This window comes from Vitis riparia, chromosome 4 (genome assembly GCF_004353265.1).
Source record: "Vitis riparia cultivar Riparia Gloire de Montpellier isolate 1030 chromosome 4, EGFV_Vit.rip_1.0, whole genome shotgun sequence".
In the NCBI taxonomy this organism is placed as follows: Eukaryota; Viridiplantae; Streptophyta; class Magnoliopsida; order Vitales; family Vitaceae; genus Vitis; species Vitis riparia.
This window is the reverse complement of record NC_048434.1, coordinates 3,330,368-3,395,717: the sequence shown is the minus strand read 5'-3', so window position 1 is coordinate 3,395,717 and position 65,350 is coordinate 3,330,368. Positions and strand designations below refer to the sequence as shown.

General features: G+C 34.7%; 9 protein-coding genes across 14 annotated transcripts in view; 5 read left to right on the top strand and 4 right to left on the bottom strand.

The window, feature by feature from the left end:
- Window positions 1-3,141, top strand: part of LOC117912418 (indole-3-pyruvate monooxygenase YUCCA6-like) — a 3,346-nt gene extending 205 nt beyond the window's left edge. Inside the window, exons 1-4 of the mRNA XM_034826989.1 lie at window positions 1-878; window positions 1,649-1,897; window positions 2,296-2,418; window positions 2,515-3,141. The exon at window positions 1-878 is cut by the window's left edge and continues 205 nt beyond it. Of these exons, the coding sequence (XP_034682880.1) occupies window positions 207-878; window positions 1,649-1,897; window positions 2,296-2,418; window positions 2,515-2,718 (1,248 nt within the window). The 5' untranslated portion in view covers window positions 1-206 and the 3' untranslated portion in view covers window positions 2,719-3,141. The remainder of the gene's footprint in view (window positions 879-1,648; window positions 1,898-2,295; window positions 2,419-2,514) is intronic.
- A 15,433-nt stretch (window positions 3,142-18,574) lies between these two features.
- Window positions 18,575-20,998, top strand: LOC117912903 (60S ribosomal protein L37-3-like). The gene is made up of 4 exons (XM_034827698.1): window positions 18,575-18,715; window positions 18,818-18,953; window positions 20,543-20,644; window positions 20,756-20,998. Exons 1-4 carry the CDS (start codon window positions 18,713-18,715, stop codon window positions 20,797-20,799), a joined length of 285 nt encoding a protein of 94 aa, XP_034683589.1. The 5' UTR covers window positions 18,575-18,712; the 3' UTR covers window positions 20,800-20,998.
- Window positions 20,999-21,815: 817 nt separating this feature from the next.
- On the bottom strand, window positions 21,816-27,413 carry LOC117912902 (GTP-binding protein At2g22870). 2 transcript variants are annotated; one of them, XM_034827697.1, is made up of 5 exons: window positions 26,910-27,413; window positions 23,522-23,591; window positions 22,868-23,030; window positions 22,150-22,409; window positions 21,816-22,116 (listed from the first exon to the last, which is right to left on the bottom strand). In XM_034827697.1, exons 1-4 carry the CDS (start codon window positions 27,376-27,378, stop codon window positions 22,191-22,193), a joined length of 921 nt encoding a protein of 306 aa, XP_034683588.1. In that variant the 5' UTR covers window positions 27,379-27,413; the 3' UTR covers window positions 21,816-22,116; window positions 22,150-22,190. The 2 variants fall into 2 exon arrangements, with proteins under 2 accessions (XP_034683588.1, XP_034683587.1); XM_034827696.1 differs by having other exon boundaries at window positions 21,830-22,409.
- A 4,186-nt stretch (window positions 27,414-31,599) lies between these two features.
- On the top strand, window positions 31,600-43,518 carry LOC117912114 (beta-adaptin-like protein A). Its single transcript, XM_034826584.1, has 11 exons — window positions 31,600-31,712; window positions 32,324-32,840; window positions 33,762-33,886; window positions 33,991-34,189; window positions 35,917-36,145; window positions 36,292-36,458; window positions 36,627-36,836; window positions 37,950-38,060; window positions 38,178-38,354; window positions 41,182-41,640; window positions 42,898-43,518. Exons 1-11 carry the CDS (start codon window positions 31,660-31,662, stop codon window positions 43,186-43,188), a joined length of 2,538 nt encoding a protein of 845 aa, XP_034682475.1. The 5' UTR covers window positions 31,600-31,659; the 3' UTR covers window positions 43,189-43,518.
- A 264-nt stretch (window positions 43,519-43,782) lies between these two features.
- On the top strand, window positions 43,783-46,874 carry LOC117912115 (pentatricopeptide repeat-containing protein At3g54980, mitochondrial-like). Its single transcript, XM_034826585.1, has 2 exons — window positions 43,783-44,365; window positions 44,968-46,874. Exons 1-2 carry the CDS (start codon window positions 44,102-44,104, stop codon window positions 45,964-45,966), a joined length of 1,263 nt encoding a protein of 420 aa, XP_034682476.1. The 5' UTR covers window positions 43,783-44,101; the 3' UTR covers window positions 45,967-46,874.
- A 97-nt stretch (window positions 46,875-46,971) lies between these two features.
- On the bottom strand, window positions 46,972-51,615 carry LOC117912116 (protein Mpv17-like). Its single transcript, XM_034826586.1, has 3 exons — window positions 51,352-51,615; window positions 48,430-48,521; window positions 46,972-47,825 (listed from the first exon to the last, which is right to left on the bottom strand). Exons 1-3 carry the CDS (start codon window positions 51,505-51,507, stop codon window positions 47,417-47,419), a joined length of 657 nt encoding a protein of 218 aa, XP_034682477.1. The 5' UTR covers window positions 51,508-51,615; the 3' UTR covers window positions 46,972-47,416.
- A 913-nt stretch (window positions 51,616-52,528) lies between these two features.
- Window positions 52,529-57,789, top strand: LOC117912119 (pentatricopeptide repeat-containing protein At5g25630-like). Of its 4 annotated transcripts, none has more exons than XM_034826595.1 (5): window positions 52,562-52,634; window positions 52,767-53,005; window positions 53,516-53,811; window positions 54,346-55,257; window positions 56,646-57,789. In XM_034826595.1, exons 3-5 carry the CDS (start codon window positions 53,707-53,709, stop codon window positions 57,534-57,536), a joined length of 1,908 nt encoding a protein of 635 aa, XP_034682486.1. In that variant the 5' UTR covers window positions 52,562-52,634; window positions 52,767-53,005; window positions 53,516-53,706; the 3' UTR covers window positions 57,537-57,789. The 4 variants fall into 4 exon arrangements, with proteins under 4 accessions (XP_034682483.1, XP_034682485.1, XP_034682486.1 ...); XM_034826593.1 differs by having other exon boundaries at window positions 53,511-53,811; XM_034826592.1 differs by lacking the exon at window positions 52,767-53,005 and having other exon boundaries at window positions 52,529-52,634; window positions 53,511-53,811.
- Window positions 57,779-61,158, bottom strand: LOC117912120 (ankyrin repeat-containing protein NPR4-like). Its single transcript, XM_034826596.1, has 3 exons — window positions 60,191-61,158; window positions 59,185-59,600; window positions 57,779-59,065 (listed from the first exon to the last, which is right to left on the bottom strand). The coding sequence occupies exons 1-3, from the start codon at window positions 60,639-60,641 to the stop codon at window positions 58,145-58,147; spliced, it is 1,788 nt and encodes a 595-aa protein (XP_034682487.1). The 5' UTR covers window positions 60,642-61,158; the 3' UTR covers window positions 57,779-58,144.
- A 152-nt stretch (window positions 61,159-61,310) lies between these two features.
- LOC117912121 (rhomboid-like protein 11, chloroplastic) lies at window positions 61,311-65,131 on the bottom strand. 2 transcript variants are annotated; one of them, XM_034826597.1, is made up of 8 exons: window positions 64,896-65,131; window positions 64,088-64,141; window positions 63,781-63,905; window positions 63,143-63,228; window positions 62,913-62,953; window positions 62,651-62,817; window positions 62,507-62,569; window positions 61,311-61,870 (listed from the first exon to the last, which is right to left on the bottom strand). In XM_034826597.1, exons 1-8 carry the CDS (start codon window positions 65,104-65,106, stop codon window positions 61,670-61,672), a joined length of 948 nt encoding a protein of 315 aa, XP_034682488.1. In that variant the 5' UTR covers window positions 65,107-65,131; the 3' UTR covers window positions 61,311-61,669. The 2 variants fall into 2 exon arrangements, with proteins under 2 accessions (XP_034682488.1, XP_034682489.1); XM_034826598.1 differs by lacking the exon at window positions 64,088-64,141.
- Between the last annotated feature and the right edge of the window lie 219 nt (window positions 65,132-65,350).

Here is a 65,350-nt window from a genome sequence, read left to right as displayed (position 1 = left end):
AAAGTTAGCACTCAATCCGGGCTTAATCTCAGAGAAGTTGGAAGATAGAGAGAAAGTTAACTTCTTGTTCTTCATCAAGAAGGTCTTCTGATTAATGGGTTCTCTTCAGTTTCAGTGCTGTTTCATGAATTAGACGACTTTCGAGTGTAAAGCTGAAGCTACAGAGCTAGTTTCTGCAACTGGTTTCTTCAGTTATTGTACTGTTCATGGACTTTCTCAGAGAAATAGAAGGGAAGAGAGCTCATGACCCTATTTTTAATGACAAGGCCATGAGCTCCGGCAGAAGTTTCATTCCAGGACCGGTGATCGTCGGAGCTGGACCGTCGGGGCTGGCCACGGCTGCGTGCCTGAAAGAGAAAGGAGTGCCCAGTGTAATTCTAGAGAGATCCAACCGCATAGCTTCTCTGTGGCAGCTAAATACCTACGATCGACTCTGCCTCCATCTCCCTAAGCAGTTCTGCGAACTCCCGCTGATGCCTTTCCCGGAGAATTTCCCGACTTACCCAACTAAGCAGCAGTTTATAGAGTACTTGGAGGCATACGCGGAGCGGTTCGATATACGGCCAAGGTTCAACGAGTCGGTGGCGCGTGCAGAGTACGACCACACGCTTGGGTTTTGGCGCGTGAAAACCGAGACAACGGAATATGTGTGCCGATGGCTGATAGTGGCCACCGGAGAGAATGCAGAGGCGATGGTGCCGGAGATTGAAGGGAGGAGAAAGTTTGGCGGGCCAATGGTGCATACAAGTTCGTATAAAAGCGGAGATGTGTACAGAGGGAAGAGAGTTTTGGTGGTTGGTTGTGGGAATTCAGGAATGGAGGTGTGTTTGGACCTCTGCAATCATAATGCTAGGCCTTCTCTTGTGGTCAGAGATTCAGTAAGAACACTTTAACCTTGCCCCCGCCCTCCCCCCCCCCCCCCCCCCCCCCCCCCCCCCTCTCTCTTTTATCTCTTTCTGAAAAAACTCTCCATGTTTGTTTTTTATTGTATTTTTGTCTATTCAAGCTTAAAAAAATTTTAATTCAATGAGCCAAACAACAAAAAAGAAAAGAAAAGAAAAGAAAAGAAAAGCTTGTTTTGGATCCGAAGTAAGATACCCACTTTTGAATTTTTGTAGATTTTGTTATATTTGGGAATGCATGAGGAAAACTGAGATGGGATTAATCATGTCATGTTTCCCAAAAATTTCACAAGCTTCTTGGTTAAACCCCATAAGGGTTTCCCAATTTTTCTTTTTCTTTTTTGACATTATGACCAAACCCCATTTCATTGTACAAAATTGATCTTTTGAATTCATTGATGGGCAGTTTGCTTAAAGCTTGATTTTGGAGAAAATGCATACAAGAAAAAATAAAAATGATGCTTCACTTTCTTGGGATTCCAAAGCATGCGCAACATGAGGAGGATCTTAAATAATAATCATAGTAATCATGCATCCCCTTTTAGCTATGATCTTATGATTTTTCTGAGTAAAAAAATAATCCTTATTGAGCAAAAAAAAATGGTGTTATATGGCCTGGATGCAACCAGCCCTACACAAGGGCAATGGCTTCGCACATCAACTCATCTTTTGCTCTCTTTTTGGTCATGACTTCCTCCTTTTAACCTTTTCTTTGTGACCTTTTTTTCCCCTTGGTGTTGATGAAGGTGCACATCCTACCACGACAGATGCTGGGGAAATCAACTTTTGGGCTGTCCATGTGGTTGCTCAAGTGGCTGCCCATGCGCCTTGTCGATCACCTCCTGCTGATCGTGTCTCGGTTCATGCTCGGTGACACGGCCAAATTCGGATTGGACCGCCCTAAATTGGGTCCCCTTGAACTCAAAAACTTGTCCGGAAAGACGCCGGTGTTGGATGTAGGGACACTTGCTAAGATCAAAAGTGGAGACATTAAGGTACTTGACTAATTATCAAGATCACATCATTGTTTTTTTCTGTTTACCACCTTAGTGTTTGATGGATCCTATAACAATATATAACAACTTGTCAAATGATATGATGCGTTTCTTGGCCAATTCCTTCACATCATTCCCTAATTATTATGCCATTCAATATTGACCTAATATTACCTCAAGGGCTAGTTTGATGGTTTTGTCACTAATATCAATTTAGGGTTTTTTCTATATGCCATTTCCCACCACTACTATGCATGACCTAATAGTACTTTTTAGGGTTTGGAAATGTTTGATGATTTTGTCACTAGGATTGATTTAGGGTTTAATTCATCTAGCTAGTGATACCTTTCCTGAATGTGAATAATTCTCAAATTCCGAATTCGTCACCATGGATGTAGATATGTCCAGGCATCAGGCAACTGAAGTGTCATGCTGTGGAGTTTGTTGATGGAAGAACTGAGAATTTTGATGCTATAATCTTTGCAACTGGTTACAAAAGCAATGTACCATTTTGGCTAAAGGTATTCCTTTATCTTTTTTCTGTTCTTTCGCGGTTTCTTGCACTTTAAGTGTATGCAAAAGTTGGAAAGGACTTAAAATTTTGAGTTGTCCCTCAGGAGAGAGATTTGTTTTCAGAGAAAGATGGGCTACCTCGGAGGCCATTTCCAAATGGTTGGAAAGGCAATTGTGGGCTATATGCAGTGGGGTTCACTAAGCGCGGCCTGCTTGGCGCATCAATGGACGCCAAACGAATCTCAGAAGACATTGAACGGTGTTGGAAAGCTGATGCAAAACGTCTTACAGTGAAATCACATACATGATTTTGAGTATGTTTGGTAATGATTCTAGAAAATGTTTCTAGTCTTTTTTATGCTTAAAAGATAAAAATTTTGAAGTGTTAAAAAGACTAGAAACACTTTCTAATATCACAGTCAAACGCACTTTTTATTTGAGTTAGGACTAGAAGAGGTTTTGATTGAAGAATTAGGGGACTATTGGAGGGTTTTGATGGTGCCATGCATTAGCCGAAGAAGGTGCTCCTCCAATTGAGGAAAAGAAGAAAAGTAAAAGAGAGTTGTACCACTGATCCCTAGCTACATATCTTTTCAAATGATACACAAGGTCTTGGGAAGGAGGAATTGAGAGTGAAAGAAGAAGTGGTGTTCATTTGTGGGGGACCTCAACTATCTGTACATCTTGTACATTACCATTTTTCTCAAGGTAATTAGGTATGACTTAATTTATAGAGAGAAAAAGAAAGAGAAAATAGAGGGAAAAAATTGTAGGGTGTTTGGCTGCTGGTTTGCAAATTGGTATGCATGGTTGTGCTTCAACCTATATTTCCATGGGGCTTTTTTTTTGGGGGGTGAGAGAGTAACAATTCATCATCTGAGGTTTTCTCCCATTCTTGTAAGCTTAGCTAGCCTTGTATGCTTGATTCTTCATTTAGGGTTTATGGGGGCTTGTTTAATTTCACAGCAAATTCAAGGAAAAAGAAAATTGACTTCTAATCAAAATCCTATGGTGAAATTTTCTTACCAAACTTCTCTTTCAATGTTCCATGCAAATTTATGACTACTCCTGTCAATCTCACAGTTGAAATTATCACATTCCATTCCAAGATCAGCAGAAAACTGACCATGTCACTAGAATGTAAATCAACCAAGTAATTTCAGAGAAGAAAAAAAAAGAGGGGGATTCTAACCATTATTCTACTCTCAATGTCCATCAAAAAGATCTTATTTCTGTGTCATGATCACAATCTATTTGAGGATCATTTCCCACTTTTGAAGCAATTATGGGCAGTTCTCAGAGCTTTATATGAAATCTATCTCATTCTCTTTTGTGGGTAACTTTTGTTCCTTGAAAGTAATTCTAAGGTAACTTGACATAGCCAGGCAAGCAAAAGTGAAAGTCCTTGAATCTTCGCAATCATGAGTCACATATATACATTGGAGAGCATAAACCCCATTTATAAGAAAAAGTGAGCCTCATACATAGGGAAAGTGGCAGCTGCCTCACAGGTCATGGACCTCAATCACTGTCCCAATTTAATTTCCAATATATTTCTTGATTTATTTTGTAACAGCTAGCTAGGCCCATTTTAATAAAATTTATAATATATATCATGATTCATTCTTGCATGTGAGTGCCTTTTATAAGCTATCTTTGGTTTTTGAAAGTAAAAATAATAATTTTAAATGTCAAGAAAAAATATTTTCTCTTGTTTGGATGTCATGAAAAAAATTAATTTAATTGAAAAAAAATGAAAAAATATGTTAAAAAAGTTTCTCCTTATTTTAAATGTATTCATTTTTTTTCTTAACTCTTTTATAAACAATTGAGATGAAGAAGAAAAATTGTAAATTTTTTTTTATCATTTTCTTCTTTTTTTTCTCACTATTTTCTTTCCTTAAAACTCTCCTGGAACAGACATAACTCGATTGTTACATCATTAGTGATCAAGTGATATTTCAAATACCTTTCCTTTCTCTTTCCCCTTTTCACTTTATTGTTAATGATACTTTTCTCACGCTTGCTCAAAGGTAAATTATTAATTTTTACTTTAACATACATTCAAACCTTTGGAAAAGAGCATTCATTATGCTTGCTAGATTTTCACGTGTAAGCTTTGATTTCTTTTTTCTTATCATTAAAATGAATGAATTTTTCTTTATAATTTAGAGTGCATTTGGTAGTTATTTTAGAAAATGTTTTTAATCTTTCTAATACTTGAAATTTTTTATCTTTCAAGTATTAAAGATACTAGAAATACTTCCTAAAATTATTGTCAAACAGATTCTTACTTAACCTACTAATTAACAAAATCATGAATTTTTTTTTTTATTGATTTTAAGTGAGATTCTTTCGGATTAATTTAGTATTAGAACTAATAAAGTCACTCTTAAACCCAAGAATGTATTATCTAAATGATGAATCTTCAAACGGAGTGATATAATATTGAATGACATCAAAAATTTAATTGGTTTGCCTTTATCGAATGTTAATTGATTTTTGGATGAGAGGATCAAAACCCAACCCAACACCCGATATTTTTTAACTTAATGAGATTTACTATTTTGAGAATTCACTAGGGAAAAGACTAATTTAATACGGCAGGACAAAGTACCCTAGAATTACCAAGGGTCACAGTAAGAAGTAATTGCAAATTAATACTGATGATAATAATTATTATTTTTTAGTTTTTAAAATTTTCATAATTTGAAGTGCACATTTAAAGTATATTAATAATTGGTAGGTTTGATTCCATCAGCAAATTAAGGCAAGACTGTTTAAACAGGCAAGTTGGTAGGGCTCAGCAATCTTTACACAATATCCATACGTCTCCAACCTACCCTGGACTTGAATAGGTTGAATATGACCCACCAACACTATTTTAAACATAAATAAATCAATACTTTTTCTCATACTTTCCAAGAATTTTGAAGTTCTAAAAAAACTTTCCAACATAGGGAAGAAAAACCCTACTTAAAAAGCCACCGCTAAATCAAATCATACCTGCAACTCCAAATTAATTATATGTGATTTGATGAAGTTAGACAAATTTATCCATTGATGATATGCATCAAGTTAAGACTAGGTTTGACAATATTTTTACCCGAAGTGTTTTTTATAATAATATTTTTTCTAAAAATACTTTTGAAACAATCATCTACCACATGTTATATAAATTTAATCGAACGTCTAATTTTCCTTCAAAAATATTTTTTAGACTAAAAGTGCTTTGTAAAAATATTATGAAGCAGACTTTAAGTTAATTAATTGAAGGGAAAATTTTTCGAAACCGAAGTATGAATTTTTTTCTCACTTCAATGACTAAATCAATAGATCGATGCACATGCATGTGTTGATATTTAGAATTTCTCACTTCAATGACTAAATCAATAGATCTATGCACATGCATGTGTTGATATTTAGAATAGCATGTAGTAATTTGTGTCGATATTTAGAATGGCATGTAGTAATTGGCATGCATGAAAAAGAGGAAGGGTTAGTTAGGGTTTTAAGATTGTAGGTGGTGGGGTTCATTCAGACCGCAAGGAGTTTGATGATGAGTGCATATATACAAATCGAATCTTTGGGGGGTTTGAGAGTGTAAGGACACACTAGAGCCTCCTAGAGATACAGAGATCTCAACATCAAAGTTTTTCATCTTCTTGAACCCTATTTAAGGCAAGCAGTGGAGGTTAAAACATAGTTGCATGGCCCATGAGAATCCCAAATGGTCATCTGCCTTGGGACCCTTTGGCCTTTATTGCCATCAACTGTCCTTTCTCCTCTTCTCTTCTCTTCTTTTTCTTTTGAAATTATGCATAAAGTAAGAAAAATCTCATGACTTTCCAACCCACTCTTAGCCCCCAAGTTACATGTTTTACACTCACTTTGATCGTAGAGATTATGCTCAAATTAGGACGACCTCTTTTCTTAAAGTAAAACACAACCACCGTCCTTCTCTAATTATGAGCTTCTTTAACCCTAATGTTCTCAATATGGTTTCCAAATTACGGTTTAAAGGAAAAGAGATTATAAGAATCTTTCCATCTCATGTAAGTCTACTTTTTAACCCGCATTCACTACTAAGTGTCAAAAATATGGTTGAAAAGAGAAGGAAATGTTTGAATCTTTCGATGATTTAGGGTTGGGATATTTGTTGTATGTTTCAAAGTTTCCATTTGTGGACAATCAAAATGATGTGAAAGAGTATTTGAAAATGGCTCAGACACTTATTTTGGTAGGGTTGAATATGACTCGAGACACTTTTTAATCATCGCATCTTGAGCATATGGTTGAACAAATTAATTGAAATATGAATCAAACATGTGGTTATCTAACATGGAATTGTAACACCCACATCCACTAATTTCAATACTAATTAAGGATTATTGTTTTTATTTGAAAGCATATATTAATTAATTTTCAAAATTCTTTGCTGCATTGTTTGGACCGAGAATAAAGTACTTACAAAAAGAATAGTACTTTCAACCTAGAAACCCTTTTTCAATAAAATCTTGGGTTGGTTTGGTAACTGTTTTTTAAAACAATTTTTTATACTTTATACCAAAAAGAAAGGGAAAAAATCTTTAAAAAAAGCATGTTTGATAATTAAAAAACAAAAAAACATGATGTTTTTATATAAGTATTTTTTTTTAATTATTTTCACTTATTTTCTTAGAGCTCTTTTTTAAAAAACAATTATATAATTTTAAACATGATTAAAAATAAAATAATAAATAATAAAGTTATTTTTTAAACATATTTAAAAATATATATAATAGGTTAATAATATTTCAAGTTTCACTTTTATTCTACAAAGTATTAAAAAAATAATAATGTTAAAAAAAATTGTTTTTCACAACTATTTTAGAAAACATTTCCTAGAACCTTAGGGCTTCTTTGGTAACTGTTTTCTATAAAAAAAAATTTTATTCTCAAAAAAAATAGAAAAATAAGATTGACAACAAAAATAAAAAATAAAAAATAGAATATTTTTAGAAAACATTTTTTAATTATTTTTAATTGTTTTCACTTATTCTCTAAGAGTTATTTTAAAAAATAATAATTATATAAATATGGATAATGATTAAAAATAAAATATAGCATATAAAAATTATTTTTAAAACATGAATAAATAGATTTAAAATATTTCAAGTTTCCAAACAAATATTTATTCTACAAAACTTTTAAAAACTATTTTTGAGAACGGTTTTCGAAAATAATTACTAAAAATAACTTTATTAATTTGAGATGATGCTTCCGTGACGACACTCCTAAGCTTTAAATTTTTCTATCTCGGATAAGTATTTCATTAAAACGACAACAACCCGGGACAAATTGTCAATATTTGATTCAAATTTCCCGAATAGTGTTCTAGCTAGGGTTTCTTAGTTCATAAGCAACTAAGGCTTTTGTACACGGCATCGGGTCACAAGAATAAAGGATCACGATGATGAATGATTTGTTTGGCAACTATTTTCTAAAATAGTTTTTTATTTTCTACTCTTAAAAGCAAAAAACACAATATTTTCAAAAAATGTATTTTAGTTTTTTTCACTTATTTTCTTATGGTTATTTTAAAAAATAATTATATAAATATATAAAAGGATTTAAAATAAAGTAGTACATATAAAAATTATTTAAAAATTTTAAAAATAATTATAAATATTTAGTTTTAAAATTGTTTTCGAAAATAGTTACGAACGTAACTTGTTGTAAGGTTTTTCTTTTTCGCAGCATCTTCAAAGTAATTTATATATATATATATATATATATGTGGTCCTGCAAAGGGGTGTATTTGATCCACAAGCTAGCTCATGATAGGCACTCCCCGGCTACCTCTTGGGTACGTACACAAGGTGCACATGCCTTACCCATCTGGACCATCTAATTTGATGAGCTGATCAAAGCTTTTATTGTATGTGGTCCAAAAATTGATTATCTTAACGCCATGATTGATATATCTTTCACCATGCCATGGACCATCTCCAGTCCTCTTTAAGACTGCCAGAAGTCGACCCTCCAACCCCAATCTGATGGTTAGGGTTTTATGTTATACGAATTGGTCATCCATCCGACTGTCCAAATTCATGATTAGGGTTAGCTAGCCATCCTTAATGACAATTATTCCCAGGAATGTCTGTCGTGCGCCCTAGTGCCTACCAGTAGGCAGTAGGTCAAGATGTATGAGACGTACCAATTTCACCAATTTGGAAACACCACTCTCCATGCGTTCGTTTGGACCATAGGGAAGCAATTTATGACTTGAATTAACAATTTCCTCTCCAAGTATGGCTGTCTCCATCTCATTTCTCCAGCATTCATATTATTCTTTAGTCCAACTTTTCATTAATTGATATCAAAAATTTAATGTGACCCGTTTGGATGCACTTTTAAATTATTTTCTTTTTAAAAATATGTTGTATAAACTTATCTCTTAAAATTTATTTTCCCTTTAAAAATTCTTGTATATTTTATAAAGAGTTGGTCTTATTTTTTATTTTAAAAATAAAAATAGGAAACATATCTAAATAGGGTCTTGCGTATCAAATCCATTTAATATCATGTTTATCAATGTTTCTATCACAAATACTTCAATTCAGGCGATTGCTCAAAAACCCTATCATATATTAATTATTCTTAAAAATTATTTGGTAGTGATTTTTAAAAGTGTTTCTTGCCCTAAAAATACTTTAAAGTGTTTTTAAGGTCAAAAATAAGTATTTAGCAATATTTAAAATCACATTTTCGAAAAATTAGTAAAACATCAATGAACTCTGTTTTAACAAACTCTTCATTCTAGATAGACAATTTTTGTAAAACGAATCATTTGCAAGATGCAAAAAAAAAATATCTATTGGAAATTAATGTCTTCAAAAATTTCTGCCTTATAAAAGAAAAGAAACCGACATATGTTTATAGTGAACATATCACAAGCATCATAAAACTATAATTTCAATCATATTTTATAACCTAACCCCTGTTAGGAAGTTTCCCAAATTCCTAATTAGTATAAATTCTTTTGTTGTAAAGAATATTTCTGGAAGAGTAAAAGATCACAAAGCACACAAGATGAAAACAAAATGAATTTTCACTGAAGGAGGAGTTGATTGCTCTTTCATGATTGCTCTTTCGTGGTGATATGATACAAAAAGGTTTGTGTCATGCAGAGATTGAAGATTAACTTCATGGAATTTGGTCCAAGGTGGAGATTATTAGGAAGTGTCCCAAATTCCTAATTAGTATAGATTCATTTTTTGTAAAGAATATTATATAGAATATTTCTAGGTTGATATATTATTATAATATTAGACTTCCTTATAGAATAAGGAAGGTTGTTGGAAATATCTCTATAAATATTCTAGGTCTGAGGGGAAAAAGTTATGAGATGAAGATGGGCCTGTAGAAACTATACGAGGTAGATAGAGATGTGAGGAAGAACGGGAGGTACCCGATGGAGCGAGAGGACTCGTAGTAAGGTATGGATACAAGGAGTGAGGAAACATGGGATGTTTCGGGAACCCAATAGTTGTATCTAATTCTATCCTCTATAATATTCTTTATTGTATAGTGGAATCATTCTCTCTCATTTATAGACATTGGCATGGTTGGTTGAACCACGTTAAAACCTCATGTACCATATGTGATTGTTAGCGAAAGCTTTGATGCCAACAATGTTAGTTCAAGAACACAAAGATAAAACAATCACACATATGGTACACGAGGTTTTAACGTGGTTCGACCAACCATGCCTACGTCCACGGATAAGAGAGAATGATTCTACTATACAATAGAGAATATTATAGAGAACAGAACCAGATACAACTATTGGGTTCCCGAAACATCCCATGTTTCCCCACTCCTTGTATCCATACCTTACTACGAACCTTCTCGCTCCACAGAGAACAGAACCAGATACAACTATTGGGTTCCCGAAACATCCCATGTTTCCCCACTCCTTGTATCCATACCTTACTACGAGCCCTCTTGCTCCATCGGGTACCTCCCGTTCTTCCTCACATCTCTATCCACCTCGTCGTTCTTCCTCACATCTCTATCCACCTCGTATAATCTCTATAGGCTCATCTTAATCTCTACAGGCTCATCTTCATCTCATAACTTTTTCCCCTCATGACCTAGAATATTTATAGAGATATTTCCAACAACCTTCTTTATTCTATAAGGAAGTCTAATATTACAATAATATATAAACCTAGAAATATTCTATATAATATTCTTTACAAAAAATGAATCTATATTAATTAGGAATTTGGGACACTTCCTAACAACCCCTACCCCGAAGGTAAAGATTAACATTTGACTTTTTCAATTTCAAATAAATATAATTTAAGAAAAATATAATTTAAGAAAGCCTTTGAATCTTGGATAGCTGTTATCCATCACTTTATTATAAAAAAATAATATATATATATATATATATATATATATATATATATATATATATATATAAATTATTATTTTTAATTTAATATATAATCAAATAATTTTTTTTATTTTGAAAAATTGTTATATCATTAATGATGTTTATTTATTAATCCATTTGAAAAAAAAAATTCAAAATTTTCTTGTAATCATAAAAATGACTATTTTAAATTTTTTTAACAATATAAATGTTTACATATTCTTTTAACATAGATGTTTCCATATTTAAAAAATAAAAATAAAAAGTTTATAGTTTATTATAACACTTATTTTTTGTAATTAAATTGTATATCTTTTTTGGCCATTTATTGATATTAAAAGTATTTTTTTACTTATTCGACATACTATCAAAAATACTAATAGAATCATTTATCCACATTCTCATAAAAGTGTTTTTCACAAAAATATTATATAAAAAAATATTTTAATAAAAACACTTCGACTAGAAGCATTACTAAACGGTCCTTAATATTGTCTTGGGACTCATAAAAATTACTACATTACATGTTAAATAAACAAGAATGTAGGATGAGAGGTGGTAGCTTTTCATGCATATTTGTAACAATGATCTAAAATTCAGATTGAGGCTAAACTCATGGAAATTCTAAGGCTTCTTTGAGATCATTTTCAAAAGTAGTTTTTAAGAGCAGATTTTAAAAACAATTCGACGATATTTTAAAAACAAAAATGTATTTGGAACTTCAAATGTTTCAAATATGTTTCAAAAGTTTTTTATTACAATTTTTAAAGATAATTTTTCTTTTTTAAAAAAAAAAATAGAAGTATGTTTGTTCACTTGAAATGCTTTCATTTTGCTTTCTCTATTTTCAAATTTAAAAAAAAAAAAAAAAAAAATTATCTTTTAAAATAAAAGTTTATTTGAAAACCTAAATATTCTCAACATATTTTAACAAAACAGTTCTATAATATTTTCTAAAACAAAAGTTTGTTTAACAACTTAAAATATTTTTAACCTTATTTCTCTATTTCCAAATATTTCTTAAAAATAACTTTTAATTTTTAAAAATAAAAATATATTTAAAAACATGAAATGTTTAATAGTTTTAAAAAAACAATTTTACAATGTTAATTTTCAAATAAGAGTTCGTTTAAAAATTTAAAATATTTTCATCCCATTTCCTCAGTTTTCAAATATTTAAAAAATAATAATTTTTATATGCATTATGTTCAATGGTTCTACATATTTATACAACTATTTTTTAAAGCAAAAACAACCCAAAACAATTAAACATATTCTCGAAAAACACCTTACCTTCAAAACAATTTTCAAAAATTCATTTTAAAAACAATTAACAACCAAACGTGTTACTTTATTCTTTTGTTCTCAAAAACAAGAAACTGTTCTTAAGATCCTAAACGTAACCCTAAAGTTTTTGTTCTTAAAAAGTTATGCAAGTAATTTAATCTGCTTCCCCCTCTTAGAAACTGTCGGTTTGAATTAATGTAGTACAATATATCAACAAATTTTGCAATGTGAGATCTCCTCTAGAAGAAGCAATATTCATTTACACAAATTCAGTAACTGTCTAAACTCTGATCAACTTTGTAAGGCAAAGCAAGCTAGCCCAATTAGCAAATTCACCCTTAATGGGAAGCTGTCACACTTTGCTATCACAACCCCACATGGTACTAAATGATCATTTTCTCAAATCGAATCTAACTTAGATCGAACGTATAGCATTTGGACACATAAAAAAAAGATGTTGCTAGCTATATAGCTTTTGAATTAACCTTAATAGCAAATATGCTCATACATAGAACCTATATAATGAGCTTTGCTGTGCCGAAAAGCTATGTCTATGTGTATAGATATATATAGTATAGACTCATTGATCGAACACTCTCAAGGCCCCCACAGGGAAGCACTCCAGACTCTCTGGGAGAGGGAGGGCCTTTGCTTTATTACACATCCGCATGCAGAGGTGTGAGTGCACACCCATGAGACTGACTAGTCATGGCTACGAAGCATCAGATCATCACTCCCCCAAAACCAAAACTGTGCTTTTAGGTTTACCCATCTCTCCCTCTCTCTCTCTTTGGGACCGCCACTTGCAGTGTGGCATGACCTATCTTCTCTCATGAAAACAAGGAAAAAGTGGCACTGTCCTAGCTTTTACACCAACTTAGCAACCTCTTGATCTCTTGCTCTAGAAAAAATTTCATTAGGGTTTTATATTTTCTTCTTCATGTTTGAATTAAGTCTTTATGTCAATATCCTTGAGATATCTAACTCTAAATGTAGGGTTGTATCTTTAAGAGAGACAGCTGGTGCAAACAGCTATGTGCTTGATGGAAGGAGAGAGCATCAAACCCACTTGAGGATAAACCCTTTTCTCAGTTTCTGCTTCGCTTTTTTCCCCTTTAAGAATCTGAAATGAGTAGACAGAGAGGGGGGAGGGGAGTGTGGGTGAGTGGAGGGAAACCTCTGCTGGCTAGCAATGAGGGCTTCCATCTTGAGGGGAATATACCCCAAGACCATACCATTTTGTTATGGTTTCCTGAATCATTGCAGGTTGTGCCTGTAATTGTTATAACATGATGGATGGAGGGTTGAATTTTGAAGTGGGGCTTTCAGCTTTTTATTTTTGAGATCATGGTTTGCACTTTGCACTGCAACCAGGAAAAGGAAATGGTGAAGAGTAAAGAGTAAAGAGTGAAGACCCACCACCACCCCTTGTGGAAAGTCAACATTTTTCCATGTATTAATTCATACTTTTCTTCTGATCAACTTCAATTCACTCGTCACTTTTTGTTTTCTTTTCCTTTCCCCCCTCCCCACTCTTTTCCTTTTTTCCTCCTTTCTTAATGCTTTCCCTTTGTCAATTTGTTTCCAATATGAGTTGGAATTCAAATGCCCTACCTATTACAACTACTTACCACTCGAAATAATTTCATGAACCAAAACCTAGGACATCATTACTTTTTACCATTTAACCTAGGGTTCAATATCCCCCCATAGCACGTGGAAAGACATAAAGAGACAAATCATCCCCACACAAAAACATAAAGAGACAAGAAAAAAGGCAACTCGAAACTACGAACCTTTTGTTAAATCAAGCTTTGATATCATATTAAATTATCAATTTTTAAAAAAACTTAAAGTTTACAGGGTTTACATTCAATATGTATATCATCTTCTTAAAAAAATCAATATAAAAATTTAAATAATAGTTTTTTTTTTTTTGGAAAAAAAAACTCCTTTTCAATTTGATTAATTTCACTCTGCTTCTATAAGATTTGGACTAAATACACCACAACTAATCACCATTAATTTGAAATTTCTAATAATACTTCTCTATCATTTTATTTAATCAGCTATTGTCATATATTTCTCCTCCGATTTAAAATAATGAAGATTTTTTTTTTTATGAAATTTCAAACTTATAATGAATAAATATGTTTAATCCAAACTCATCGGGATATGACTAAAATTTACCCTATTAAAATTTTCTTTACTCTAACTTCCAAATAAAGTTTTAAAAAAAAAAAAACTACCTAAATAGTAAGAATTTATGTATTTAATTTACCTAATAAATATTCTCATTTGCTACTTTCTTGTACATTTTTCCCTTCTAAGAAAACTTTCAGACAGCCATGGAAGAAATACATTAGAATCTTTTGAATATCCAAAAGCATGAAGTAAATAATTCCTGCCTCCCAATCAGTCAGTCATTGGGCCCCCTTTCTTTACTTCCACTTCACTTTTTACTATAACTTTTTTGTCACTTTTTTTCTTGTCTTTCCACTTGGAGATGGACGTCCATGGTGAAAATTTTCCTTTCCATGTCAAAATGTTCACCCTTTCTTGTCAAAGTCAATCAAATGTGATTTACAGGGGGGGTTTCCAAAAGCATGGAAAATTCTCTGTCTCAATCATATATTATTGGATTTTTTTCTTTTTTTTAGGTAAATTCCTTTTTCTCTTTCTGGGATGACATTGCCATTAGCATACCAAACAGCAAGGAAAGCTGCATTGTGACATCAGACCCAAAAACAAAGTATATGATCTGTAAATTATTTCTTTTGAAATTAATATGTGTGACCATCACTGTTGGGAGATTCAATTTCTGAATGTACATTAATTTCTCTTTCATATTCAAATACTAAGTTGTATTTCTAGATGATGAAGGATCACAACCCAACTGCCTTATGGGCCTGTGGCTCGAACTGGCCCAACTTCTAAACGACTTGCTTGGCCCAAAGGTCTTGGAAAAGCCGAGGTTTCGAAAATTTGAAATTTAATTAAAACTCATGGAAATATTAAAAAAAATATTAAAATTTACAAAATAAATAGAAAACCATCTATGATAGAATTTGTGACGCTGGATAATAATACAAATAAAAAATATAAATTTTGAAAATGTAAACTTAATACTAAAATGAAGGTAAAATTTTGATTTCATTAAACATCGATATTTTAAATAATGGCCAATTTGGTTTCTTGGTATTTAAGGATGAAGAAAGTCATCTATATATAGACAATATCAATATCAACTGCCAACCAATTCCCTAGTAATTAGGGAGAATTTGCATGCAAGAAAACAAGTAATGAGAAAGATAGCAAGATAAAGAGAGACATTTCACCAACTCTCCAAGCACCAAAAGGACAAAGTGATACCTAGTCCCCTCTCACTCCTCGCATAAGAGAAACTATGGTAGGTGACATAACTTGCTTAGAGAATGAGTCTTCATTCACCCTCACCAAAGGAATAGAGTTAGAGGCATTGCATGATATGTAGGTAGATTATGGTCAATCCATTCACAAATGAAAATTTCAATGAGAAAACCCCAAAAAGGTTTACCATTCTTAAATTTAATGCGTAACGGGTCACGTAAGCATTCATTGCATATAAAACAATTGATGGTACTAACATGATGTACACCATAAATTACTTTTTATTAAGACTTATTTTGAAGCAATTTAGTAGACATCATTGCCTTTAATGAGGTCAAACACCTTTAGTGAGGCTCAAAAACTTTTTCTATGAACCTAGGGCTTGTAAAGGACGTATTTAAACATCTTTTGATGGCTAAAAGAACTTTTCTCATGCTTCGAGAGATTAACAAGAATAATAAAATGGAAAAGAAGAGTCGTAGCATTTTGGTTTTCTTATTCAATAGATCTATGAAAATTTCCTTAAGTTTTCTTTCCTTCTTTACTAGGGATCGGAAGTAGGAACTTGATCGACTTTGATCTAGAACTTTTAGATTAATTCTTATATTTTATTTTGCTTGCTGAATATACAAGAACTCATTCTCGGATTTTCCAATTCAACACAATTTATAAAGATTCAATCTTCTTATGTTTAATAATTGCTTTCATTACTTTGATGATATTTTCAATACTTTCTATGTTTGGTTTAAGTTATTGGCTACAGTGAGAGGAAAGTTGGGACTCCAAACATTAGATTGGAAATGTGTCAAACATAGAGAACTAATTATGCCTAGATCTTGTCCGTTTGGTTGCCAAAAGAATTTAAAAAGTTGAACTCTTTTCTTGTGCCTAAGTAGCTAGTTTGCCATATACATATTGATATCCTTAATTCTTCTCATTTGTGTTGAGATTGGCTATTATTGGTTTGATCTAACAAGGTATTAGAATGATAGGACGAGAAACACATTGATCTTAAATGTTGAAAATTTGGGTATCAAATGAAGAAAAACAAAAGCAAAATTGTAACTTCGACAAGCTTAAAATATCAACCTACCTCAAATCCACTTATAAATATGTCTAACCTATGTCAAACCGAGCCCAAGGTTGGGTTGGGAGTTCTCAATCCTGATCAAGCTTGTAGGCAACTCGGGTTTCTACAAGCTCCCAAGAGTTTTCATGGATTATCAAACAAAGACTTATAATAGAGTTTTCCAATAAATAAAATACAAATGTCAAAGTTATAAAATAGAAAATATATTATATAATAATATTTTAAAAGTTAAATGTCATAAAGTCATAAAATAGATTATTAATTACTAATTTAATGTAAATGATACCTCTAAGCTTAAGTTTCAATATTTAAAAATATCTTAATAACTAAACAAGAATCATAAATTTATTAGTCTAATATAATTAAAAAATAAATTTCATTATATTTTATATTTTTTTTTCATGTTCTAAACAAAATAATATGTAATATAATTAATAATAATAATAAATACATAATAATACGGGGATTAAAGTTTTGACAGGTTGCCCACGTCAATCCAAATATTTTTAGATTGATGTTTTTCTATCCCAAGTCATATCCTAACCCTTACAATATTATAAATTATAAAAAGACAAAGACGAGTTTTCTAAGAAAAATTCAACAAACCCGGGCAATGCGGGATGCTTTCCCAATTGAGATAAATAAAAGAACTTAACCTTATTTTTTATGTCATTTGGATGATCTTCATCCCTTCAAAGATTAAGAAAAAGCCAAGAATTAGGATAGCCTACAATGTTACAAATCTTCGTATTAAACATTAAATAACTTTTTACATGAATCAAAAAAGGCTTTTATGAGAATGCCAAAAAGAATATTGTTTTTTATTATTAAGCATTTTTTTAACACAATTTTAAATAAAATTATGGAAAAAAAATAAATGGCTCTTACATATTTTTGTCTTATTATACTTTAAAAAACTGGCTTCTAAAAAGGCTAATTTATTTTTCCTTTTTACAATTACACTTTCTATAACACTACGTTTCCTGATTCAATAATATTACGTGTTTTGGGCTTCCAAGGACTTTATTGGGCCTTTCTAGCTGCTACTACCCAACCAGCCCATTAGTTTTCGGCTCATTAATAATGGAACTATGGAACTATGGAACTAGTCTTTGCCCACCTAGAATCACTGTGATGTGGGCTTCGACGTGGAACAAAATGTGAACGGCCCAATTTTCTCAATCGCTCCGCAATTTTGTTACGATCATAACATCGGCCTGTCCACTAAGTTTTTAATATGGGCTATTTTTATAAGAAGTAAGAAATGCTGCATGATAATTTCCCGGAAAGAAAGAAAGAAAGAAAAAATAAAGAAACATAAAAATATATTTAAAAATAAATTAATTAATTTTATATGTTATTTCAAACTTATTTCACTTATTTTATCCCTTCTATATAAAGATTTAAAAATATAAAAGTTTCTAATTACTTTCAATTATACTTTTATTTTTATTTTATATTTTTTTATAGTAAAACTAAGTATAAGAAAACCATTTTTTACGAAAAAAATTTTATATGTTAAACAATTCAAGGTTTTATTTCACTTCCCTTCTTCTTTTTGCCTTTTTTAGGTTTTTCGGACCGAAATTGACTTCATGTTACGCTAATAATAAGCCATTTATTTGAAAATATATATTGGTAATATTGGGCGTATCAATATCATCGTTGTATGATGATATCACATCGGTTTTCATGAATGAAAAAAATAAAATTAAGATGATATCAACTATGAAAAGCGATTTCCAACACAAATTTGTTATGTAAAATCCACTCTAAACCTAAAACCTAGAATTGGGCCGGCTCAAAAATGAGGAAAGCACTCTGGCTTCTGCTACCCAAAGCCCAGTACCTAGAGTAGGGCCACTAAAATCTACTGGCCCGGCCCGTAAGTATTTATGAAAAATTACGCAGGGATGAGAAAGCCCGGTACCCAGTTTATGGCCACTAAAATCGACTGGCCCGGCCCATAAGTCTTGATGCTAAAATACGCAGGGATGTGCACAACTTCTCAGCCTTCGCCCACCAGCCCAAAACCCTAAAAATCACAACACAACACTCGCACTATAAATATCTTCAACATTTTCTCCTCCTAAAATTCTCGTCCGAAGCTAGGGTTTCTGCAACTCCACAAATGGTACGTCTATATCTGTCTACTTTCTCTCTCTTCAGAATCATATGTATGAAGAATATGTATTGTATGAGATTTTGATTTTGATTTTGATGTTGAATTGAACAGGGTAAGGGAACAGGAAGCTTCGGAAAGAGGAGGAACAAGACCCACACGCTCTGTGTCCGATGTGGACGCAGAAGCTTTCACCTTCAGAAGAGCCGATGCGCTGCTTGTGGATTTCCTTCTAGCCGGATCCGAAAATGTGAGTCATTATCTGATCTCTTACGTTTCTTGTCCTTCTTTTGTTGCCGAGAAAATTGAGGCAAACAATTATAAAATCATGGTTTCTTTTGTGGTGTTGTTTGGCACTTGTTCTCGAAAAATTAGGTTATTTGGGTGGTTGTTTTTCTTTTCCTATCCTTTGTCGGAAAAAATGGAGGTTTCTGTTCATTCTGACCGCGTTTATATCGAGTATACGTGAATTATATGTGATCGTGGGCTTCTCAGAGGTTAATTCATAGTGTATTGTGATCCCTTGATGGCTTTCAAAAAATTAGGGTTAGCAACCAAACCCACTCTTGTTTGTTCAAAAAATTAGGATTAGCAACCAAACACACTCCTCTGTTGGTTCCCAAATAAATAGGGTTAGCAGCCAAATACAGTATTTATTAAACAGTCTTTTCATTTGATGTTGTTGCAGTTTTGGCTCATTTTGTTTTTCATTTATAGATTTTGAATATTATGACATTTTATGTGTCTCGGATGTATCATGTACTCTCTCTCTCTCTTTTCTTTTTTTGCTTAATTTTGGTACGCCTTAATCTTCATTGTAACTTTGGAAATGGAAAAGCTTCTGCTGTATTGGCTTAAAGATATAAAATATAAAATAAAAATAAAAAATTGAATCGAATCAACTGAAGACATATGCTCAATTAAGCTGAGTAGTTAAATAAGGTGCAGTTGGAGTGGAGCATTTCCCTCTTTACTAGATTTTTCCATCTCCCAAATTGGTAGCTATTGTGTTTTTTTATTGACATGCATATTGTTTTATGTTAATTGCTGTTGGAGGAGTCTTTTTCTCATTTTTATAAATTTTTAACAATTGTTGTGCTTGAATTTGCATGGAAGGAATGATTATGCCCAATCCTGGTATTTATAACATTCTTTAATTCTTTGTTTGGTTGCTGAAAAATTGGAGGAGAAGTGATGAAAATAGTGATGCTTAGTTTTAGCTAATTGGAAATGGAGAAAGAATCAATGCCACTAAACCAAGTAATTGCATGACATTCAGTTGATAGGTCAGTGGAGGTTGTCTGCAAATCATTCACTTATTTGTCTAAGAATTGGTGTGAGGAATTATTACTTTTTCTTTTTCACCCTATATTTCTGAGGAATCAAGATATCTGGGTCCATCTGAACTTCATCATAACATTTTTAAAGGGACAAAAAACAGGGGTTGTTTTTAGATGTAGGGAAGCAGCTTAGGAAGGTGTGGAGGGCTGCCCTTTATTCTTATTCGGGACTGTTTGGACAGAGAAGAATCTTATAGTATTTGTCAATGTGAAACAAATGATTCAAGCTTTAGAAAAACTATTTGTGTGCTCTTTATGGATTTGGGTAAGGAAGTTTCACTTCAAGCCTCTATGTCTGTGTTGGAATTTGTTGATTGGTTGAGCACTTTTTTTGTGTAAGGTCTTTTTTGTTGTTCTGCACCTTTGTATACTCCCTGTGTACTTTGTTGCACATTTTTTTATTAGCCGTGGTTAATATTCTAATTTGTCCATCAAAAAATGGTGGGGGTAAAACATGAGTTGTTACTCATCTGTTTGCTTGTATTGAGTTTGAATTCAGATAATTGGAGTGTGAAGGCAATCCGCAGGAAGACCACTGGAACAGGGCGAATGAGGTATCTCCGTCATGTTCCATGTAGGTTTAAGAGTAACTTCAGAGAAGGTAAACAATTTCCCCTTTGGATTCGCAGTTTTCTCAATGATTTTTGTTCTGTTAGGGGTCATCATATTTTGTTTTGGTTATTTGACTACACATTGTTTTTGTTTTGGGTAGGTACTGAAGCAGCTCCAAGGAAGAAGGGAGCAGCAGCCTCTTGAGATTCAAAATCCATTTAAAGTCTATTTCTGTTTTAGTTTTTCTGAATTATGCAAAAACAAATTTTGGACCATTACTGAGTGTACTCAACTTGTTACCAAACGCATGTTTTTCCCTACTTTGGAGATGTTAAATTTATATACTATAAGGTCGGATGGTAACTTATTCATATTTCTCATCATATATACTCATGGTTTTATGTAGGTGTCACATGTTTGCCATAGCTTTGCATTAACTAAACAGTATGGTAGCTGCGCCTGTACATTGACTCTAGCTTTTTCATGCATAACCCTTGAGAAGGTTCAAGGCGCAGTTTCCTTGCTGCCTAATGCCCTTGGGCAATTCACCACCCCCTTTTTTGGGTCCTTTGTCACATAGGGCGGTTACCCTTTTGTTCATCAGGTTGAAGATTTGCAATGCCTGTTCAAATTCGAGGATAAATTTTACCATGTGCTTGGATGTAAGAAATAGGATGGGAGTGGGTTGGGCTGAATTATAATTTATGTGGAAGAGATGAATCTGGAATCCAGATTGGGTTTTGGTTTTCATAATTTAAAGATATTCATGAATGGAATTGGAATTGGAATTGGTTTCTTATTTTTGTTTTTTATTTCAATGTTTAAAACATGCCCTGAATCCTGAAATTTATCAAGAGGACTCCGTATATATTTGGCCAAGGAAATTTTAACCGATGGAATTGGAAAATTGAAGATTCATCTTAAGTTCTCCCCACACCAAGCTTTCATGATAAAAGTTCTAGCTACTGTCGAATGAGTGCTTCACAATTTTAGTCCCAAGAGGCTGATCAGGTAAATCCCATGCTTATTAAATCATGTATCAAACAATGTAATCATATGGTTAACCCTCTTTTATGATTTTTTTTTTTTTTCTTTCTCTTGATCTTAATCCTTTGTTAATGTATATATTCAGTAAGTTCGATTATATTAACTTACCTTGAACCCCCACCCAGAATTACCCATTTCAATTAGATAGAAGTAACCACACCAAGTAATTCTAATTTGTGGCACTACCTCACAGTGAACAGAGGCATCTCCTTCATTCTAAGATTGCACTCACATCAAACCAAATACAGAGACTAGACCAAAGCCAACATACACATTCCTGTCAGACCCTTATCCCGGGGGAAGCAGCAAGGATTAGAAACTGATCTTCCCTCAAGTTACTAAAAACAACAATAATTTAATTGCAAGGTGTGTGGTGTGTTCATTTGATCCTGGAATCAAGGCTTCAAAATGTATCATTGGAAAACCACACATTATCTTTAGAGAACCAAAAATTTAACCGCTAGTACTCCTACATTGCTATTAGGAAGTTCAGTAAAACTTCAAAACTTGGAATTGCCGCAAATTTGAAAGTGTACTTCTTTATTCCTTTAGTGCTTGAGCCAGTAGTTGCGAAGCTGAGCCATGTGCAGTAGTATCTCATCGCGACCTTGATTGGTTACACTGCTGGTCATAATCCAAGGTGGTGCTGTTTGGAAGAAGTCGCATATTAATCCTTGAAAATCTTCAACATTTTCTTCCGGTCTCTTCCCTCCATTTTTCTTCTTTTTGCGCTTGTCACATTTGGTGAAGATCAATGTCATGGGAATCTGAAAGGACCACATGGTTCAATAACAGAAAATTGATAATGGAAGCATCCAGTTGCGGTTAAGGAAAACACCATCTTTGCTCAAGGATTATATTTGGCTGGCTTGCTCAGAACAAGGAAACCCAGGTAAGAGCAAAAGATTCTATGAAGTTCTTGTCATGTTTGAAGTGGGAAAACTCATTAGTGCCTACTAAAAACCATTCTGGGGATTCAGTTCCAAAATGATCATGCTTCCTCCGTTTTCCTTAATTCTGAAATATCCCCTAACCAAACATGGTGGAAGGTGGGGAGGAGGTGAAAAGGCTGAGCTACTACTGCTCATAGAACCATGACATGACAATTTTTTTGAAACCCAGAGTATATCGATGCCAAAGCTCATGTATCTAGTGTGGCTTCATTTCAAATCCCTTTAAATATCTTTTTTCCCCAATGTTGTATATAAAAGACATGAAAAAATACCTGATTCTCACCCAGCCAACTGGCATATTCGAGATCAATCTTTTTAGCAGGAATGCTAGCATCTACAAGAAGGAATACAGAAACTAAGGTCGAGCGGCTCTGGAAATAGTCTTTAGTGAACTTATTCCAATCAGTTCGAAGCTCTTGTGGAGCAGCAGCATACCTGTACAGCTTACATCAGAATGTTGTAGAGGCATAATCACATTTCAACTGATATAACTTGGGATATCAACTCACACAAGTTTGTGGAATGGAGTTAACTCATCAACTTAACTGGAGAAACCACAGCTCCAGATATCATATAAGAAAAGGATAATGTCACTATAAAAATATACAGGCATTTAAAAGACGGGTGTCTCAGATTTAAGATTGTTTAACAACCCTTTTTTCCCATATATATAGCAGTTAACTCTGTATGAATTATACTAAACCAAACTGGCCCAGAACTTGGCTGAGATCCAAACAAGTTCTAACTGAGACATTAAAACCTGGCCAAGGATAATAAACTTGGATGAATTTAGGGTTGACTTGTGAATTTGACAAAGCAAACCAATAACCAATAATAGCCAAGAACAATAGGCCACATGTCCTGGACAAGAATCAATTAGTAATGAAATTATCCTGGTTAGAATGAATCACTGATCTAAACCATACCCATATCCAGGCAAATCCACTAGATACCAACTATCATTGATCCGGAAATGATTGATGCATTGTGTCTTCCCTGCAGGTTGAAAAAAAAATAGCATTAACTCAGGTCCTTTTCCTTCCCACATTATAAAACAAAAAAAAAAAAAAAAAAAAAAAGCTTGTAAATTGAATAAAGTAAGCCAAAATCCCCAAAGAATCATTTTTGTAACGTTACATAAAATATGGGATCCAAATTAAACACTCAGGGAGGAGGCAATTTGATACAAAAAGTCCATGGATACAAAAAAAAATGTAGTCTAACAACTGCTACAGTTGCATTGAAGCTTCTCTTGCTCATATTTTTCAAATTCAGTAAACAAAAACAAAACCTTTGAAAGGTTCATAAATTTTAAGCATGTCTAACCAAATGGTACTAAGGTGATGTTTGTTTTTTTAATTTAATACTGAATGTAATTTGCTTTCAAACTTTAGATTATTTATTTTTAACTTTTTTTCTACTTATTACTTATTTTTTAAAAAATTTGACTAAATAGAAAAAGTTAAAATATTTGGCTTTTTGCTAAATGCTAAAAATAACATTTTAAAACAATCAATACACAATCTAAACACAACCCTCATCCCTATTAATACTTAATACTTAATACTTAATACTTAATAAAAATAAAATAAAAACAAACAACATAATACTTAATACTATTAAGTTGTATTTAGAGTTAAGTTAAATTAAGTTCTATTTAACATTAAGTAAAAAAGCAAACACCACCTAAGTCACCTTAATGCTGATAGAAGAAAGTCAGTGGGGTGCCAATTTGATTTGGAGGAGTCTTCGATAAATGCAACTCAACTTAGTATATTGATTCTCATAGTTCCCCCAAGTTAATTGTATTCTAAAACTCTCTCCTATGTGTTTTTATTAGCAAGAGTGCCTAAGCCTCCTCAGTTTAGCAGTGTGAACTACTAGCTGCAATACTAAATTGCTGATATGTCATGTCCCCATAATTAAGAAGTCTTAGTAGAATTTCCTGATACATTCACATATCACTAAATGCCACATGATTAATGTTTCGTGCATCAAAATGCGCTCTATTCCTTCAGACAATACTAGTGCATTGTTTTCTTTTTCTGTTTGATAAGTAAAAGAAGGTTGTATTAATTGATTTAAAAAAGTATACACAATGTATACAGAGCAACCAAAAAAATAGCAAGCACCAATACACAAAAACTAGCAACCACCCCCTATGGAGTACCTAACCAATCTACAAAATCTAAAAATGGCATTAAACCATCCCTAATGTACAATCTAACCCAATCACAATTCTCAAAGGCTCCCATGTTTCTCTCCCTCCAGATGAACCAAAAAAGACATAAAAGAGCAATTTTCCAACTCTTTTTCCTTTTTTTACCAACAAAGTAACCGCCCCAACTCAAGAGCATTCATCTCACTGAGGAATGCATAATCCACTGTATATCAAAGAGAGCAAAAATCAATTGCCACAACATGCAAGCTTTCAAACAATGAAAGATAATAAGATCCCCCCATCTCTTCTTTTGCTTTGCTCAAACAGCATCTATTAGGCATCCTCCAACCCCTCTTTTTGAGCCGATCTTGAGTCAAAATCTTTGCCCACGAAGCTTTCCAAGCAAAAAAAAAACTAGCTCTTGTAGCAGGAGTTCCAAACTACACCATAAGGGAAAGGCTCCGCTCTCCTACTTGTCGAGGAGTAAAAAGACTTAACTGAAAAGTAATGATTCTTTGTCTCCAACCACACCATACTATCATCATTACCCAAAGAGATGGAATAATCATGCAGCCTCCCAAAAAAGACATTAGTTTCCTCCAACTCTCAGACATTTAGATATCTAAAGAACCTAAGGCCCCAACTACCACCATACATCAACCACCTAAGCATATGTTGAAGAGGCTATAGAATAAAGATTCGGGAACGAATCCCTCAAAGGCATACCACTTATCCTTCCAGATCAAATGATGGAATGAATGTAATAGAACATAGATCACATCCCCCAATAGAAAATTAAGAAAACAAGGCAAGGACAAAGAGGTCATCATTTAAAGGGATCAAGTGATAAACTCCCCATACAATAACAGAAGATGCTTAGAGTCGTTAAAGTCTGGATTATCTTAAGAGTCATTGCCTTTCTTCCAACGATCTATCAAATCTCGAAAACTTTGATCAGTACACTTTGGAGGCTATTATTATATATGTTCTTGGTAGTCTCTTCCACTGTATTCACGAAAGACCTGCAGTTCGCATTTCCACTCTGATAGAACATCTTGATATGTATATAAGATCCCAAGCTAAATTGTTGAAATAAGTATTGGCAAATTTGTTGGCTTTGACCCATAAATTAGTAAAATGTAAACTACAAGCATGTTTTAGGATGAGTCTAAAAAGGGCTAAAAACACTTCTTAATGCTTCAGAGGGTTTTCTTATAAAAATTAGGTGCTTCACAGATTTTTTTATTATCACTTTTAAAAATACAAAGAATCCATTAAAGTGATTCTTGGATAAGTAGGTGATTCCTCCAAAAATCACTCAATTTTTGTTATATAGTATATTACCAAAAACATGGTAAAAAACACTTTTTTTTAGTTTATATCCAACCACAATGGGATTCTCTTTAAAAGTGTTACACAATACAAGTAGAAAACACTTTAACTCGAATCACTTCCAAAACAAAACAAAAGGAAAACAAATCAACAAAGCACTAAAAAAACTTCAAGAGTATCAATTAAGAGTGTGTTTGGGAGTGTTTCTACTCAAAGTGTTTTTAGTTGAAATGTTTTCTCTGAAAGTGTTTATAAGTGAATCATCTATCAAGTATTAGTTTAAAAAACACTAGAAGTAATTTTCCAATACTACAAGTGATTTTTCAAATTTTTAAAAGGATCTCCTAAATTTTGTCAATCACCTCATTTGCTTCTAAAACACTTTTTAAGCTAGGAGCCCTCCCTAGGATCACTGCCAAACAGACTCTAAAAGCACATTTGTATAGTTTCTAATCGCATTGTGTTTAATGAAAGCGTTCGAAGTGTTTTAATCACCTATCAAGTGCTTACCTATCAACCGCTTGTTCCTAAAACACTAGTAATGATTTTTCACTTTTCAAGTGCTCTCTAAAAACGCATTTTTCTTCAAAAACACTTGTTATACTGGAGTGCTGCCAAGCGCACTCTAAGCCAACAAAACGCCACCGTCTTGAAACCAGTCTTGTCCTTCAATTTTGAGGTATTTCACACGAACCAAATCCCAATGGTAAAAATATACGTTGGTTTCGACCACAAAATCCATTCCAAAGATGAAATTGAGAAATAATCAAACTCACAACAGTTTTAAACAAGCAACAATTAAACGACGGCGTTACACTCACCGGGTTTTTTGGAGGTAAGAGCGAGCCGTTTACGGCGAACGAGCGAATTGAGCAAAGAGGATTTTCCCACATTAGACCGTCCCACGAGGGCAAACTCAGGCAACCCATCGGAGGGACAGTCCTCAGTCCTGACACTGCTCTTCACAAACTCAGCCTGCACAACCTGAGCATCATTAGCATACTTACTCAACACTATGTTGGAGCCCTTCAAGATTCTAGCAGTGAGAGGGGTGCTGGTGGCGGAGATGTCAGTTTCTGGGGGCACAAAAAGGTTTTGAAGGGGAATTTGGATGTGGGTGTCAGGGGTGGAGATGGGTGGTGGATGAGTAGTAGAACTGGTGGCGGCGGCGGCGGTAGTGAGGGTGGACTTGGGAATGCGGAGGAGGGAGAGGTGGTGGGTGTAGAGGGAGGGCGGAGGCGTGGAAATGAAGAAGTGGGTGTGGAGCTTGGGTAGATGTGTCACTACCATTTCTCTCTTCCAAAGCCCTCTTCCCTTCCCCTCTGTATTGAATTTAAGGGGTCCCCTTGGGGATTTTTTGTGACTTTTGTCTTCGTTGCAAGAAATATCACAATTTATCTTAAAGAAATTTGGTACTTAGGAAACTATCATTTGCTTTCAATAGAAATTTGGTAGAAAATAACTTTTCTATTATAAAATGTTTGTTTGAGTCACTTACTATTTGAAATTCTATACCTAAATTGTTAAATGGTCATTATATCCTTTAAATTTGTCTTAGATCTCGTATAAAATAAGACACAATGAGAATGTCCTGTCAACATAATGATAATTATGAGAAAAAACTTTTGACACTATATTAAATGGAATTTCTTTAACTATTTAAAAGTATTTTAAAATTATAAAAAGTCATTAAAGTTAAATAAATTTTAAAGACGTCATAGAAAAATACTAATAAATTTAGATAAAAATAAACCTCTATTTACACTCTCAAGTCTCAAACTCTTCTATGTCTCAAACTATTAATATTTTATAAAATCATTCAAACTAGTAAACGTAATAAAATTAAAATCATGATTTATAACTTAATAAAATTCATAACCATAACCCAAAACCTAACCCTTCCAAAAATTCTATTTAGGGAAAAAAAAAAGATGATGAGAAGATAATTGCGCAATACTTAGTTGTAAGTTTTATCCAAAGATTATAAGGATGATAAGAAATTTTATTAAAACATAACTATATTATAAGTATGGTAAAACAAGAAATTAATTTCAAAATGTTATTAATATTTGTTATATATTAAATGGGGATGACAATTAGACAAGTTCTTTTGTACTTAACCCACTCCATTTCTAATATGATGAGATTGAAATAAATATAAATAGATTTGAGACAAATTTGAAATTTTTTTTTAAAACCCATGACAAGTTTAGGATGGTTTTGATATAACCTTATTTTGTCTCTCCATTATATATAATATTAAATAAATTTTATTTTTTTTCATTTTCAACTTTTTTTAATATTATATAAAATCAATATTTTTCATAAAAATAAATTTTATATATGATATTTATTTAGTTATAAATTGTGTTTATTTTGAATATAATTTAATATTTTAAAAGTGCAAAATTGAAAACATAAATAAATGAAGTGGGGCAAATATGGGAATTCCTGTACTAGCCTTGTCCCACCTTTTTTTTGTTTTATGGGGATGAAAATTAATTTAAATAAATGGGATGAAATTAAGATGAAGTGATGGATGAGTCTGTACTATTGTCATCCCTAATAGTAAAACATTTTTTATAATAAATTTTAAAAATCATTTAAAATATAAAAAATTAAATAATATAAAGATGTGTTTACTGAAAAGAGAAAAAAGAAAAAAAAAATGTCACATGAAAATTACTATAAAAAAGTATAGAAGATAATATGCTAAAGACAATAGGAAAATCTAAAAAAATATAAAAGAAAATTTAAATTTAAAGGCAACATACATAAAGTCCGTTTGACAACTATTTTCTATAATAATTTGTTGTTCGTAATAAAAAATCAAGAGAACACGTTTGGTAATAAAAAATTATTTTCATAGAGTATTTTCAAATAACATTTTTTAGTTGTTTTATATCGTTTTCACTTGTTTTTTAAGTACTATTTTAAAAAATAATCATATAAACATATTGAATAATTAAAAACAAAACACTAGATATAAAATTTATTTTTAAAACATATTTAAAAATATTTCAAGTTTTCAAATAGAATTTTGTTTTATAAAATATCATAAAATTGTTTTTAAAAATTGTTTTCAAAACTAACAACCTATCCTCATAAAATACCCACGAATATCTAACAAAACTATACAAGTTTTCAAACTGAAAATGTTATAAAGAGACCCATCCACTTATGGTATACTATTAATTGTTATTTTATCCTTCTAATTTTTGTTACAAAAAATTATAATTTAGGGTTTGTTATTTGTATAATTATAAACAAATATACAAAACTCAAAAAGGGGAAAAAATAATTTCTCATAGGCTAGAAAATAGCATGAATTAAATAATGTGAAATAAAAAGTAATGAAAATGTCACATTGAAAAACCTTTGTTTGATGGTATTTTGTTTTTGGCTTTAAGGCCAACTCACCATCGTTGAAAATAATCATGAAATAACGTATTGTATAAGTTAAATCAAAATTTATAGAAGAAGTAATTATAAAATTTATATATATTTTTCATAATTATAATTTTTTCAATAAAATTAATATTATAGAAATTGAAATTTTTAGTGAAAAAAATTATCATTAAATTGGTCTTCAAAAAAATGTGTTTTTTCAATTCGATAAAATTTGGAATCGATAAGTGATATGTCTGACACACATTTGACATATGACATGATAAAAATGTTACACTTGACGAAATCCGAAAGATTATAAAATTTAGCATTTCAAATAAAATATCCACAATTGTTGTCAAAAGAGAATTAAAACAAAAAATAAATTTATTCTCTTGAAAACGAAACAAATATTTTAATCAAAGTCAAAAGATAATAAAAATAAATAAATAAATATTATCTTGTCGGTAAATTTCATTAATAAATAAGACAAGTTATTAAAATCAAACAACTAAATATTAAAAAATTCTAAAATTTAATTCTCTAATTTTAGAGGTAATTTCCTTGGATGGAAAGACTTATTTGAATCGGTAAAAACAACTCTATACGAAAAAAGAGGCTTGACAAATAATAAAAATTTTCAAAGTTCAAGAAACAACAAAAGTACTACACATACTATCTTCATCTTTCAATAAGTTTATTAAAAAATAAGGCACATGAGGCCTTCGTTTGACCTTTAAAATCAAATAAATAGTTTCATCATTATCTTCCAAATTATAATCAAGGTGAAAAAAATCATAAACATGTATTATTTTGTAAAATGATATTACCATGAAGATCATAACTCACAAATTTAATTTTGATAAAATTTTGTTTTTCATAATTTTTCTTATTGTTTTACTTACAAGGCTTTCACGAATTTCGTACTGATATAAAAATTGATTTGGTTATAATACTTAAAAGTGCAACCAATTAAGTTATTTCATGAATGTATTTAGATTTCGTTATTATATACTCGTTATTTTGTTATTAGTCTTGTGCTTTCACCCTTATTTTGAAGTTTTTTTTTTCTTAAGATCGACGAAGAGTCACACAGTGTTAAATTAGTATCATAGTTTTTACCTTAAAAACAAAATCATAGCTTCACATAATTCAATCCAAACAAGACCTAAAATGTAAAATGTTATTATTCATAATTTAAACAAAATAACAATATTTAAAAATATTAAATTATATTTCACAAGTATCAACAAATGCAACAAATTATGTTACACGTGCATTTAGATACCATTGTTTTTGTTATTTTATTATTTTTCTCATTATTTGTACATTTATTTAATAATCCCTTTTTTTTTTCTTTTTTCTTTTCATTGCATTCTCAATGGTAAGAGATCAAGAATGAATACTATATTAGTCTTCATTTTTTCCAATAAAAATTTAGTCAAGCTTAAAAACAAATTGAAAAAAGGATTATGAAAAATAGCTTTTTATAACCATTTTTAAAAACTATTTTTCATGTTTTATAAAACAAATGTCTATTTGAAAACCTGAAATGTTTTTAACATATTTTTAAAAATGGATTTTATATATAAAACTTTATTTTTAATCATTTTTCATATTTATATAATTATTTTTAAAAATAATCCTTAAAAATAAAATAAAAACAATTATAAATAACTAAAAAAATTATTATATGAGAATATTTTGTTTTTTATTTATAAAATCAAAAAACTACTTCCCATAATTCAATTTAAATATAATAAGAAATATAAAATACTATGGTTTAAAATTTAAAAATTAAATAGAAACAATATCATGTGTTTGATAATTTTAGGAAATACTTTTAATAATTTTAATACTTAAATTTTTTTATTATTTAAATTTTAAAAATGGTATAAACATTTTCTAAAATCACTTTAAATCTCATGTTATCACGGAAGTTTTAAATTAAGCCTTATTTGTTAATTTTCTAAATTTTTGGTCTAAAACAAAATAACAATATTTAAAAAAAATATTAAATTATATTTCATAAGCTTAAAATAAAGTTATCGCCCATTGGTAACTTATTTCCTTAATTTCGACATAATTAATATATATTAATGTTCGTGAAAGAGTTTTTCTCATATTCACAGGGCTGTGGCCGGAAGACGACGAGCAAAAACCCCAGCTTCTGCTGAATCTGCTATGGCTCCTCCGGCACAATCTCAACGATCTCCATCACCTTCTCAACCTTCTGGGTAAGTCCTCCATTTCGCTCTAACCCTAATTCAGATCTTCCTCCGTTTGGTTGCTCAGAAATTTCTTCAAAATTGGATCTTGTTGTTTTGGTGGTTCAATAAAGTGCAAAAAATTAAGCCTCGAACAGGATTGATGGTTGGATCCGATCATCCGAAGCATTGAAAAGTGTATCTGCGAGAATTTTAGTTTATATTTTGATTTCGTATGTTGTCATCAAAATCTTATTCAATTTAACTCTTTCAGAAACCCTCAGTCAATGTCTGCTTTTGGTTATTGAAACAACTGTAGGAAACTAAATAAATTTGGTTGTTTGAATCTTACGATGCTCTGTTTCATTATTAGGAAATTAGAAGGAACAGACTTGGAACTTTGAGGCTCAGAAATAAAATTATGCTCTCAATTGAGCTTAAGATGATTGGTTTCCTTAGTTGAGTCGCGTGCTTATTATTTTCTAATTTTTATTTTAGTAATTTCCTCTCAATTTTAACAACTTCCAAACTGATTCAGAGTGAAAGTTACATTTTCCTGGGAATGAAAAAGAATACGATGTGATTTGTGAATGATTCAAATTCAGTTCTATCTCACTCTCTTTGAACCTTAATCCTACCAGAAAAGGTGAAGTCTCAGATCTAAAGTTGCAGCTCCGGCAGCATGCTGGCAGCCGGGCACCAGGTGCTGATGATGCAAAGCGGGAGCTGTTCAAGAAGGTGATCTCATACATGACAATTGGCATTGATGTGTCGTCGCTTTTTGGTGAGATGGTGATGTGTTCAGTGACATCTGACATTGTTCTGAAGAAGATGTGTTATCTCTATGTTGGGAACTATGCTAAGGGAAATCCTGATCTTGCACTTCTAACGATCAATTTCCTTCAGAAGGATTGTAAGGATGAGGATCCAATGATTCGTGGGCTTGCTCTGAGGAGTCTTTGTTCGCTGCGAGTGGCGAATTTGGTGGAGTACTTGGTGGGTCCCTTGGGATCAGGGCTGAAAGATAGTAATAGTTATGTAAGGACGGTGGCAGCTAGTGCAGTTCTGAAATTATATCACATATCAGCTTCAACATGTGTTGATGCAGATTTTCCAGCAATGCTTAAGCATTTAATGCTTAATGATCCAGATACTCAAGTGAGGTTTCTTTTCTTGGAGCAAGTTTTCTTCATTTGTACGCTTGTTTAATGCTTGGTTTAGTAGTCCATTCTCCTTAGCTATTGCATATGGTTCTGTTGTTTAAAAAATAAAAAATAAAATAAAAGGAAAGGAAAAAAAAAGAATGAAACTTCAAATTTGTCACGTTGGTCTGTGCGGATGAACGTTGACATCACATGCCTGTTTTTAATTGTATTGGAGATAATGAGCGTTGTGAAATAAACAGAATGCAGCTATTAACCATATGCTAATGTTGGGTGTAATCTGTAAATAATTTTATTTATCTGGAAATTAATTTCCAATACCATGTACACTGTGGTTTGGTTTTGAAGTTTGCAATGCAGAATCGCAGATAAGTTCATCTAAAAAATGAAGCAGTAATCACATGGGAGAAACTTCGTTTTTCATCCAAAGAAGGAAAAGGAAATCACATGGGATAAACTTTGTTAGATTTATTCTTAGCTGTTTTTCATAGAATATGTTAAAGTAGTTGCTCAGGTGCTTCCTTGGGCCTTTGGGTGTGCCAGTGTCATATTTTATGAAATTGTTGTGGATTTTGCAAGAAAATCAGTAATTAAGTATAATTGCATAATAGATAGATTATTGGAGATGATCTTTATCTTTATTTTGCCTTATGACTTCTATTGCCTTGTGACTTCTATTGACTCTATCATGGTTTCTGTTTATGTCCGAAGAATTTTCTTTTTATTACCTCCCTTCATGTCAAGTAACATCAAATATTGTGTGCTGGAGCATCCATCCATCTATCTCTCGCTCACCTATCCCTCACAATGATGAACATCATCTTTTGCTATTTTTCTTCTCTTCAGGTTTTACAGATGATTTGGGATGGAATTTCTGTTTGTTGTATTAGTTAGTGGTTTTCATTTTTTTTATCAGGTAGTTGCAAATTGTTTATCATCTCTACAAGAGATCTGGAGCTCAGAAGCAAGTACCTCTGAGGAAGCATCCAGGGAGAGAGAAGCTTTGCTTAGCAAGCCAGTGATATATTACTTTTTGAATCGGTATGTTCTTTCTCTTAGGCATTGGAATAAATCAATATCCATGCCTTGGACACTACATCTTTATTAAGAATGGATGCTTTGCTTTGTTGCATGTCTTTGTGTAGGATCAAGGAATTCAGTGAATGGGCACAGTGTCTCGTACTTGAGTTGGTCGCTAATTATGTACCTTCAGATAACAGTGAAATATTTGACATTATGAATCTCCTGGAGGATAGACTTCAGCATGCAAATGGTGCTGTTGTCCTAGCAACGATCAAGGTGTTTCTACAATTGACCTTGTCCATGGCTGATGTTCATCAGCAGGTACCCTAGCAAAACATTTTCTTACCTTGTTTGATAATTTATATACTATTGATAGCTATAACAATATTTCAAATGGAGAGTTGTAGCAGTTTGTACAATCTTAGAGGAGCGACTCCGAGGTGCTTGGAAATTTGGTCATTTTGTGTGCATGCTATTCGGTCTTAAATGACGTTATTCATATATAGGGTATGACTGCATTTAGTTTTGTAATTAATGACTCTCTGGATGATTCAAGTTGTCTTCGCGATCCTTTACTGGAATTTTTTTTCCTTTTTCATGGTTGTGATTTTTTAAAATTTCTTTGGATTACAGTTCTGGATACCATTCTTGGGATAAAGTGGTTCCTTTGACTTAAATAAGAAACTGAAGAGAGAAAATTGTCCTTAATTCTGTATTAGAGATCATGGTTTCAGTAGCAGGTTATTTGAAACTCTCCTAGATTAATTAAAGAGTATTAATACTCTGCCGAAATCTATAGCTTGTATTTTTTATATTTCTTAATGAATTACTGAAAATTTTAATGCAAAAGGAAACGTGAGTACATGCATCCAAAATTACGAAAGCTGCTGAGCTCGGAAAAAGATTAGGAGGAAAAGAGAAACAAAAACTGGCTGCAAAAAGGAAATCTGCCTTCTGTGAAATATTTTGTTTGGGGTTGGTCCTGTTTGTGTTTGATGTTTTAGGGACTAAGGTGTTAGGAATCAACTGAATAACTAAACTGCAAAACATTTTCTAGTGGGTTTAAGTTTCTATATTGGAAGGAAGAACTACTGCCCCACTTTTCAACTCCAGTCAAATAGCAGAGCACCCCCTAAGAACAGAAATCAGAGGATTTTGTCCCTTCGAAGGGAATCACTGGCAATGATCAAGTACTTGAGAAACTGGGTTGACAGATATAGGAGTTAATTTCTGTAGAACAGATGGTACAAGATCATGGAGGATAGGGACTCAGAAGATGCTTTCAGAAAATCAGATCATGCCCACATCCTTTATCATTGTAGAGATAAATTCTATATTACTGATTCTGTGAATTTCAGTTACTTCTGCCAATAGCAAAGATGTGGATGTTATGATAAGGGTGTGAGAGTGAAAAGTGAATGTTATGACCATACATAGTTGCGTGTGGACTACAATTGCTACTCTATTTCTGTTACATGAATATATGATATGTGAGAATTGAAGATAAAGAAGTATAGGTGTGGATTAGCCTATCAGGACTCAATGCATTTGAAAACCTCCATAAAATAAGCATAACCTGACATTCTCAAACTCATCATTTATCCTAACAGCTCTTCATTACTATTGTTTAGCCCTAGATAACTTCATCTTCTACTATAGCACTGTAGATTGTTTGAGGGTTATAATTACTTCATGTGCATAGCAGCTATTAGTCCAATGTGCAAACCCTGCTTACTTGGTATCTTTCTGTTGGTATCAAGGTTAAGCAGCTGCTTAGGTTAATTGCTATGTTTATTTATTTAACATTGACGGGGAGAGATATTACTCTGTCTGACTGAGGGCATGTCTATTTGCTTCTTGTGAAGTTTAACGTTTTACCTTGCTTGCATAGACTTGTAGAACATGTTATGAAGTGCACAACTTTATTTCTAACCTTCCTGTTTGTTGCTCATCTCTATTGATGGGAGTGACTGGATTTGTCCTATATGACTTATGTAATATGGATAAAGTCGACACTCTTTAAATGATTTTTTTTTTTTTATATTCAGGTGTATGAACGGATTAAAGCCCCTTTGCTTACCTTAGTGAGCTCAGGAAGTCAAGAACAATCTTATGCAGTTTTAAGCCACCTTCATCTCCTGGTGATGCGGGCACCCATTCTATTTTCCTCCGACTACAAACACTTCTATTGCCAGTACAATGAGCCATCTTATGTTAAGAAGTTGAAACTCGAAATGTTGACTGCAGTGGCAAATGAGAGCAATACTTATGAAATTGGTAAGCAAATAACATCTCATTTTCACTAAAGCCTCACATGAAATATTTGCATGAGTAACTGTGCGTTCTGTCCTTTTGGTGACCCACTTTTATCTCCATAAACTTTCAAGTATGACTGATGTGTGATCTTATTGAGTCCATTACAGTGACGGAATTATGTGAATATGCTGCAAATGTTGATATTCCCATTGCAAGAGAGTCAATCCGGGCTGTTGGGAAAATAGCACTGCAGCAGTATGATGTGAATGCTATCGTTGATAGGCTTCTTCAATTTCTTGAGATGGAGAAGGACTATGTGACTGCTGAAACTCTGGTGAATTTTTACAGCTGTGCCTAGATGCTTGGATTTTCATTGTGATTGAATTTGAACATTGAACCAAACTCCAAAAAAATTTATGCTCTTCATGCATAGAAGTAACATGAGCATATGATTTAACTGTTATTAATCAGATTGATACAAGTCTGGATTTCTCTCATGTAGGTGCTTGTAAAAGATCTGCTAAGGAAATATCCACAATGGAGTCATGATTGCATTGCCGTTGTTGGGAATATCAGCAGCAAAAATGTTCAGGAGCCCAAGGCCAAGGCAGCTCTTATATGGATGTTGGGGGAATATTCTCAGGACATGCATGACGCTCCTTACGTTTTAGAAAGTGTAGTTGACAATTGGGATGATGAGCATTCTGCCGAGGTAATTGAGCTCCCTGTTGCTAGAGTTTTGTCATCTTTTACCTTTTTTATTTAGCACCTGCTCACTTCTTTGGCTAATTAGCTAAGTGTGTTCATTGTTAGTAAACTTGGCTGTTTGGGCTGAACATTGAATTAACCTTCTAATGGATAGTGAAGTAAAATAAAGAAAATAAATGAAAAGGAGCGGGGAATCAATTGGAAAGAGGCTTTCTTACTTCTTTCTCTTGTTAAAAACCGTGCACAGAAATTCCATCTTGCACTGCCCCCCCTTTTTTTTAAATGATAATAATAATCCTGTTTGAAAGATAGTACCTAATCTTGCTCCTTCGTAATCAGGCTCTTAAATGTGAGCTCAATTGGAGGCAAATCCAAATGTCCACCAAATATTAGATTTGTTTACCAAACATCTCTACAGCCATCCCACACTATCTAGACGCATATGCTGCGCAGCATCTCCAGGCACCTTTTTGGTCCTTATTCTGCATTAATGACTTCTTTTTCTTATACTGGAAGGTGGTACATGTCTGTTTCAATTGGAGAAGACCTAATATGGTCCCCCCTGAATAGGATTGTGTAGATGGAAAAGTGCCTATTCAGCTGTTCCATTTCTATATAGAGCCATCTCCTGGATAGCAATTTGAACATGTTTTTGGTCCTCATTCAGCAAAACGACTTCTTTTTCATTACTAAGGTAGCATGCACTGCATGCATATGTATGAGCCATATCCTGGATACTAATATGAAGCAGGTTTTTGGTGGTTATGCATGTCAGGGAGTTCATTTGCATTTTCTTTAAGTATGCATTGTATGCATGAATTCAAATTTATTGATTTCAGGGGGGTGACTGAAACTTGAGATCCACCTAGTTTTTGATGAAGTCCTAATTTCCCCCTGTACACTCTTGCATCTACAGCAACTTATTTATCTACTAGTATCTCTGTTTTATTAAAGGAGAATTTAACTTTCTGTTATACATTGTTGACGGGCATACTTCAAAATTTGAACTACCACTGTATTTTCTTTTAAGCATTGTTAGAAATTTCAAAGTCAGGTCCCAAATTCTATTGTTGATTATGGCAGTCACTTTGAGGTAATGGATTATCTTGTTGGACAGGTTCGATTGCATCTTCTTACAGCAGTACTCAAGTGTTTCCTGAAAAGGCCTCCTGAGACTCAGAAAGCATTGGGAGCTGCATTGGCTGCTGGTCTTGCTGATTTTCACCAGGTGCAGTTTATTTTTAAGACTTTTTTCTAAAATTTGAGAAATATCTAGTTCCCATTTGTTTAATAGTTGGGAGTGGGTTGTGCTAGAATGGTCTATTGAACTTTGAGTTTATTGCAGGATGTTCATGATAGAGCCTTATTCTACTACAGGCTTTTGCAATACAATGTATCTGTGGCAGAGCGTGTTGTGAACCCTCCAAAGCAAGCTGTTTCAGTCTTTGCAGATACTCAAAGCAGTGAAGTCAAAGATCGCATATTTGACGAATTTAACAGTCTATCTGTTGTATATCAAAAGGTATATCAAGCGGTTTCCGATCTTTTCTTTTTGTAGGCAAGTGATTTCTGATCGTCGATATTAACATAGTTTACCTAAAATTACTTCCATTGAAACAATTGGGATTTCTAGATAGATATGAACCTTCATTGCAAATGCTGTGCAAAATCCAACCTTTTATTTTATTTTATTTTTTATTTTGGGTTTTCTAATTTTAGCTCACGAGTTGCCTTTTAGAACTTCCTTTACACATTTGGCCTCAACCCTCCCTCCCTCCCAAAAAAGTTCTAGTGTACTAAGAGATCAGAAATCATGCATATGAGTTCTAATGTGGCTCATAAGTTGAAACAATTCTTTTGTGGGCATGGGGCTGGAACTGCAATCCAATTATGTGGCAACACAGTTCTTGTTCTGTGATTCTCTGTAAGTGCATGCACACACAAACATACACTGGCCTCATCATCGCTTCTCTGTATGCTAGTTGATAATCTTCAGTTAGTTAAAATATTTATGTTTTTAAATTTGCCTCATCAATTTTCTGCATGCTAGTTAAGACTTCCTTTTGAATGTTCTTAGTAGTGTTCAGCTCCATTTTGTTCCTGGGAAGAGTCAGGGAAAAATGAATAGAAAAATGCAAAGTAGTTGGGAGGAGTATTGAGGAGCAAAATATATATAAGATAAGCTACAAGGTAAACTGGTGGAGAATTGAGTTTCTTTAATTCCTCTAAACAGTGAGGAAAATGATCTCTCACACTGCTAGCATCAGCACCTCTCTGCTGTGCTGTGACTGCAGCTCCCTCCTGCCAGCATTGTGATTAGCTCTGTTATCACCAGTCACTTGTCAGCACAGCTGGTGATGGAGTTTCCGTATAAAAGTTGTAACAAAAATACCCTATTCTAAAAACAACTTTTTGAACTGATTCAACCCCTTTTTCTTAATTCTTTTTAATTAGCAATACTTTTACAGGTATCTTTAATTCTGAAGTTCTCAATATGTTATTATTTGGCAGCATAGTTAAGTATTCCAATCCACTTTCTCCTTTACCTTGCCCAATGAATTGGAATACCATACATACTGCTTCTACCTTCATCATCTTTTCAAATTTCATTCAGCAATCTTTGGAACAATTCCCCACCTATTATCAAATTTACCCCATATCTTGGAAAAAATACTTCCCCTAATAGGTATGCAGTATTTCTCCCAAGTATATCTTGGTTCCTGGTTTTCAAAATGTTGTTGAACAGCTTAATAGGCTATTCCAATCTACTTTTTCCTTCACTCTCACAATCAATTGGGATACCATACTTTGAGATTTTTCCTCCATATTATCCTTGCACATTTAGGGCAAGTGATTAGAAGAGGGATTGAGGATGTCATGACTTGGCAGGTGTCAAAGGAAGGCTTCTTTACAATTAAATCCTTTTACTCCTCCCTAGTAATTTGCAATTTGAGTAGGTTCCCTTCAGATATTATGTGGAACCCTTGGGTCCTGAAGAGGGTTACCTTTTTTACTTGGGAAGCTGTATGGGGAAGGATTCTAACTCTGGATCAGCTAAAAGGAAGGTTGTGTGTTTACTGAGCAGGTGTTACTTGTGCAAAGGAGAGGAGGAATCAACAAATCATGTGCTCCTTCACTGCTCCATGGCAGCCTTGCTTTGGTAGCTTATTTTTGCTCTTTTTGGTGTTCAGTGGGTGGTGTCATCTTCAGTCAGGGATGCATTCTTAGTTGGCCCTTTGCTTTTGTTGGGAAGAAAAGTAAAGAAGGCATGGAGAGTAGCTCCTTTGTGCTTATTTTGAACCTTATAAAAGGAGAGAAATCAGAGAGTCTTTGATAATTCCAAATTGGCAGACCAAGCTATTTCACGGTCCATTTTGTACATGTTCTTGGATTGGGTCAGGGTGCATGTAGGTTTTAGCTTGTTGTCTTCATTTGATTTCATTGATTGGCTGGGTTGCAAGTGAGGTGAGGATGTAGTTTTGTGTGTACCCCTCTTCTTTTTTGGCCTTAGGTGCCTTGTATGCTTCGTGTGTACTTTTGGGTGCCCTTCTTTAGGCATTCTTAATACAATTGCTTTTACCTATTTATATAAAAAGGATTATCCTTGCACATTTTGTTCAGCAAACTTCAGGATGATCTTCTCCCTTTCCTTTAGTTTAGGTTAAATACTGTTTATCATCCTGGTTTATTGTAAGAATCATGCTATAATTGACATAATTGAGATGGTATAGTTTTTAAGCATTCATCTTAAAGCAAAATGGAAATAGGATTCGTTTTACTTTATGATAAATGGTTAAAGAACAATGTTTCCTCTGGGAGGGAGGGACAGAGTTGTGTCATATTTCCCCATTTGTAGTACTGCAATCAGGTTCCTGGGTATCTGTACTGGAATTGACAGGCCTCAGAAATTTTCCTCCTCCCTTTCCTTATTTTAATTTAAATTGTCTTTGTTATCCTGGGGTACCTTATGAACAATGTTAGAGCAAACAAATGTTTTTCATAATTGAGGTGTTATAGAGTTTTTACCATTCATCTTAAAGCTAGATGGAAATGGGGTTCATTTTACATTGGGATAAATGGTAAAAGAATGGTGTTGCCTTTTGGAGGGGGGGAGGGATGTAGGGAGAGAGAGAGTTGCATCAGATTTCTCTGTTTGTGCTACTGTTGATCAAGTCCCTGAGTATTCTTTAATAGAGTTGACAGACGTCAGAAAATTTCATTTTCCTCTTCTCAATGCTTGTTTTCCACTGTTCCATATTTAATGCTGATCCTGTTCTCATTTCTATGATAGATTAATAACTTGTCCATTGGTACAGATCAAAATTACTGACAGTTAAAACTTCTTCCAGCCATCTTACATGTTTACAGATAAGGAACACCGGGGCCCATTTGAGTTCTCAGACGAACTTGGAAGTCTATCTATTGGGGCAGATTCTGCAGATAATGTCGTTCCAGCTCAGAGAGTTGAGGCAAATGACAAGGATCTGCTTCTAAGTACTTCAGAGAAGGAAGAAAGTAGAGGTGCCACTAACAATGGTTCTGCTTACAATGCTCCTATGTATGATGGTACTTCTATGCCCACAGGTGCTTCACAATTGCAATCTGAACTGGCAATTTCAAACACAATGGTACCATCCCACTCTCCATCATCAAGCTTGGCCGTTGATGATCTGCTCGGTCTAGGTGTACCACTTGCACCTGCATCTCCTCCTCCTCCTCCTCCTCCTTTGAAGCTTAATGAAAAAGCTGTTCTAGATCCAGGCACCTTTCAGCAAAAATGGCGCCAACTACCAATTTCTTTATCACAGGTTAACTTCTCTATTCATTCCAGTAACTTTGTTATATTTCCTTTGTTTCTATTCATTAAGCTGGTATGATTTTTACATATACAAAAAATAAAATAAAATAAACTAGGATTTTTTTAATTCCTTCTCAGTCTTATATATGGTCACAGGCTTTGTTATGTCATAACTCATAATGATTTGTAGTATGTTTATTTTCTGGCTGATGCTACTTTCTGCTGTGTTTGATGATTACAAAGTTCATTTCCATTGGTCATGATGATATTTCCATCCTAGAAAACTATACTGTGGAATCAAGGGAACTTGAGTTGAGGCCGTATGGACGTAGAAAATAAGCTGAATTGCACATATATTTCCAGATATAACCTCTTCCTTGGGCATAGGCTAAGTAGATAACAAACTTAAAAATTTTAAAGCGTAATAGTTTTCTAACTTTTAGCTTTCCATTTTCACATAACTGGCTTACTCCTAGTAGGACCACATGTTTTCTTTTCATGGACTTTTGACATTGAAGCCCAAACGATCAATTCTGTCTGGAAATCTCTGATGAGAGAGCAAGCTGGAACTAGGATTATGTTTCTGGCTAACTAGTTAGAGTATATTTGTATAGGGATATAGAACGTGACTGAATTTATTTTGAAATACTACTACTGACGCGATGGTGTCTTGTTTGGAATGGGAAAGAGTGCTTCAAATGAATAGCAATAAATATTGATTTGAGTTTTTATTGATTGGATTTCTCCACGTTATGTGGAGCATGGTAGGTGGGCTTGTTAAACTTCGCAACATGACATCTGCCTGATACAGTTGCATTGCTTGATGAGTCTTTGGTTTAAATAATAAAACTGACCTGATGAGGTCTTGTTGGAGGGCTAAAGAAGGCAAGTAGTGCACCAAATGATTAGCAAATAAAATTGAGATGGTGATTTTTAAGCTCGAAACATAGGTAAAAATCTTGATTGAACTGTTATTGACTGGACTGTTCCTTGTTATCTGGAGCAAGCTCCTTGGCTTTTTTAGCTGTGCAGAATCTGCCTGTAACAGGACTAAAGAGGTCTTGTTATTGATGCTCATTTTTATATGGCCCTCTTGCTCTCTTACAGGAGATGTATGAGAAAGGGAGGAAAGATTTGGTTTGGTTTATAGTTCCTGCTAAGTTTCAGAATTTAAGTTTATCTTCTTATACCTGCATGGATATACATTTCAATTTCTCATTTTTTTCTCTCCGTAATTCTGATTGTTTGAGTTAATTATCTGGAGCAGGATTACAGCATGAGTCCTCAAGGAGTTGCTGCATTGACAAGACCTCAAGCCTTCCTCCGGCACATGCAGGGCCACTCCATCCACTGCATTGCCTCAGGTGGTCAAGCCCCAAACTTCAAGTTCTTTTTCTTCGCGCAAAAAGCAGAAGAACCGTCAACCTTTCTTGTAGAGTGTATAATCAACACTTCATCAGCTAAAGGACAAATAAAAATCAAGGCCGATGATCAAAGTATGTCACAGGCCTTCTCAACTTCATTCCAATCAGCCTTGTCTAAATTCGGAACAACATAGTCATCATGCAGATAGGTCTCTCTCCCTCTCCCTGAGTGCCCAGCTGAACATAGGTATTCCTCGAAGGTTCTTTGTTGTAATGCTCCTCCAGGAGGAAAAATGAAGAAAAGGAAAATAAAGTATCAAGAAAAAAAAAAAAAAAGTTTTACAGACGTTTTTGCTGCGGTGGTTTAATGTATAATTCGAGTGAAGATGGGGAATGTTTTTGTTCCCCCTGATCTCAGAACCCGGTTTTTCTCTCAGATTCTGTTAGGATATGTTTGATCAGCTTCAGTTCTGTATTAATTTTATCATTTCTGCATTTAGGCATCTCTATACCTTGACACATCAGTAGCATTTGTTACATTTTACAGTGCAGATTCTCCCATGTTTTGCCCATCTTCATCCAAATTGCTGATTTAAGTTTGTGGTGTGATGGGAGCTGCTGATGAATGACAATTGCCCATCTTGTTCAATGAACAATACAATTCAAGCCAACGCCTTGGTAGTGTGATGGCCTGAAATACGCCTTTCCATTCAGAGAAATGATTCTTTTCTATTTGGAATGTAAGACAGATTAATAGAGAAAAATTTAAGCCTAATTTTAATGTCTTGACATGCATACACTGCTGTAATTTGACACAATATTTACAAGGAAGAAACCACATTTACTAGTTGCAGTTTAAGTTCAATTTTTTCAAATTATATGTGGCTAATAAATGGCATCAAAAGGTTTGAAATGGAAAAAGAAAAAGAGGGTGAAAAAGACAAAAAAGGCAATGCCCAAACAGAGGCTTTACTACAACCCTTCTAAGTTACAATCTTGACCCTTGTTTGCTTAGACATGTAACCCTGCAGCCAAACACTCTCTTTTATCAACCCATTGCAAAAACCCAAACCCGCCAAGAGGGCAAGAACTGAGAAAATAAAAAATATGGGCTTTGTCCTTAGGGTTTTATCAGTAGCTAAAAGGGGTTTAAGGCCTCAGTTTGTTCTAATTCCTTGTAGATCTCAACGCTTGTTTTGCGACAAGCCATTGGTTTCAAATCCTTTGCTCATCAAATTACTTCAGGAATCCATTTCTCGGATCAAAACTGTACTCGATTCAGAGGACAATTTTACCTTCAAAAGTTCAGATTTCTCCTGGGATATTCTCCTCACTACTCTCAAATCTTCATCTCCTGCGAAAGCTCACCTGGTAATTATAGTTTTTTCTCCTTCCCCTTTTTTATCTTCCCTTTTCCTCGGTTTTGTTGTTGAGAAAGAACTGAGATAAACAAAACGAAGAGAAATTTGAATCTTATGCTCTTTGAGTGCTGTAGAATGGCCAATGCTCTATTTGGTAGCTGAGAAACACACAGAGGAAAAGAAAGGAAATTTTGAATCGTGTTTGAGTATTAAAAATCGAGTGTAAAAAAAATTATTTCTCATTTCTCATTTATGTTTGAGCATATATTTATGTTGATTGAGGGTGAGGAATTGTTGGAATTATTTGCGTAGTTCATTGCCCTATCTTTCATATTCTGATTTTTCATGTATTTTTTTGTTTGGGGTTTGAATAATTAAAGAATATGGACTTCCATGTTTGGAACTTGCTCATTTGCCGAACCAGGGCTGTGTTTTCTTAGTTGGTGATTTCTGGGTTTAATGTTTTTTTGTTCAGAATCCAAACATGTCCAAAATTCTGAATTAACAAATTGCCAGTTAGCTTTTTGTACCCTGATTATCCAATTTTCACAAATCTTGTGAAAACTACAATATGCTTCTGCTCATACTTTCCCCCATTGTTTCATTGTTTAGGTCTTGGAATGGAGATTAGAGAAAATGGTGAGAGACAATGAGAGGGACCTTGTGCCTTATTTGGAGTTGATATTTCTATGCAGCAAGGTCCAAAATGTCCCATTTGCAATGCAAGTCTTTAATTCAATGGAGGCTCATGGAATCAAGTTGACTTCTTCTGTTTTTAATGCACTGATATACACTTGCCTGTCTTCAGGTAATGTAATGACAGCCCTTAGCTTATTTGAGATAATGCAGAGCTCAGAGAACTGTAAACCCAATTCTGAAACCTATAATACTTTCATATCTGTGTACTCAAACTTGGGAAACGATAAGGCCATGCAGGCATCGTACTTGGCCAAAAAGGGTGCTGGGTTCTCTGCAGATCTTCGAACTTATGAATCTCTCATTTCGGGTTGTGTTAGATCAAGAAATTTTGATTGTGCTGATAGATTTTATGAAGAAATGATGTTATCAGGGATCATGCCTAATGGGCAGATATTGGAGAATATACTCAGGGGCCTTTGTGAGCAGAGAAGCATTAGTAAAGTTGAACAGCTCTTAAAGTTTATGATGGATGGTGAGTGGGAGATTAATGTGCCAATGGCAGAGAAGCTCATGGGGTTGTATTTTGAACATGGGACAGTGGAAAAGATGGAGGAGCTGCTTCTAAATTTAATGAACTCGAATCAAAGTTTTGAAGTCTTGCAGCAGGTGCATTGCGGAATTATCAGGATGCATGCCATGTTAGATAGATTGGATGATATGGAATACTCTGTTGGGAGGATGTTAAAGCAAGGGATGTCATTCAGATGCCCAGATGACATCGAGAAAGTGGTTTGTGCGTACTTCAGGCAGGAAGCTTATGATAGACTGGACTTGTTTTTGGGACATATAAAGGGTTCTTACAAGTTAACAAAATCAACTTATGACTTGTTGGTTGCTGGCTATCGAAGAGCTGGATTATCTGAGAAACTGGATTTGGTGATGGATGGTATGAAGTTAGCTGGATTTTTCTAACAACATGAATAGTGGTGCAAGCAAATTGTCATCTGTTATGTACTTGTCCCATTTAAGCACCAAGTTGGTTGGATGCAAATGGGTGTTCCTACCGAGTGATCTGACTTAAAAGGGTTCAACCAAAACCAAGGCTAACAAGGGGATGCAAGAAATGTTCAAGGTTAGAATGCTTCTTGTATATTTGAGCTCCGAGAACACAGTTGGGAACCTCCTCAAGAAGAACGAGCCAGTGATGACAATAGAAGGGAAATAATTGTAGACATACTAAAATGTTCAAGGGTCCTCTCTAAACTTTTCAATGAGAGGTCATGGAGACATTAGGCAAAGCCCAATAAAAAGCAAGGAAGGAGTCCCTTTGTACACAGCTAAGAGTTTGAAGCTGTGGAGGGTCAGTAGACATTTTATGAGGAGATGAATGAACAAAGGCATACCATGCCACGACATTTCTACTATAAGTGGCCTGAAAAAGGTAAGATTGTCTCCGATTGGGATAATACATATTCCATTGTGAGGTGAATTGGGGAGCCATTTGTAGATTTACCAGTATGAACAAGTAGACAATAACCATTTGCACTATCTGGATGAAGTCTAAATTCTATGGGATTAATCATGTTTTCTTGCACTAGAAAGGATGCATAAGACCTTTGCTAATTTCCGAGGCATATAGCTGATACTGCAGAAGTCTTCTGTTCCTCTTCAGATGTAGTTTTAGGCTAATTTTTCCGGAACTATTTGTTCACCTTGGGATGTAAATTTAGGTAGTTTTGCAGAAACCATTCATTCAACAAACACTCGGTGCTTCATCATCATATTGTTGCACTATCCTCTGTTCATTTGTTAGGATTTCCACCATATCCAGTTCTCCTATAGAATTGAATGAATTTATAATTCCATTCTTTTACTCTCGATGCAGAGTCATCATTATTAAAACCACTTGCTATACTGGTTCAGGGCTGTACTTCAACTGTGAGCCAAAACTCCAAAAAATCACAGTGACTTCTCTTGAACTGCTGAGGAAAGACCTAAGCTCCCAATTAATACAAAATAGTTGTTTGGTTCAGCATTAATCACAAAATGAAATTGAAAACCTGCAGCTCAATTTCCAATGTTATGTAAAATGTAACATAACAGGGTAAATAAAAGGACAAAAGGGAAAAGAAAGATGAACAGACATTCCAAAACCCATCTCATCTTCTGATGATTTGATATAGGGACCAAGTAAAAATTGCAGAATCATAGAATGTCACAAGAGCTTTATTGAAAAATGGATGAAGAAACCCAGGTGGTAAGCTTGTGAGGGGCTTCATAACTTCCCATATTACCAGCTTTAAAAATCCAAGCTGGCATTTTCGGGTTCTTGATAAAACTTCTCAGACATGTATCTTTTGCTATATTAGCAATGGGGCTTGGAAGGAAAGCGGAAGAAGAAATAGTTTGGGAGAGGGAGGGATCATCCACCTTGGCCTTCTTTTTCTTTTAAAGCCAGGAAAGATGTGAACCATTGCTTCCAAGGAGCATCTTGCTGCTGCTCAACCCATGACAAAAATGAACTGTCCAACAAACAGAAGAAGTTGACGTAGAGCAGTTGGTACCTTACGGGAATGAAACGGAAATTCACAACCTGAACGATGGGCCATATTCCCCCTTCCAGAATCAAGGCTGGAAGAAAATCCCTCTTCACATCTTCCTTAACTTGAGCAACACTCTTCCCAGTAGAAAACCCCATGTAGCTGAAAAACACAAGTAGATCCAAGGGCCCAAAAATGATCCCATCAATTGCTACTTTAGCAGCCACAAACCGGAAGGATTTTGGTTGCAGTTGAAGTCGATGCCTAATCAATCGGTCCAATCCTTCATACCTGCACAAGGGAAAGTAAAATGAGAATTGAGACAACATTTACTGATTTCCATTCTATCTTCCTCTTGAAAAACTTATTTTGACAACCTAGCAAAATCGTCGGTATGAGGATCCTGCTAAACTTACATTGAGTTTTGGAAAATTTTAGTTTTTTTGAAGTTCTGAATAAGGATCACACTATAAAATAAGGTCAAATGGACCAAGTTCAGGATGTTGGAAGAATTTTCACGAAATGTTTGATGGGATTTTGTTATTTACTCTGAACATCCCACATAATAAGCTGCATTTCTTCTTTTTCTTCTTTCTTTTCCCTTTTTTTGGTTAACCATTTTTATGATCCCTTCTTTGAAGTCAAGTTCCTCTATCAACAGTTCTTCAAAAGGCACTCAGATTAAGTCTTGGAAGAATAGATCTTTCAAGAAATCTTTTCTCCAAGGGCAAACTCGAACTTGAAAGGTTTACAAACCATGCAATCCAAGTATAAAGGCAGAAAGTTAAGGAAGCCCATGGCAACCACAATATCCATGAGCTTAGGAAAAATTCCCCAAAATATTTAAACAGTATATAAGCAAGTCTTTCTGTGAAAGTCAGGGCAAAGCACTAACCAGAAGTGGCCAACTGGTCCAACAAATCCAAACCCAAACAAGCTTGTGGTGGCCACTCGTCTCCAATTGATCTTTAATTCCTTATCTTCATCCTGTTTTATGAAAAGAGTATCATTCCATTAAACCACTGATTAACAGTTAGGTGCTTAAAACTTTCCAGTTATGCAATTTGGACAACCAGATGTTCCTACTAAATGTAAACATGAGGTTTGAGAAAAGGAAAAATGCAAGTATGCCAAAATATTCATCTCTATTTCAGATTACCACTATTGCAACAAAAGATTTCCTCTTTTATGCGGAAAAGGCCCATATCAATAAATTATGATTTTATTTATGGGTAATTCCATGGTTTTAAAAACCGGACTAGACTGTCGACCGGTCACGGTTCTAGTCCGGTCCAGTCAATTGGACCGAAAATATGTCGAACCGGAATCAGACCGGTGGAACCGGCGGTCTGACCGGCGAACCGGACGAACCGGCCGGTTTCATTCAAACCGGACGGTTCAATTATTATTTTTTTAAAAAAAATTACAGTGATCTGCACTGGAGGTGAAGAAGCTGTCGCCCCCAACGCGCCATGACACTGACGCTAGCTCCCACCGGCGGTATCTTCGACCATTACGCCACTGCAACCATCCCCCTCTACTTCCCCACCGCTGAAACCACCCCCCCTTTTCTTCCCCCTGCTACAAAACCCCCTCCCGGTGCCACAAACCCTCAATGAATGAAAGCCCAGTTTAGATTGTTTTTGGTTTTTAGCGGATGCCTCTGTGATTTTCCAGTAATGTTCAAGAGAGAGAGAGAGAAAGAGAGAGAGAGAAGGACAGAAGGGGGGAAGAGAGAGAGAGGGAGAGGGGGGTACAGGGGTGCAGGGGGGAGGTGGGTGGTTTATAATAATAAATTAATAATAATAATAATAATAATGTGTTTGTTCATTGTGCCAAAAAAGAAAGATAAAAAAAAGACACATGGTATCATCTCTGTGAACCTTGTAAAATAATGAACAAACGCTCAGATTCAGATTTCTTATTGCACCACTTCTTGATTCAAGTATTTTTTTTTTTTAGACTTGTCCAAACTTCTTAAAATAGTCATTCAAATGAAGACCAAGAAATATATATGATTTAATGGTAAAATAAATATTAAAATTTTAAATTTTAAATTAAAATTATGATTTTAATTTAAATTTCTAATTTGAAACTAATTTCTTGATTTTTAAATAAAATTTTAATTTTTAAATAATATATAAATTTTTATTTTTATTTTTATATTTATTTTAAATTTTAATAATTTATAAATTATATATTTATGACGTCACCGGTTCGACCGCAATTCAACCAATGAACCATGAGCCGATGACTTTTCCAGTTCAATGACCGGTCCGGTTCTGAAAACATTAGGTAATTCCTTAATATTTTGTTAATTCGCAATAAAATATTTTCTTTGTGCACTAGTAAAAGAAACATGTTTCTTTTTTTGGAGAGAGATGCTATATCACCAATCAAGTCACAAGTATCTAACCTATTCATAATTACTGATTTTCCACAAAGGGAAAAGGGCAAAGAAAATAAAAACAGAAAAGTATGAATAATCTAAAATTATGGAAACTTGTTCAAGGGATCAATATCCACACTGAATGAATCATATTCCAAGAGATCTCCAGATGGGAAATGCATAAGCAAATTGCCAAGGAATCATAGCAATGATGCCTTTATAGAACAATGAAAAAGAAAGAATTATTTCAGATCCAAAGGGCCTGATCCGTAGCCACTTTGAAAGTAAAGAGAATGTCCAACAAGTATGACTCTTCGTCTCATATAAAGCAAGCACTGATACTAGATTTAACCAACAAAAATCAACAGAAAGGAAGTGTGAGAAATATGTCATTTGAGGAGAAATCACCAACACTAAAGGCAAATCTCCTATCATCATCTCACCCTTTCCCTCCTATGATCATACTAACAACAAGTTAGCAAAACCTTCTCTCCAAACGGATTCATCATTCAGGTTAGCAATTAAACTGACTTAACATCTCTGGTGTCTTCTACTCTGCAGTTTTTTCAAGCAATACTTCCTATCCTTAAAGAGGACCCCATCCAAAAAACAAAAGAATATCCAGTGAAATGGATACTTAAGGAACATTCAAACAACATACATCAAAGTTCCCTTCTCTTTGATATTTTGCCTTAATATTGTGATGTCAAAATCTAATACTTTTCAACCATGAAAAAAATATCTGAGTTGTGCCAGAGCCCAGAAATGAAATTTCTAAAAAAGAAGCAGAACTCAAAGTCATATTCGAGTGTTCTTCCGATATCTTGAAAGATGGACAATAGGGCTTAAAGAACTATCTGTGAAGCTTACCCTAGGAAATCTACATCCCATAGAGGGCTTAAGCAGGAACATATGGTGAATATAGACTCTTTCACTATCAAACCAAACAACAAAAAGGAATAAAACAAAGAGAACATTGGGAAAAATTAACAAAAACTTCAAGAACAATGAAAAATATGCTGTGGTTTTTTCTGAAATCCCCCAAAATTACCAAACCAAACCACCCCGAAGTCCCTTATTTGCCAAAAACACTGAATGAAAAGAAGAGAAAACAACTCAGAATCTCAAACCTTATGCTGTTAGGTTTCCAAACAGTGAACAACAAAAATTTCCCAAATAGTCCATGAGGTCTACCAGTCGAACTCAGGACACACAAGGCAATAAATCAAAACAACCATTCACAAGATATGGAAAAGATGATTAAATCACAGACACCCACTTGCCCAAACAAAGAACCAAAGCAAATAATTCACAAGAAACGGAGAGAAAATCACAAATATCAATCTGCCCCAAACAGTGAAAAAGAGCCAAACCTGAAAACACGGGAAAATGAAGAGAAAATTTGGGGTTCTGCTGATGGGTACTTACTCCAATTTGGTGATGTCTCTTAGCTGTGGTATGAGTGATGGTCTGCGCACATATATCACCAAACCCCCAAATCAAACCAGAGCTAATGATCTGGGTCTTCACTGGATGTACAGCCAAACAATCCTGATACCATTTCCACAGCCTCAACAGCTTCATCTTACAGAGAGAAGGAATCTATAGAGAAAACGAAAATGGGAGCTTCTGATTGTGGATGCTGGGAGCTCATGAATTCTTGAAAGAGCCTTGAAACAGGGTCTGAATATTCATTCGTATATTTGTGTTATATAAACTCAATACTCTCTTGGACTATTGGTAGTGAATTCCTTTCCAATAATTTTGAATTTTTTTTCTTTGTCTTATTTGACTTTTATCCTAATTTTAAATATGAAAACAAATTCATTTTAATCTATATATATATATATATATATATATAATGAAAATTTGAACAATATTAGTAGGAATTGTAAACTTGTAGCAAATCTTAATACATATTTATATAAATTTGTATATTCATATTTATATTAAGGTAACAAAATTTGATACGATTTGTTAACACGACACAAACTTGTCAACATGATACCAACCCAACATGTTTTTTGTGAATTTGGGTTAAGTATAAATGGATTTGAACCAAATTCGTGTTGACCCATACAACCCGATTAATAAACAAGTAATTTATGAGTCAACCTATATAACACGAATTTGGCTCAAATTGCTTCATTTAATTATTTCATTATTAATCTAATTATATTTTAAAATTATTTAACTTATTTTAAATTTATTTTTAAATAAATAAGTCAATTGAATTATAAACATGTTTGATTAAAATATTAATTATATAAATATATACAAAATTTAACTCAACCTAATTCTTAATTACAAGGACCTTATTATTAAATGAGTTAGGTTACATGTTATACATGTAACATAGAAAAAAAAGTAAAGAAAAAGTCTTATTCAACTTTAAAAAAAAAAAATTTGATACTTAAAAATTAATCCAAACACAATGAAAGAAATACTTTATAGATTAAGAAACTAAAATCATAGTCAAATTATATTAGTATAGTTCTAATTTCTTTTACAATTTAAATATGTAAATGTCAGGAGTAATTTTTTGTTTTTTTTTCCTGTGCTGGTGTCATCTTCTTTGCTATATAACATGTGGATAAGCTTTTGCTACTGGGATGTTATAAGGTTCAATGCAGTCCAAGTCTACAACACAGGAGAAAAACACAAAACCCATATCTCCTTCTCTCAATGCTTGCAAGTTCTGAGCTCATCAGGTATCACATATGCAGCATATTTTTATCTTCAACTTTTCCTTTGTTGGATGACTGATTATTTGCCGTCTGTTTGGGTGCTGAGGAAAATAAAAGGAAAGTGAAATTCTGAGTTTATTGCTTTTTTCTAATCAGGTTCCATGTGGTTGAGAAAACCAGCTTTTCTTTGAGTTTAGATTTCTTCTTAGTGGATTTCTTGTGAGTATGAGATCATAGAGATGAAGTGGGTGTTCTTCGTGAGTTCGTATGTTATTTGGATTGGGAATTTGGAAAGTTGCTTTGAATTTCATTCCATTCTTTTATTGTTTTCCATGCCTTTGGGCAATTTGATTGCCGAAATCATGCAAGAACAAATTCCCAGATGGGATTTTTTGGTGAGTTTTCATAATGCCTGGATTCCCTAATATGTTGTATTGATTTTTGGAAAATTAGGGCATCTTTGATTCCATTTTTGAGGAGAGCCTTCTTTTTTCTTTGTAGGAAAAAGAATTGAAAATAGCAACGAAGAACTGTTTAGAAGTTCATTTCCATACTGTTTATGAAATTTTTCTCTAAAGAGTCCCTTTTTCTTTATATGTGGGAAAACTTGATAAGAAAAATATTTTCCATGCTTTCATTTCCATAAATTGGTTAAAAAGGTGAAAATGGGAAAATGGCCTGTTTTAGAAGATCTTCACTGTTTTCCTTCGCATGATTCTTTTAAAATGCTTGAGTTATTACAAACCCTAATTTATAAGTTGGATCTAAACATGCATTTACCCAAGGAGAAAATTTTGGTCCTTATATTTTCTGTTCTTGCTTCTTCTTTTTTTTTCTTTTTTTTTTTCATATGGGGGATATATACTTCTTAGTTGTTTTTCATCATTTGTCATTTTTCAGTGCAGTTGGTGGGCTTGACTCGGTCTAACTTGTGCACTCGATCTGCAACTCACTGATAAAAGTGTTATCTTCCTGGGAAGTTCTTCGGCGAGAACACAAAACTGGACAAAGTCAAATTTCCCCATTGATTGTTGTATAGTCTGTGTGAAGTTCAATCAAGGGATTGTGCTGGCAAAGGCAGACCCAAGAGGACTACATGGAAGAATCCGGTAATGAGAGGGCTCATTCTGATGCTCCCACCGAGCATCAGGATGGAACTACTGATGTCAAGAAAGAAGAGGTTGAAGCATTACAGACCGAGGTATTATTCGGCAATTTATTTGCTTCAGTGTCTTGGGTGTTTTACTTGGTGCTTTTGTAGTAAACTTTGACCATCCTGATTAGATCCAAGTAACTTGAAATTGGTAAGGCTATCAATAATATGATAAATCCTTGTTTTGGAGATCTTTGGGCTCTTAATTACTCAATAATGTATTTTTATTAAACAAGAGATTCTTCCTACTCAGTATTTTATTTATTCATTGTTGCACTTTGTTTTTATTTCATTTATTAGTAATGTAAGGTTGAGATGTACTTCTCATGTTACGTAACCGATACGGTGATACCTTCCAAACTAGCTAAAGAGAGAATTACATATGATATCAGTATCATTCACTGTTCCTTTTGGAACAGAACTTTGGGCAGCCAAGTGCCACAAGTATTGCTCTAATGAGAATTTTAAGGAGAATTAGAGGAAATAGTAGAAATGAATTTATTTGGAATATGTCAGAGTTGGAAGTTTACATAAATCTTCTATAAGTCAAACTTTGATTGTTTTGTGATTTTAATTTTACAGGAAAAGCGTCGAGATGGTAAGCACGAATTACATCCAGTTTCACAATCTGCTGATCCCCAAAGTCAGGTCCGCTGCATTTCTTGTTTGAGCAAAACTAGTTGCCGAACTGTGCGCTCAAGGACAAAACTAATGAACATTATGATAGAAAAAGGGAGGCCCCAGGAAGTTCAGTCCATTTTGGATAGTATAATTGAAGGAGGTCATAAGCCATCCTTGGTAACATACACTACCCTCTTGGCTGCATTGACCATCCAGAAGCACTTCGATTCCATTCACTCAATTATCTCTCAGGTGGAAGAAAATGGAATGGAGCCTGATTCTATATTCTTTAATGCTGTTATAAATGCTTTTTCCGAATCTGGAAATATGCAGGAAGCCATGAAATACTTCTGGAAGATGAAGGAAAGTGGATCTAAGCCCACTACAAGCACTTTCAACACATTAATTAAGGGATATGGAATTGCTGGTGAGCCTGAAGAATCTCAGAAACTATTAGAGTTAATGTCTCAAGATGAAAATGTGAGACCCAATCTGAGGACTTATAATGTACTTGTAAGAGCATGGTGTAACAAGAAGAACATTATGAAGGCATGGAATGTGGTCTATAAGATGGTAGCTTCTGGTTTGCAACCCGATACTGTTACTTACAACACAATAGCAACAGCTTATGCTCAGAATGGAGAGGCAAGTCAAGCTGAAGGGATCATTTTAGAGATGCAAAACAGTAATGTGCAGCCTAATGAGAGAACATGCTGTATCATCATAGGTGGCTACTGTAAAGAAGGGAAAATAAAGGAGGCTTTACGGTTTGTCAACAGGATGAAGGATCTTGGGCTGCAGCCTAATCTTGTTGTTTTCAACTCACTGATCAAAGGCTTCATTGATGCTGTGGACAGAGATGGGGTCAACGAGGTAAGTCTTTATCTTATGATTATGGTTTCATTGATTTCTTTTTGTTTGTACAAATGCTTTTCTTGATGATGCCTGAAGGTGTATTTACCTTGATACTAATCTTCACTACTTCGTTCCACCTTTGCCTGCATTTTATTATTAGAATGCACTATTGTGGTACGTGACTTAAAGAATCCTTTAGTATAGGCAGGTAAACAATGTTCCCCACAGTAAAACAACAATATGGCAATGATCTTTATAAAGTTGGATGATGTTAAAGATGGCTTTTATTCTCTGGCGGTTTGACTTCTCAACTTTTATTAATTTTAAAGCACCAATTGGACTAAAAGCTTAAGTTGTTAGGTAATGACCAACAATGGACTTCATGCCAACTCGCACATCTTAACACCCTGCCCCACGGGTGCTTGGGGTAAAAAACATTGGTTAGGTTTGAACATATGACCTCACATAAACCAAGGCTCTGATTCATGTGAAGATACAAATTTGACCCAAAAGCTTAAGTTGTTTAGTGATGGGCCAACAATATATATATCATGCCATTTTGCTCTCCCTAATAATCAATATCAACTGTTATAATTCTCATTGTATATGTGCCAAATTCTCGTTGATGACAAGGATGTGTCATAAGGGTGTGCTGAAACTGTGTTTTATGTCATTTCTTAAACAGTTGCTAACAATCAATAGCAACCCTTACGATGCTAGAATATTGAAACCATTGTGTGTGTCAAATTCTCATTGATGACAAGGATGTGTAACAAGGGCGTTACTGAAATTTTATATTATGTCATTTCTTATCACTTGCTAATTTGGTGATAGAAGCAGAGAGTTTGAGTTTCGGTATATAAGCCATTGATTTTTGGGTGTTTTCACATTAGCCTTGCGCTTTGCTGGATGCTTTTGTTTTGGCCTGAACAAAAATGTGACAAATTTCTGTTATTGTCCAGCAATACCTGCTTTCTTGCTTTGCATATTTGACAGAAACTTGACTCTGCTTTATAATGCAGCTTACCTGTTTGCCTGTTCGTGTCCAAAATAATGATTGTTTTTTAAGACTAATCATACCGAATCAACTTTTTTTTTTAATCTCACCATTTCTGGGAAGACGAATTAAAAGAAGAGAAATTTGATATTTTGATTAGGCATTTGAATCCCAAATCATGTTTAAGGTTTCAAGGTTCCTCTTCTTTTCCTCTCTTCTCTCAATCAAGTTGGAGAAAAGAAAAACATTCAAATATCTTGTATGTTTTGGTAACCTTATAATCCAAAAATTTTGCACTATGATCTTGGTTAGTTTTTATTTTTGAAATGCTAGTTGGGGTTTTCAAGGGAAAATGTTCTCTCTAGAACAAGAAAAGAAAATATGCTTATACTGTGCTTCAATATCACAGGTTCTAACATTGATGGAAGAATTTGGGGTCAAACCAGATGTGATTACATTTAGCACCATCATGAATGCATGGAGTGCAGCAGGGTTCATGGATAAGTGCAGGGAAATCTTTGATGACATGGTAAAGGCCAGAATACAACCTGATGCACATGTATACAGCATCCTAGCTAAAGGTTATGTGCGTGCGGGAGAACCTGAGAAAGCTGAAGAAATCCTGAATGCCATGATTAAATCCGGTTTCCATCCTAATGTGGTGATCTTTACAACCATTATCAATGGATGGTGCAGTGCCGGGAGAATGGAGTATGCGATCAAGATTTTTGAGAAGATGTGTGAACGTGGAATAGCTCCAAATTTGAAGACTTTTGAAACCTTAATTTGGGGATATGGAGAAGCAAGACAGCCATGGAAATCAGAGGAAGTGCTCCAAATCATGGAAGAATTTAATGTTCAGCCCGAGAAAACTACTCTCTTGCTTGTCGCAGAAGCCTGGCGTGCAACCGGATTAAAGAAAGAGGCAAATAGAATATTGAGTGCTGTGAAAAACGAGGAAATGACCCATGAAGCAGACAGAGAAGACAAGATACCAGTGGGGAGCTCGGAGAAACATTATCAAAAGCTAAGTGCCTCATTTCCAAACCAGTTACAGCTACCAAATTTAGTTATAAGTGATCAAAAAGGTTCAGGTTCTGCTACCAAAAGAAGCCGGATGGTGTTGGGAGACACTGACTTTTCACTGGAGAGTTCATGGACTGCTACCAGATCCTTGTCTCTTACCCATAGTTGTACATTTGGGGCAAGATCACCAATTATCTGCCAGAAGCAGTCTCATGGCCAGTTTTGTATGTATAGTCAGCTTGCACATTCATGTCCACTGGTGTTCTTGAACTGAATGAAAGACAGGAAGCGCTACTCTTAGATGAAACTCTAGGAACTGAATATACACTTGTAAAAGAGGCTGGCTGTTCAACTGCTGTAGATAGTGAAAGGACATGAATCCTGCAAGATTCAATAGGATTCTTGAGTTTCTTTTTGGGCTTGCTGATTATGCAAATCAATTTGTTGTTTTCCATGTACCTAATATTCACAGTGAATTCACAAATTTCTTGACAAAACAAAGATATGCTCTTTAAATTTTAAGTGAACTAGTGGAAATGGTTACCACTATGAATGTTGTTCTCCCTCTCTACAAACAAAGATGGGCAAACAGAAGGATCCAAAGCCCAGGTATGGGTACATAATTTGAGGAAGTCTTTAAGTACATTTTGAGTTGGAATAGGCATATTCAAAGTTGCTAATCATGTATGGATCATCAGATTTGAGTATTTTTCCAGGCTGTATTCTGATGATGAAGAAACTACTCCGAATGATCTAAGTATGATGAGAAACAATCTGATCCAAGACAATCTTTAACCATGTAGATAGAGGTGGTAACCCCACTTGAACCTTTAGTCATATATGAGATAACATAGTGATTGAAGCTCCACTGATGTAAATACCCTAATACAGGTGGTAACCCCCTTGATCAGAGCTATCAACATCTGAGTTACAGGTTGATTCATAGCCATGCCTCTTTATCATTTGCATCTCGCCGGCATGACCGATGATGTTGTCTGGGCCTCCATACATCTTCACATTCACTTTCCTCAATTGGTACTTTCTGAATTGCCTCACTAGCACCATCCCTGTACTTAAAAATATGGCCATTGTGCAGCCTCCCCCTAAACACAACAATACTGCAAACTCCCACCTGCTACCTGGTCCAGGAGGTATAATCATCCATGTAGCAGCCATGTAAGCTGCTGCCATAAATATCATGGATACCCACATCACTTTATGGGTAAAAACCAGTAGCCTCATCATGGATGTTCGCCGATAAGGAATGACACTGACAAGAACAATGACTATGCTCAGAGACAGGAACAATGCTAGAATGTTGCATACCATGAAGACCTTGAAAGGAGTTTGTTTCCCCAACATGGACTTCCCAGTCTCCTGATTAAAACCTCCAGGAGGGTTTATGCCTGCGGAAAACGTAACAGTTGCCACTAAAACTGCAACAACTGTGAATTTGTTTCTAGCATTGCGCAGACCCTCATTCTGGTCAAGCAGCTTTTTGCGGCTTTGGTCATGCTTGTTGTTGTGATGTTGGACAGGAGAATCTGGCATCATTTTTGGCCAAGGAGATGCTACATTTAGGCTGTTTAATACTCCAGATGTTGGTTGATGGTTTTCTTGAATTTCTGGTGATGCAGGTGACAATTGGCTACATCTCTTAGCCCCAGCCTGGCATAATGCAGTCACAATCTCAAGTCCTGTCTTGGAGTTACTAGCATCAGATGTAATAACATCAAGAGAAGTGAAACCTTTGCAGTTCTGTGCATTGACATCCACACCCAGCTCAAGTAGGTACTTGACCATCTTTTCAATTCTCATGCCAAAAACATAGTTGACAAAAATCAATACAAAATGAATATACTAACAACTTTCCGAGCAATAAACAAGACTGAAGAAAGGACTGAAGAAGCAAGAGATCTTACAGTGGTAAGTTTTCCAGCAGCAGCAACATGCAAGATGGTGTTGCCATTTTTATCTGGGGTGTTAAGGAGTTGAGTGAAGTTGAGTTTCTCCATCAAGTACTGGACTGCTTCATACCTGTTGTTCTTTACTCCTAGGTGTAAAACTGTCTCTCCATGTTTAGTTGTCGTCTGAGCTAAATGGAGGCCAATGGCAAGTATCTTATCGATAATGTTGAGGTGCCCTTTGATAATTGCCCAATGCAGAGGTGTTAGACCATCCTTGTCTTGTAAGGAAGTGAGGTCTGGGTCTAATCTCAGAAGCTCACTTGTTACCTCAAGGTGGCCTTTGCTGCAAGCGAGGTGCAATGGTGTGCATCCATCCAAGTCCTTCTCCCTTGCAAAGTCTGGGCGTACTTTTAGAATCTCCTTCACTATATCTGTAAAATACGACCTATTTAGATACTGCTGCCTTGAATCTACTGATCCTAATGTTTTTAACATTTAAGTACCAAAAACTTTGGTAAGAGTATTTGACAGGTTGGTTCATTATGGCTCATGCAGTTCATGAGTGGCCAAATTCCGCATATTTTCAGTAGTGAATCGCCTCTTATATCATCTATCATAGACTATGTAGCTATCGTTTATTCTAGAACACTAATCTTCAAGGTGTAGTCATTGGGTAATGTTTAAGGTCAAAATCAATCTTTTTTGTCCTCAATCCTAGCCCCCCTAGTGTGAATGTGTCCAATGGTCCCACCCACTGCTGCCAAGTTTGAAATATGAGGCCTTTCCCTGGAATAATGCAGGGTAGGAGTCAAGCATGGGGCAACTTGACTTTCTGCTTTTTCCACACTTGAGCTCATGTCCCATTTCAACTATCAATCATATCATTGTCTCTAAAATATACCCTTGGAAAGGGTAAATTAACTTATTGGCATGTAATATTGTTTCTCCTTAGAAGCATCTGTATATCAAATCTATTCTGGGAAAATTTAGTGAAATCCTTTCTAGTAAAAAGCATGTTTACCTGTATGTCCCCTTGAAGCTGCAAGATGAAGTGAAGTAGTGAAGCCATCCAATTCTAATGCCAACAGCCATGGATGGTTCAGAAGCTGCTTCACTACATCAAGCCTCCCTCTGTCACACCCTACATACAGCGCAGTCTCGTTATCCCTGTTTACCTTGCCAGCGATCAAGGGATCGGTCTCCAGCAGAAGCTTTACAATCTCTGCTCTCCCCTCTCTGCATGCTTCATGCAGAGGAGTGTCCAGTTTTTCATTCCTCGTTGCTGCCAATTCAGGACTTAACTTCAATATCTCTGCTGCCAATTCATGGTGCCCCAACCTTGCTGCTAAATGCAGAATGGTGCTTGATGATCTGGGAACTACTTGTTTGAGGATATCCTCGTCTTCTTGAACAAGAACAAGGAAGGCCGATACATCGCCCTTTAGAACTGCCTCATGGAGCCGCTCGTCCATGTTTCAAGCTATGGGCTAGAAGAACAATGGTGGAATTGAACTTGCAGGAATGAGTAAAAGTTGAGTTCTCATAGACAATGGGCATTTACACAGAAGTTTCTCAAGAAAAATCCATAAGAGTTGGTTTTGAACTAACAATTTGACATAGAAATGTGAACTTCTATAAAACGCTTCGCACGTCACATGTGGACACCTTGACTTTTGAGGGGGACAGGAAAATACCAAACGACAAACAGGAAACGTTGAGGAACAATTCCAACCACAAGCTATGCGGGGTATTTGTGGTTGGCCTTTTCACAGCTGAGATCCATGAAAAAATTCTGGGCAAATAATATTCTCCATACATGAAGAAAAAACCAGCAACAAGGTTTTGCAAAGTAACAACTTGATGAAGAAATTTCCATTTCTTGGTCATTCTGGAACTTATAGCAGAGCTACTAAACAGCTACATTTTACAATTCATCTGAACTGGTTGTTCGGGCCAAAATATGGATATGGGATTAACTAATTGGCAGGGCGTTCCGATCATTCACCATGAATTTGATCTCATGTTTCATGAGAAAATTCAAAATCCAAACTCATTTATCCTTCAAAACAGGCAACAAAGCAAGAAAAGAAAAATGGGTTCACACTTAGATTTATCTTCAACATATGGTTTGGGGCGTATTCTTTTGGGAACTGATCCAGAACATGTACGAATGAAGAAAATCCAAATTTATGGACATTTAGTCTTTACAGCAAGCAGTGTCAAGCTTTCATTTACATAAAAAGTCCTCAATAGAGAGCTTGGGAGCCACCCTCTAGGGCCTATCATGGCATCTTTTCTCCATCATGAGTTCCAACTCACAGCTCAAGAAAAAGGATTCTCTGCAACCCCAGTTTGGCATTTTCCCAAAGCCACTCTAGTTTCAGAATTCTGACTGGAGCAGTTAAGGAATTCCTTTAAAAAAAAGAACGACAGCAAGACTAGTATGCAACTAAATCCCTCAAAATAAGGCCCCCTCTTCAACAAACAAAGCTAAACTTGGTTATTGAGTTGTGTCTGTTTTTGTATGCAAGGTTGATACTTCTTGATTGGAAGGTTGAGAAGGAACTCTACTGAGAAGCCATACAAGAAGCACACCAATAAGAGCGCCAGACAGATGTGCGATGTGATTGATGCTCTGTATGGAATAGCCTCCAAGGAAAGTGCCTGACAATCCTGTTGAAGCTTGGGCTGCTTCCATCACCTAATGTGCCCAAGAGAACAGTACAAGAGTGGAGATTAGCATGCCTCGAGAAGCATAGGCTCAATAAGAACTTTCAGGGACATGTATCTCAATAAATGCAGTAGTAATTCGGTGGAGAAAATAGCAAATCTATTGTGTATCTAGTTTTTTTCTGGCAAATAAGTAGTTGATGTAGGTGACAAAAACATACAATTTTAGAGGCTCAAACAGTAGAAGGTTAGCAATTCTATTATATTCATCTGTTGCATAATAAAATATAGGGCATGAAATATACCACATCCCAGAAGAACCGGCTAATCTGGCTAAGACGTTAGTCACCACTTATGGAAATAACAATGTGACTATTTCTAACCATAGTACCACATAGAAGCATGCATAGACTCAGGCAAAGAAAACCCATAAGATAGCAAAGAAATATAAGAATCCATAAACTTCAAGACACCATTCTCTACAGGATCAAAAGCAAAAGCCTTCCTTTTTCAGCATAGATGAAATAGTTGTAAATTGTACTAATGATCAGATAACACGATAATAGCGGTATGATTCCCCTGGAACTACTTATGTGAGTTTCAACCCTTGTTATTTGTAATCACATTGGCGCGTTCATTCTAATTTATGAGAGATGGAACTGTTTACCTTCTCTATAACAAATTGGCCCAATATGAGTACTTCAAGTATCTTCCTCCAGTCCCAGGATATCTATGATAAACACCAATGACATCAAAAGGCTCACGCAAACTGGTTTCATAATAAGTTAAAAAATAGTACGATTTGGGATACCTTCACAAGGACACTAATTGCAAATAAGCCAAAAACAGCACCCGAGGCTCCAACAGAAACTGCATTTCTGGGTAGAACCAACCACGAGACAAGGTTTGCTCCAGCACCTGTAAGAATATAAGAAAGCCACAACCCAAAGTTTCCTTCCTCCTCTTCAACCAGTTTTCCTATTTGATGAAGAAAAGTACAAAAGTAGTTTATAATCTATTATATCATAAGTCAAGAACCTAGCACTAACCAAAGAGAAGAATAAAAAACCTACCAAAAATATACAAAAAGAAGAGGTTGCTGGAAAGATGGTTCCTGAAAACAATACGTGGTGAAATACATTAAAATCTGAAAAACAAATGTGGGAGGCTAGTTTCGTGTGATGACTAATTCATAGGTCAGAGTTACAAACTTTTGATGAGGCAACATGGAAAAGGTTACATAGCCTTGTAAGTAATATGTGATATCCAAGTACATGTATCCTTGAACAGTATAGGGCCTCACCAATTAGCATGACAGAATGTTGCCGTCACAAACTGGTACCAAGCAGGCCAATTGTGATACAAGTATAGGGTTTTGATGGCCCGAACCTGAAAGAAACGGAAAGAAGGGAACGATGTAGAAAATCAGGGGTCAGCATGACTTTTCCTACCATCTATTACAAGAAAACTCATATTGTTGTTCTTTCCCTTTAAGCTGCACAAATTGATCTCCAGATTTATTCAGCATCTCCACATTCCAAAATTATATATCTTAGGAAAACACTCCTACATTCCATCAGTCTGCTTGATAAATGATTTTGACAATCCTATTCACCATGTGCTATATTATAAGGGACTTTGTGGGCATTTCATTTTCTGAATTTCATATGGATGCTTTTTCACCCCTGCATGAACAATGAATGTATTAATATGTTCATGTGCCATGATGGTTCTCCCATATGCAAATCATAGAAGCCAAAATGGGTGTGAACAGAAGCAATAAGAAATGAAATTATTGTCGAGGATGATGATACAAGATAATGACTCTAGATAGAAATAGAACAGAGTGGTGAAAGTAGCCACCCTCAAGTAGTTGGACTAAGGCTTTATCAAGTTGAGCGATATATTAAAGTACCAATGATAGGCAAAATTATTTAATACCTGAAATAAATGATCTGCCACAAATATTCCAAGATTAAGAAGAATGATCCAGAATATTCCATTCACTTGCCTCTGTGGTTTCCATTTTCCGCCTGACTTCCCAAGTTCCATCTGCGATGTCAAATCTAATAAACAAATTATAAGGCTTTCATGTCACACTGAAAGCACAATATGGTCTATGCTTTCTTGAAACCAAATTCAATAATTCATTCAATTTTCCTAATACTCACTTCAATTATTTCCAAAACCAATTTTCCAAACTCATCATTGTTCAGCTAAGTTTTGGAATTGCTGCCTATTATTTTACCTAATTGATCTTGGTGCCTTTTCAGCCCCTGGCCAGGATTGAAATTCAGCCAAACTAGTCACAGCAAGCGGAGAAATGTTGAGATACCATACATGTAGAACATAGAAGTGGTTAAATACACTGTAAAATAAACTGGAGATAGCATGAAACACCGATCAATATGATTCTCCAAAGACACAAAATTCGATATGAGGACACTAGATACTACATAATACACACACACACACACACACATATATATATATATATATATCGAAACTTAGGTCTGTCACGAATTCAATTCAGCCCTCCCATTACCCTTGTGCGTTTGGCATGTGGGAATGGGAACCGAAATAAGATGGAAAGGGGGTGAATCACAATACCATGGAGAACCGAGGAATCAAAATCCTAGTGAGAGTGGGATTTGGTTCTCTACAAATGAATTTTTTATTCCTATTCTCGTTCTGAAAAACAATCCAAACACATTAATGAATAGGAATGGAATTAATTTCCCATTCCCATTTCTCTATTCCAGGGTTCCAAACACGACTTAAAGAAAAGACCTCAACAAGCAATGGCCTTTTTGTGTGTTTAGTACAATTGGGTACTTCAGTAACAACCTACACGTTCCAAATTCTCCTTCCTTTTCCTTCATTTTCCCAACATCCAAAATCTTCACATACCCAATCACTAACGCCCATCATAGTCAATTTCAAACCAAGTGTTCGTGAAAAGTTCCAACAACAACTCTGGGTCCCTAATTATGAACAACATCAGCTAAATAATATCTGGGTAACGAAGATTTCGACAAAGAAGAGTCAGGGCATACCTGAACCGTTCATCTTGCAGACAAAACGAGATGGGGCGGCCGAGATAGGAAGAAGGCGAGTGGGCGGGGTGAGTCTGAGAGAAGAAGAGGTGGGAAGCTTTGAGAAGGCGGCATTGATGGGAAGGAGAGAGGCTGAGGGCATGGGCATGGGCATGGGCATGAGCTTGATTGTACATGGTCTATGTGCCAGCAGGTGCTGAAACTGCCCCATTTTTGCCTGCGAGGAGGCGATTGAATGTCTTCTATGCCATTGAAGACTTCTGACCTTAGAACATACTTTGGGCCCTTGGGTTACAATGAAAAAATATGGGCTAGAGCTGGGTGATTTGGGCCTTAAAGACTTTTTAACAAACATGGACATTAATTTTATGGGCCGGTGAGTGGGGAGTTATTGGGCTACCTCGTACACATGACACTACTTGGAATTGGACCTTGCGTTCCTGAAATGGCCACTG

Coding starts and splice junctions, on each gene's coding strand:
- LOC117912903 (XM_034827698.1), top strand. Junction 18,954..20,542: donor TTCTAGCCGGATCCGAAAAT/GTGAGTCATTAT, acceptor GTTTGAATTCAG/ATAATTGGAGTGTGAAGGCA. Junction 20,645..20,755: donor TAAGAGTAACTTCAGAGAAG/GTAAACAATTTC, acceptor TGTTTTGGGTAG/GTACTGAAGCAGCTCCAAGG.
- LOC117912902 (XM_034827697.1), bottom strand. CDS start 27,378: ATGGTAGTGACACATCTACCCAAGCTCCACACCCACTTCTTCATTTCC. Junction 23,592..26,909: donor TCTTACCTCCAAAAAACCCG/GTGAGTGTAACG, acceptor TTCAACCTGCAG/GGAAGACACAATGCATCAAT. Junction 23,031..23,521: donor GTGGATTTGCCTGGATATGG/GTATGGTTTAGA, acceptor TAAGCTGTACAG/GTATGCTGCTGCTCCACAAG.
- LOC117912114 (XM_034826584.1), top strand. CDS start 31,660: ATGGCTCCTCCGGCACAATCTCAACGATCTCCATCACCTTCTCAACCT. Junction 33,887..33,990: donor ATATATTACTTTTTGAATCG/GTATGTTCTTTC, acceptor GTCTTTGTGTAG/GATCAAGGAATTCAGTGAAT. Junction 38,061..38,177: donor GTCTTGCTGATTTTCACCAG/GTGCAGTTTATT, acceptor AGTTTATTGCAG/GATGTTCATGATAGAGCCTT.
- LOC117912115 (XM_034826585.1), top strand. CDS start 44,102: ATGGGCTTTGTCCTTAGGGTTTTATCAGTAGCTAAAAGGGGTTTAAGG. Junction 44,366..44,967: donor CTCCTGCGAAAGCTCACCTG/GTAATTATAGTT, acceptor TTCATTGTTTAG/GTCTTGGAATGGAGATTAGA.
- LOC117912116 (XM_034826586.1), bottom strand. CDS start 51,507: ATGAAGCTGTTGAGGCTGTGGAAATGGTATCAGGATTGTTTGGCTGTA. Junction 48,522..51,351: donor AGAGACATCACCAAATTGGA/GTAAGTACCCAT, acceptor TTCATAAAACAG/GATGAAGATAAGGAATTAAA. Junction 47,826..48,429: donor GGACCAGTTGGCCACTTCTG/GTTAGTGCTTTG, acceptor TCCCTTGTGCAG/GTATGAAGGATTGGACCGAT.
- LOC117912119 (XM_034826592.1), top strand. CDS start 53,707: ATGGAAGAATCCGGTAATGAGAGGGCTCATTCTGATGCTCCCACCGAG. Junction 53,812..54,345: donor TTGAAGCATTACAGACCGAG/GTATTATTCGGC, acceptor TTAATTTTACAG/GAAAAGCGTCGAGATGGTAA. Junction 55,258..56,645: donor ACAGAGATGGGGTCAACGAG/GTAAGTCTTTAT, acceptor TCAATATCACAG/GTTCTAACATTGATGGAAGA.
- LOC117912120 (XM_034826596.1), bottom strand. CDS start 60,641: ATGGACGAGCGGCTCCATGAGGCAGTTCTAAAGGGCGATGTATCGGCC. Junction 59,601..60,190: donor AGCTTCAAGGGGACATACAG/GTAAACATGCTT, acceptor CGTATTTTACAG/ATATAGTGAAGGAGATTCTA. Junction 59,066..59,184: donor CTGCTGGAAAACTTACCACT/GTAAGATCTCTT, acceptor AGAATTGAAAAG/ATGGTCAAGTACCTACTTGA.
- LOC117912121 (XM_034826597.1), bottom strand. CDS start 65,106: ATGGGGCAGTTTCAGCACCTGCTGGCACATAGACCATGTACAATCAAG. Junction 63,229..63,780: donor TGGCAGATCATTTATTTCAG/GTATTAAATAAT, acceptor CGTTTCTTTCAG/GTTCGGGCCATCAAAACCCT. Junction 62,818..62,912: donor CTTCTTTTTGTATATTTTTG/GTAGGTTTTTTA, acceptor TTCATCAAATAG/GAAAACTGGTTGAAGAGGAG.